Below are 60,948 nucleotides of genomic sequence, written 5' to 3'. Positions count from 1 at the left end.
AGTAAACTATGGTTGTCCTGTGTGGACTGAATTTTATTTTGAAAGGACACCAATGACGTCATTCTAAAGTGACTCCAGAGTTTGGAGAACGTGTTGACCTCTGAGTGGTTCTCTCAAACAGATGAGACGAAGCCGAGCGGTAAACGGGTCGTCGGGGATGTCCACTATGCCTCGGCCAATCAGAGAGCAGGATTCATCACACCTGTTCCAGGAGGGGTGGGGCCTATGACAGTGGCCATGCTCATGGAGGTAATGAGGTTTAAGTTTTTTTCATTGTTTGAGTTTAAGTCTTTCTGATAAGGATAAGGATGTTTATTGTCATCGTACGAACATACAACGAAATTGAGTTGGCGACTCATCAGTACAGCAGCAACAGTTAAAAAGTGTATAAAAACATTAAGACAAGACGATTTAAAAACAAGACATTAAATAAATATATACAAGATAAAACAAGATAAAGCACAGGCATCAATGGCTTCAAAGTGAAAAATGTGCTTGGTTACAGTTTCGTGTTATTGACTATGTTTGTTTCAGCACTGTCCGGTGTGAGCTGGGAGGGGTGGTGGGTGGCGGTGGGGGGGTGATGGAGGAAACCGCTCTGGGGAAGAAGCTGTTCCTCAGCCTGTTAGTCTGGGTTTTGATGGTCCTGTATCTCCTTCCTGATGGTAGTGGAACAAACAGAGTGACCCGGGTGTGTGGTGTCTGTGCAGATGTTTCTGGCCTTCTTCTGGAGGCGGCCAGCGTACACAGTGTCCAGGTCAGGCAGGGTAACTCCCACAATCCTCTGTGCTGTTCTAACCACACGGGCCAGGTCCCTCCTGTTCTCTGCTGTGCAGCTGGCATACCACACAGTAAAGCACATACACAGGATGCTTTCGATCACGCTTCTGTAGAAGTTAACTAGAAGTGCAGGGGGCAGGCCAGCTTGTTTGAGCTTCCTCAGAAAGAAGAGCCTCTGCTGGGCTTTCTTCACCAGGTGGGATGTGTTCAGGGACCAAGTGAAGTCTTTAGTGATGTGGAGCCCCAGGAATTTGATGCTGTCCACCCTCTCCACCTCCTCCCCACTTATGTAGAGTGGAGAGGGTGTGGTCTTCCTGGATCTCCTGAAGTCCACCACGACTTCTTTGGTCTTGGTGGTGTTCAGGACCAGGTTGTTGTCCGAGCACCACTCAGCCAGATGTTGGACCTCCTGTCTGTAGTGTGTCTCGTTGTTGTTGGAGATGAGTCCCACCACAGTGGTGTCGTCAGCAAACTTCACTATTGTGTTGGAGGAACATGTGGCGGAGCAGTCCTGGGTGAAGAGGGTGAAGAGGGCCGGGCTGAGCACACAGCCCTGCGGTGCACCAGTGTTCAGGATGGTGGTTGTTGATGTCAGGTTCCCTATCCTGACATTCTGTGGTCTGTTTGAGAGAAAGTCCAGAATCCATGAACAGAGTGATGTAGAAAGTCCAAGGTTTTTGAGTTTATGCACCAGTTTATGGGGGATGATGGTGTTGAAGGCAGAGCTGAAGTCAATGAAGAGCATCCTGACGTATGTGTTAGGGTGCTCCAGGTGAGACAGGGCCGTATGAAGAGTGATGGAGACCGCGTCCTCCGTAGACCTGTTTGCTCGGTACGCAAATTGGTGGCTGTCCAGGTCTGCTGGGAGGACGTCCTTGATGTGTGATAGTATCATCCTCTCGAAGCACTTCGTGATGACTGGGGTCAGGGCAACTGGGCGGTAGTCGTTGAGGCAGGTGACTGCGGTCTTTTTTGGGACAGGGACAATGGTGGTGGCTTTGAGGCAGGTGGGGACTGCAGCTTGTTGCAGGGAGAGGTTGAAGATGTTAGTGAAAACCTCTGCTAGCTGGTCGGCACAGGTCTTCAGTGTGCGGCCCGACACTTTGTCCGGTCCCGCTGCCTTGGTGATGTCGATCCTCCTCAGAGCGGACCTCACCTGGTGGTGCTGGAGGAAGAGTGTCTGCTCCTCCTTGGGCTGGGTCTTCTCAGCTGTTGCTCCGCTGTGCTGTCTATCAAAGCGGGCAAAGAAGCGGTTCAGGGTGTCGGGGAGTTCACTGTCCTGACTGATCTGTGTGGTCCTGCTCTTGTAGTCAGTCAGGGTTTTAATACCTCTCCACATGCTCCGGGGGTCGTTGTTCTCGAAGTGTCCCTCAATGCGCTGTTTGTATCTGCGCTTGGCCTCTTTGATTCCCTTCTTCAGGTCCCTCCGGGCACTTTTATAGGCCGGTATGTCACCAGACCTGAAGGCAGCGTCTCTTGCTCCAAGCAGTAACCGCACGTTTCTGTCTATTTATATATATATATATAATATATGTGATCTGGTTTCAGAACACGGTGCAGAGCGCTCAGCGGTTCCTTCTGAAGAACCAGCCGATGAGGTGAAACTGATTCAAAGATGTAATATGTTTTAATAAAAATATGTTCAAATACAAACATGTATCTTCTTCTTCTTCTTTATTTTACAATAATGCAAAGAGTCAATGAGACACAGTGACGTCCCGATGTTTACCTGCAGGTAGACAGGTGTGAACAGGTAGACAGGTGTAAACAGGTCTACAGGTGTGAACAGGTAGACAGGTGTGATCAGGTAGACAGGTGAGAACAGGTAGACAGGTGTGAACAGGTAGACAAGTGTGAACAGGTAGACAAGTGTGAACAGGTAGACAGGTGTGAACAGGTAGACAGGTGAGAACAGGTAGACAGGTGTGAACAGGTAGACAGGTGTGAACAGGTAGACAGGTGTGAACAGGTCTACAGGTGTGAACAGGTAGACAGGTGTGAACAGGTAGACAGGTGAGAACAGGTAGACAAGTGAGAACAGGTAGACAAGTGTGAACAGGTAGACAGGTGACAACAGGTAGACAAGTGTGAACAGGTAGACAAGTGAGAACAGGTAGACAGGTGAGAACAGGTAGACAAGTGTGAACAGGTAGACAGGTGAGAACAGGTAGACAAGTGTGAACAAGTAGACAGGTTTGAACAGGTAGACAAGTGAGAACAGGTAGACAGGTGTGAACAGGTCTACAGGTGTCAACAGTTAGACGTTGTCCCTGGAGGTCTCCCCGGTTATCGCTGCGGACTCGTCTCTGCTGGTCCTGGTCTCCGGTCCGTCCTCTCCGGTACTCCTGGTCCTGGTCTTTCCTCGGAGGACCCGTCAGCTTCCTCTTCAACACGACCTTCTCCGTCCTCTGGACGACGTCGTCTCCATCCGGCGTCGTCATGGTATGTAATATTTACATGGTATGTAAATATTGTTTACACCTGCTGGAGGACTCGATGAACCGAAGACCTGGAACCCGCAGGACGAAGACCAGGTCTATGGTTCGGATGATTCAAACAAACATTCACTCAAAATTTTGAAGAAGATTTAAGGCTGAATGTGTAAAAACAACATTAAAGATTATAAGACTTTGAACAACTAAAAGTATCTATTTGTCAGATCTATAAAATCAGACTATGACATCATCAGAGGATCACAGAAGAGATCAAAGAGATCGTCTCAAATGAAGCTTTTCATGAAGTGAAACATCAACGTTGTTAACTTCACTATTGATGACGTCAGCTGACAGCTGATTGGTTCAGAAGATGAAATCTCACCTGATTGTGGATCTTCTTCCTGTTTGATGCAGATGTTTCTCTGATAGAAGAAGAAGAAACACTGAGATATGTTTCTCTGAGAGAAAAAGAAACAGATGTTTCTCTGAGAGAAGAAGAAACACGGAGAGATGTTTCTCTCTGAGAGAAGAAGAAACACAGAGATGTTTCTCTGAGAGAAGAAGAAACACAGAGATGTTTCTCTGTGAAGAAGAAACACAGAGATGTTTCTCTGAGAAGACGAAGAAACACAGAGAGATGTTTCTCTGAGAAGACGAAGAAACACAGAGATGTTTCTCTCAGAGAAGAAACACTGAGAGATGTTTCTCTGAGAAGAAGAAGAAACACAGAGATGTTTCTTTGAGAAGAAGAAACACAGAGATGTTTCTCTGAGAGAAGAAGAAACACTGAAAGATGTTTCTCTAAGAAGAAACACTGAGAGATGTTTCTCTGAGAAGAAGAAACAGAGATGTTTCTCTGAGAAGAAGAAACACAGAGATGTTTCTCTGAGAGGAGAAGAAGAAACACGGAGAGATGTTTCTCTCTGAGAGAAGAAGAAACAGAGATGTTTCTCTAAGAAAAGAAGAAACACAGAGGTGTTTCTCTCTGAGAGAAGAAGAAGAAACACAGAGATGTTTCTCTGAGAGGAGAAGAAGAAACACTGAGATCATCTCTCTCCTCCAACGTACCGCCCAGTTTCCATAATGTTGCATAACATAGTTTCCATTGCTTCTTCAATATATATGATATGATTTGAATTTGATTGTCTCAGCTGTGTTTCACTCGTGGTCCCTTTAAGAGTTGTGGGGGAGGAGCCAACAGACATTTCAGAATAAAACAGGAAGTAAAAGGTGATTGGACAACAGAACATGATGCAGCATTAGTGGACGGACACAGAAGACAGACTCTTAGTCACTCACACGTCACATAATCACTTCTTCACTTTGAACCAGCGATGTTTCAACAGTTCTCTCTTCTGATTGGTGGAAAAAAATGAAAAACTTTATTGATCCATCAATGAAAAAAAAAACAGACGTTTATGTACAAAACTTCCTGTTTTGATTTTATTTTACAGTGAGACCACGATGAACATTCACCAATCAATAATCAATGAACGCTGGTCATTTGACTCCACCTTAAAGGACCAGAACACACTTCCATCCACTGGTCAACCCTTTCAAAATAAAGTGAACGTTTTCACTCGTAAATCATTCCATCATCATGTGACCACTTCCTGTTTTATTGGTTCATTTAAACTCTCTAATAATAACAATAATTAAATACTGATCAATTATATTTCTATTTATTAACAGTGGTGTGGTCCTTTAAGGAGGGGGGGGGTTATAAAAAGCTGGTAAACTTTGTTTCTACTCTTCAGATTGTCATGAAGCTTTAATTTACTGATGGAAACGACACAAACAATCATCAAAACCATCAACACCACCACAGGAAGGCAGTGCTGCGTCCTTTCACAATAAAAGTCCTTCTGGGTCTAAAGACAAGACGACACACCTTCACATTAACAGGAAACATTTGAACACATCGTCAGAGACTCATCGGTGAGGTGTTCACTGTCCGCTGGTGAGTGTGGAAGATCAGGATTCTACGAACCGATGACGTCATTATTGATTCATCTGATCAATAAGAAAAAAGTCCAAAGATTCAGTTCGTCATCGTAGAAAAACATAAATATTCACAAAGAAACCGAAGATTTGTTTTCTTAAAATAATTACTCAAAAACTCAAATCGTGTTTTATAAATAGTTGCTGATTAATTTCCTGTCGATCAACGGATCACGTGACTGATTCCCACACACACACCCGCACAGGTTACCAGACCAGCAGACAGCAGCTCAGAGGACAACGAGCGCCGGATGACATCACTCCACCGGCACACCTGATGACATCACTCCACCGGCACGCCGTCCACGCTCTCCTGTGAGACCTCCGAGTCCAGCGAGTAGCAGGAGCTGCCGTTGTCCTGAGCGTCCCTGTTGACCTCCTCGGAGAGTGCGGCGGCGGACGAGGCTCCGCCCCCGGGTTCGCCGGTGGCGGCGTCGCAGAAGTGGGCAGAGGCCTGGAAGAGCTGGCTGCAGAGGCGGTTGTAGTGGTGGTAGCGGGACGGTTTGCCCGTGTGGGCGTACATGTGCTCCTGCAGCTGAGACTTGTGGGAGAACCGCAGGCTGCAGACGGCGCAGGCGATCTTACGTTTACGGGAGTGCAGGACGGCGAGGGTTGGACTGCCGCCGCCGATCCTTCTGGTCCTCCTTAGCTCTGCAGCCAGCTGGTTGGCGAGTGCCTGGCTCTGCCTCAGGGCCTCCTCCAGACACCCGGCGTCCAGCTGCTCCTGGACTCCCGCCGGACCCTCCTCCTCCACGCCGGCGTCCATCAGCCGAGCGGGTTCGAGGGCGGCGTGGCTGAACAGGTGCTCCCGCAGGTCCTCGGGGGATGAGCAGCGCTCTCCACAGCGAGGACACAGCAGGACCAGGATCTGGTCTTTGAACAGGAGACTCTGATTAGGACTGCTACCCTGAGACGGAGACCCCGCACCTTCAGGAACCTCCTCGCCGCCGTCCTCTCCCTCCTCCTCCTCGTCCACCCGCTCATGCTTGATGCGTCCGGATACGTCCGAGTCGTCTCCGGATGCCACGGAGCAGACGTTGCGTAGCGCCGAGGTCTGGCGGTCCGACGGGATCCCCTCCAGTCCGACGGCAAGGGCCAGCTGGGAGTGGGACCGCCCCCCCCGGCCGGTGGAGCGTCCGTCCTCGGGGGTCCCCCGGGACACCGCGGTGGTGTTGGGGACTCCGGCCACCTCATTGTTGGCCAGCTGGGAGGAGATCTGGATGCCGTACAGGTTGGACATGCGGACCATGTCCGCGGCGCCGTCGGTGGCGGCGCCCTCACCGGGTTTCCGGCACAGCTGGTAGGCGTGAAGGAACTTGATGCCGTCCTGCAACCGGCTCTGGTCCACCGGTTGTTTGGGACACATGCCGGTGTACATGATGTGCAGCAGGTAGCTGAAGACGTCGGGCTGGATGTCAGTAGGCTGGATCTTTATACACTCACTGAGGACAGACACAGGGACAAGGTCTCAGAGATCCTTCTGACCTGGTCGACAGTTACAGAGACCCTCCCGACCTGGTGTACAGACAGCCTCCTGATCTGGTGTACAGAGAGCCTCCTGATCTGGTCTACAGAGAAACTCCTGACCTGGTCTACAGAGACACTCCTGATCTGGTCTATAGTTACAGAGACCCTCCCGACCTGGTCTACAGAGACACTCCTGATCTGGTCTACAGTTATAGAGACTATCCTGACCTGGTCTACAGAGACACTCCTGATCTGGTCTACAGTTACAGAGACCCTTCTGACCTGTTCTACAGAGACCCTCCCGACCTGGTCTACAGTTACAGAGACCCCCATGACCTGGTGTACAGAGACCCTCCTGATCTGGTCTACAGTTACAGAGACCCTCCCGACCTCGTCTACAGTTACAGAGACCCTCCTGATCTGGTCTACAGTTACAGAGACCCCCCTGACCTGGTCTACAGTTACAGAGACCATCCTGACCTGATCTACAGAGACCCTCCTGACCTGGTCTACAGAGACCCCCCTGACCTGGTCTACAGTTACAGAGACCCTCCTGACCTGGTCTACAGAGACACTTCTGACCTGGTCTACAGTTACAGAGACCCTCCCGACCTGGTCTACAGAGACCCCCCTGACCTGGTCTGGTGGATGAAGATCATCTTGAAGTAGTTGGAGAAGGCTGCCAGCACGGCTCGGTGAGCTTTGAAATAAACGTTTCCGATGGCGACGGTGCAGTCGCACAAAAAGCCGAACTCTCTCTGGACGTTGAGCTGCTGCAGCAGGACGAGGCTGTGAGAGGAGACCTCCATGACACCTAGAACACATAGAGATAGACCTCCATGACACCTAGAACACATAGAGAGAGGAGACCTCCATCACACCTAGAACACATATAGAGAGGAGACCTCCATGACACCTAGAACACATATAGAGAGGAGACCTCCATGACACCTAGAACACATAGAGAGAGGAGACCTCCATGACACCTAGAACACATATAGAGAGGAGACCTCCATGACACCTAGAACATATATAGAGAGGAGACCTCCATGACACCTAGGACATATAGAGAGAGGAGACCTCCATGACACCTAGAACACATAGAGAGAGGAGACCTCCATGACACCTAGAACATATAGAGAGAGGAGACCTCCATGACACCTAGAACACATAGAGAGAGGAGACCTCCATGACACCTAGAACACATAGAGAGAGGAGACCTCCATGACACCTAGAACACATAGAGAGAGGAGACCTCCATGACACCTAGAACACATAGAGAGAGGAGACCTCCATGACACCTAGAACACATATAGAGAGGAGACCTCCATGACACCTAGAACACATAGAGAGAGGAGACCTCCATGACACCTAGAACATATATAGAGAGGAGACCTCCATGACACCTAGAACACATATAGAGAGGAGACCTCCATGACACCTAGAACACATAGAGAGAGGAGACCTCCATGACACCTAGAACACATAGAGAGAGGAGACCTCCATGACACCTAGAACACATATAGAGAGGAGACCTCCATGACACCTAGAACACATAGAGAGAGGAGACCTCCATGACACCTAGAATACATATAGAGAGGAGACCTCCATGACACCTAACACATAGAGAGAGACCTCCATGACACCTAGAACACATAGAGAGAGGAGACCTCCATGACACCTAGAACACATATAGAGAGAGGAGACCTCCATGACAACTAGAACACATATAGAGAGGAGACCTCCATGACAACTAGAACACATAGAGAGAGGAGACCTCCACGACAACTAGAACACATATAGAGAGAGGAGACCTCCATGACAACTAGAACACATATAGAGAGGAGACCTCCATGACAACTAGAACACATATAGAGAGGAGACCTCCATGACAACTAGAACACATAGAGAGAGACCTCCATGATACCTAGAACACATAGAGAGGGACCTCCATGACACCTAGAACACACACACTCATACACACACACACCTACACACAGAGATGGGCAGTATTTCTATTACTTGTATTTAAAATACGTATTTCAATTACTTTTGAGTATTTCGTAATTTGTATTTGATAGGGCCGATAAAAATCTAACGTAATTTGTAACAAAATACTTTAGAGTGGAGTAATTTTGTATTTAAAATACTCAAAATACTTTCTCCATGAATCAAAAAACAGTTCATGAGTTAAGTCTTCAGATCTTCAAGTTCAACAGATTGTCTGTCGGGGTCAATAGTTTATCTGAGTGTGACAGACGTCAACTAGCTTGATGTATAACTGATGTCTGGGTCTGGCTATCGCCTGTTGTATACACATGGTGATGTTATAATATCAAGCTAGCCATCGATGCTAACATGCTAATGACGCTAGCATGCTGTCTAGGCTATGCATAGCCAGTGTTTAGCAAGTTAACTTATCAGTGGAGTAGCTCAGGACACTAGGGATATTCAAACACATTCATATGTGATGAATATTTTCTTGTTGATACAAAGCCGAAGTTTATGGACTGTTAAGGGTCATTAATAAAAATATATATACACATAATCAATCAAGTTGTTGTCTTTTAATAGCTTTGCTTAGTTATACTGACATTCTGTGACTGTTCTTCCTTTTTGTGGGGTTCACCAGAGCTTTGTGTACATTATATATAATTATATTATATTATATAACCTGAATGCTCTGCTATACCAAATTGTGAGAAAACGGAAAATCCAGAAAAAAGTATTTCCTATATTTTAAATACAAAATACATGTATTGTATTTTGTTACATTTTCTGTCACCAGTATTTTGTATTTCATTAATACATTTATTTGAGGGATATTTTGTATTTTGTATCAAAATACATTTTGATGTATTTTTGATGTTTTTTGACGTTTGATGTATTTTTGCCCATCTCTGCCTACACACACACACACACACACACACACACCGGAAACAGGACACCCGCGCGACCAAACCACAATACAGCTCCGCGCGTGCACGTGGCATCGCGCCCGTTATAGGCTGCAGCCTCCTCAATCCTCCTCCGTCTCATTCACATCCAGTAACACGCACGTCCTCATTCACCTACACGCACCGCGGGCGCGCGCGTGCACACGCCCCCCCCTCCTACCCCCAGCCCACATGCACACCCTCTGTCTGTCTGTGTCATGCACGCGCGCCGTTAATCGGCCTCTTACCGCAGAAACGAGCAGATTGTCTTCAGCTTCTCGAGCCGATAGGTTGGAGCAGATGATCTCGCGAGTATCACGTCACGTCTCGCGAGAGGGGGTCAAAGGGGCTGGTCACGTGATCCGTCTGTGTCACCTACATAATCAATGTAATGTAATCAATAACCCTAAAATGGTTTTAGATGAATATTAATACTGACATCAGAACAGCTGAGCTGGTTATATGATAAATAAAATGATATTATTAAAATAATCAACAAGAGACAGCTACCCCAGTGCATGCTGGGAGGTACAACCAAATATAAACATTTAGAACCAATAATGAATTTAAACATAAATAACATCAAATATTAATGTTTCAGGGACATTATGAGATCAAACGATATGTTATTATCACCAGAAAAACTCCAAAGTATGATATTTAGTAATAACAATAAATTAAATAGAATTGTATAAACATATATATATATATATGTTGTAACGGACTGAGTGACATATAATGTCACCCTGTTATGTTAGGTGTTATTGTGTTTACAGAAAAGTTGTAAGATGTTATCTAAGATTGGTTATGGCATTTACGGAGGTCAGTGAAGGCCACATGCCTTGTGGGAGGTTGTTGTTTGTGCAGGTAACTGGGAGAGTTAGTCCAGGACCGGAAGAGTTAGTCCAGGACCGGGAGCAGATGGTTAAGGATGTTAGAGAACGTTAACGGTATTGACTGTTTGTTTGGCGTAGGCTACGGCCCACAGTAGCCTGTGTACTGTCCGCTAATACATATGTATATATATATTGTGAAATGGAAATAAATGTTCTGATAACAAGAACATGTTTATTATAATAATAAATATATTGTATAATGTTGAAAGAAATCGAAAAGTCGACCTGCAGAGAAAAAATATCTTTATTAGTAAAAATATAATTTGTTTTATTTCAAAAATTAAAAGTCAGATTAGACATGTGTATTTTATATTATATTATATATATATATATATATATATATATATATATATATATGTTAGTATTTTACAGATTATATCTTATTTCTATATTTCACAGCTTGTGAATCAGATGAAAGTCTGCAGTGAAATATACTATATATATATAATAACCTGATCACGTGGAACTATGCTGCTGGTTTATCATTAAAATAACTAGAACCTGATCAATAACTTTATTCATTACGTTTATTTTGAAGGCCGTTCTTTTTGACCGGAAGTCTCTTATTTTGTCTTCTTTAGACGCGCTCACTGTTGCGTTTGGTTGACGGAGCGACAGTTGTGCGGAAGTTCTTTCATCCTGCGGGAGGAGAAGAAGAAGAAGAAGAATAAGGAGAAGAAGGAGAAGAAGGAGAAGCAGAAGAGTCCTCCGAGTCCCTCGTCTCAACTGTCTGCCCGAACACACCGAGTCTCCTCCGGGGTTACCCACGGTGAGTTTAACGGGTTCCCAGGTGAAGTAAGAAGAGCCTCTCGGTGCTCGCGCTGCTCGCGGTGCTCTGTGCGGGGGCGGCGGGACTGTTTGCGGGAGAAGAGATATAAGTGAGCACCATCAAGCGAACAGGATGTACATCTATCACATCTGGTCTGGGTTTTCAAAATAAAGGGCGTAGTAAAGATATTAGATAGATAACTTATTACAGCAGCATTATGACACGGGTAAGCAATCAAAGTAACAGAGTAAAAAAAAAATATTGAGTATACAAATGCACAATCTAAACAATGAAATATAATAATATTAAGTTAAACAATAGCGCAAAGATTTAGCCAAACAACAGTTTAATTGTTTACTAATGTATTATTAACCGTTTAATCCGTGTAGAAAATATTAAAATGACCGTTCATACCGTGTTTATTCACTCATTTAAACACATGTTGTAAATTAGCGCGTGCCCTAGTACGCAGTCCGTTAATCAGTTTTGTCTGTTTTGTTACTCGTCGAGCTGCATCCTCTTTTATTTTGTAGCTTAACTCGCAGTAACTTCCGGTGTGGTGGATGCTAGCCGCTGTTAGCTTGACTTGGCTAACCGCTGTAATCTCCATTTTAGCTCGTGAGGCCGGCCTCTCCCTTCTGTCTGTTATTATAGTCTGGTTCTACAGCTAGAACCCTGGTTCTACAGCTAGAACCATAGCACCAGGGTTCTACAGCTAGAACAGGTCTACATCTAGACCTAGAACTCTAACCAGAGAACCTGGTACCCCTGGTCCTGATGTCGTACAGTATAAAGTACTAGATGTAACTCTGAGATGTAGTACAGTATAAAGTACTATATGTACCTCTGAGTTTTATTACAGTATAAAGTACTATACTTACCTCTGTTGTACAGTATAAAGTACTATATGTACCTCTGAGTTGTAGTATAGTATAAAGTACTATACTTACCTCTGTAGTACAGTATAATGTACTATATGTACCTCTGAGTTGTAGTACAGTATAAAGTACTATACTTACCTCTGTACTACAATATAAAGTACTATATGTACCTCTGAGTTGTAGTACAGTATAAAGTACTATACTTACCTCTGTAGTACAGTATAAGGTACTATACTTACCTATGTAGTACAGAATAAACTACTGTATTTACCTCTGTAGTACAGTATAAAGTACAATATATACCTCTGTAGTACTGTATTTACCTCTGTAGTACAATATAAAGTACTATATATATATATATATATATATATATATACCTCTGTAGTACAGTATAAAGTACTATATATATACCTCTGTAGTACTGTATAAACTACTGTATTTTACCTCTGTAGTACAGTATAAACTACTGTATTTACCTCTGTAGTACAGTATAAAGTATGATATGTACCTCTGTAGTACAGTCTCAACTACTGTATGTACCTCTGTAGTACAGTATAAAGTACTCTACTTACCTCCTTGTTGTCCACAGGTTCGATGGCGAGGCCGAGCCACAGCGATCACGTCCTCCAGCAGCTCAATAACCAGCGTGAGTGGGGCTTCCTGTGCGACTGCCTCATCGCCATCGGTGACATCTACTTCCGGGCGCACAAGGCCGTGCTGGCGGCCTGCAGCTCCTACTTCAGGATGATGTTCATCCGGGACCAGCAGCAGGGCGCTGGGCGTCTGGACCTCAGCAACATGCAGATCAGCGCCGAGTGCTTCGACCTCATCCTGCAGCTCATGTACCTGGGTCGCATCGCGGTGGGCAGCTACGAGTTCGAGGAGCTCAAGGCCTCCATGGCGTACCTGCAGATGTACTACATCCCAGACTCGTTGGAGGATCTCAGGGACATCAGGACCTCCAACTTCACCCCGTCCTCCTCGGCCTCCTCTGCGTCCAGCTCCTCCACCTGCCCCGCCGGCGGGAAGATGATGTTCGGAGTCCGGATGTACGAGCAGCAGAGGCCTGCTGCACCGGAGGTGGAGCATCTACCAAAAGCTGCCAGCAGCAGCAGCAGCACCGCCGGGCGCCCGGTGGTTCCGGCGACCATCAGCAGACCGGTGGTGGTGGCGGCGGAGGAGGTGGTGATGGCTCCTCTGATAGCGGCGTCACCGATGGTGGACGGACTTGTCGATCAGCCGTGTGACTTGAGGAAGAGGCCCGGCGGCAGGAGTTCGGCCCTCAAAGACCGTCCTCGATTTGGCCGCACCTACACCTGTGACGACTGCGGCTTCGTCTTCAGCTGCGAGAAACTCCTGATCGAACACATCCTGACCTGCACCAACCGGAAGGCCTTTCATCAGCCGAGAGGCAACGCCGAAGGTGACAACGACTCCAGTAAAGCCGAGAGCTCCGCTTCCGAGAGCATAGAGGAGCACAGGGTCATCTGTAAAGGTGAGGACGACTGGCCCGAAGCCAAGTCTGACTCCGACCTCGGGACAGCCGGCGAGCCCGGATCGACCCGGAGTATCTCCATCAAGACGGAACCAGAAGAAGGCGTATTCCCTGAGATAGAGGTGGTCCGGGTTGGCGACCACGGCAAAAGAGACTGTAGGGCACGTTTCGGCGACGCCACGCGTAAAGACCTGCAGAAGGAGAAAACCGGATCAGACCGCGACCCAGAGCCCGGCATCTCGGGTCTGGATCACAGCAGCGAGCCGTTCGAAGGCCACATGTCCAGCAGTGAAGATTCAGGGATCCCTGCGAAGCTCCGTAAGGTCAAAGACGAGAAGCAGGACGCCGACTGCACACCCTGTGAACTGTGTGGCGCTCTGCTGACGGAGGAGGACAAGTCGGCCCACTACCTGTCCAACCACATGGGCCACATCTGTGCCTGCGGGAGGTGCGGTCAGGTGCTGATCAAAGGCCGCCAGCTCCAGGAGCACGCGGAGCGCTGCGGAGAATCCCAAGGCGGCGACTCGGACTCCCACGGGGAGGACGAGGCATCCCTGCTGGAGGAGCCTCAGGGGATGATGGAGGAGGAGGGTCTGATGGAGGCCTCCGACCTGGCCTGCCCTCACTGCGGCACACTGTTCCAGAACGAGAACTCGGCGCTGGAGCACGCCTTGTCCTGCCACGACCAGGAGCTGTTCCGCCCGGCGCTGCTGGAGGAGGGCGGCGGTGAACTGGACCACCGACGCAAGCACTTCTGCGGCATCTGCGGCAAAGGTTTCTACCAGCGCTGCCACCTGCGGGAGCACTACACTGTCCACACCAAGGAGAAGCAGTTCACCTGTCAGACCTGCGGGAAGCAGTTCCTGCGGGAGCGGCAGCTCCGCCTGCACACCGACATGCACAAAGGAATGGCGCGCTACGTTTGTCCGGTCTGCGACCAGGGAACCTTCCTCAAACACGACCACGTCCGCCACATGATCTCACACCTGTCGGCCGGGGAGACCATCTGCCAGGTGTGTTTCCAGATCTTCCCCGGCGGAGAGCAGCTGGAGAAACACATGGATGTCCACCTGTACATCTGCGGCGTCTGTGGAGAGAAGTTCCGCCTCCGTAAAGACATGAGAAGCCACTACAACTCCAAGCACACCAAGAGACTATAGGAACCAATCCGGACCCGTCCGCCACATTTCTACCAGTTTTGGTACAAAGAGAAAAAGCCATAAATGTGAGAACAAATTAATGCACTTGAGCACCAAAAAAGACAAATCTGCACTTTTTAAAGTATATGCATAATAACCTCAGCGGGCATTCACACTGCGAGCTGATTGGTTGCTTCGTTAGCTTTGATTAAACAAAAAAAAGACAATCAGGACGTCATGAGGTTTCTTTCAAAAGTCTGAATCTACTTCTGTTAAACGATCACCGTCCACAGTTAACCAGCTAACCAGATGTATATTAGTTTTAATATTTATGAAGAAGCTGGGGTTTTGTACACAGGATATCTTTACATGATGCTTGTTTTCATGGTTCTTGTTTTCATGGTTCAAAGAAGTAAATCTAGAGACGTTCTCATTGGACGAGTCAGAACCAAGTCACCAAATAGTTAACGAGTGATGTTCTGTAACTGATCTCAACACCTTTGTTTTAGCACTAGGGGGCGCCAAAGGGGAGCTTTCAGATGGACCTTTGTGTTTGGACTTGTTGGGTTCAGGATCGTGTTGCTCGCAGTGTTAACGAAGACTTTGTTTAGGACCACGTGGAGTCCACATGGAGCCTCAGAGTCCACATGGACTCTCAGAGTCCACATGGAGCATTTTAGAGTCCACATGGAGCCTTTTAGAGTCCAGATACAGACCTGAGGAGAGTTCACTTACTGTTTGGAGGTTCTCTTCCTGTTTGGAGTCGAAATTCTCTGAAGAGGAACCCGATGAGTTCTTCATGTTCTAGTTGGTGAACACGGTCCTCTTTGGTTCTTAGCTTTGTGACCATTGATCGGCTGTAGGTGCTCTGTGATTGGTGCCTTTGCTGTGACAACACTAGTGTCTTCTTCACAGTGATGCATGCTGGGGGATGGACAGTGAGAACACTAGAGGTGGTCAAGCCCATAGGAACCACCGAGAGCCGGACCACTTGGACTTTAAGCGGTCTTCTTTTAAACCTGGTGGATTTTCCTCCTCGGTTCGATCGGTTCTGGTGGATCAAAACCACCACACAGACCCGTTACAGGAAGGGGTCTCAGTTAAACCAGGAAATATTCGTGACAACCTTTTGTGAAACTGAACCGAAGAGGAAAACCCAGCAGGTTTAACAGGTCCTCATTGACTGAGACCAGAACCCGGTCCTGGTCCTGGGTCTCCTGGAGGATCACACTGTGATGGATCTGTTGCCTTATGATTCATGTAAAGTTTTTCACTGTTTTTTGTTTCTGCTTCACAAAAAAAACACAAAGTTCACAAACCTGAACGAGACCTAAACCAGTACTGAACCAGCTAAAACCAGACCACATATTTCAAATCCACCACAAACCCTTTCAGAACCTGAACCAGTTAAAGTCGACAAAAACCCTTTTAGAGGGGACAGGAACTAGTTCTAAACCAGTACTGAACCAGCTGAAACCAGTTCAGACCTGACCTGCACACAGACACAGTTAGTCCAGAACCAGTATGGACCCTTCTAAAACCTCTTAATGGTTCCTGTTAAAGGTCTTCATGGGTTCTCCAGGTTCTGAAGTTCTGAAGATTTTCGCTCCTAATAAACCAAGTTCTGTTTGACAACAACCCGTTTTCTCCTCTTATTATTATTATTATTATTATTATTATTATTATTATTATTTATATCTGTATCATTATAATTAGTGTTGATATAAATATTATCATTATTGTTGTTGTTGTTGTTATTTGTGCTCTGAGTTTGTTTACAGAGACTCTAGTTCTGCTCACCTGCAGCACGATGACATCACCAGGTCAGAGTTGTTACTTTAAGGTTCTCAAACAGACTAATGGATGTTTGTTCTACCAATCAGCTCTCGCCCTGTAACAAACTGACCAATGACGGTCCACCTGGTGCCCACCTCTCTCACCTGCCTCACCTGTCTCTCCTGCCTCACCTGTCTCACCTGTCTCACTTGCATCACCTGTCTCACCTGTCTCTCCTGTCACCTGCCTCAGCTGTCTCACCTGTCTCTCCTGTCACCTGTCTCACCTGTCTTTCCTGTCACCAGTCTCACCTGTCTCTCCTGTCACCTGTCTCACCTGTCACCTGCCTCACCTGTCTCTCCTGTCACCTGCCTCACCTGTCTCTCCTGTCTCTCCTCTCACCTGTCTCTCCTGTCACCTGCCTCACCTGTCTCACCTGTCACCTGTCTCACCTGTCACCTGCCTCACCTGTCTCACCTGTGTCACCTGTCTCTCCTGTCACCTGCCTCACCTGTCTCTCCTCTCACCTGTCTCTCCTGTCACCTGCCTCACCTGTCTCACCTGTCTCTCCTGTCACCTGCCTCACCTGTCTCTCCTGTCACCTGCCTCACCTGTCTCACCTGTCACCTGCCTCACCTGTCTCACCTGTCACCTGCCTCACCTGTCTCATCTGTCTCACCTGTCTCACTTGCATCACCTGTCTCACCTGTCTCTCCTGTCACCTGCCTCAGCTGTCTCACCTGTCTTTCCTGTCACCAGTCTCACCTGTCTCTCCTGTCACCTGTCTCACCTGTCACCTGCCTCACCTGTCTCTCCTGTCACCTGCCTCACCTGTCTCACCTGTCACCTGTCTCACCTGTCACCTGCCTCACCTGTCTCACCTGTGTCACCTGTCTCTCCTGTCACCTGCCTCACCTGTCTCTCCTCTCACCTGTCTCTCCTGTCACCTGCCTCACCTGTCTCACCTGTCTCTCCTGTCACCTGCCTCACCTGTCTCTCCTGTCACCTGCCTCACCTGTCTCACCTGTCACCTGCCTCACCTGTCTCACCTGTCACCTGCCTCACCTGTCTCATCTGTCTCACCTGTCACCTGCCTCACCTGTCTCATCTGTCTCTCCTGTCATCTGCCTCACCTGTCTCTCCTGTCACCTGCCTCACCTGTCTCACCTGTCTCTCCTGTCTCCTGGAGATTATTGTTGACTTCCGGAGAGGCCACACTCAACACCCACCACTGACCATCAATGGTGCTGATATAGAGAGAGTGAGCAGCACCAAATTCCTGGGGGTGGACATCAGTGAGGACCTCTCGTGGACAGCCAACACAACATCACTGGCAAAGAAAGCTCAGAGGCGCCTCTACTTTCTCCGCAAACTGAAGAAGGCAAGAACACCACCACCCATCATGTGCACCTTTTACCGAGGCACCATTGAGAGCATCCTGACAAACTGTATCACTGTGTGGGGCGGAAGCTGCACTGACTACAACAGGAAAGCCCTGCAGCACATAGTGAACACAGCTGGAAGGATCATTGGTGCCTCACTCCCCTCACTCCCCTCCCTGCAGGATATATACGACACTCGCCTCACCCGCAAAGTGACCATGATTGTGCGCGACTCCAGCCACCCCTCACACGGTCTCTTCAGCCTCCTGCCCTCTGGGAGAAGATACCGGAGCCTCCGTGCTCGCACCACCAGACTCTCAAACAGCTTCGTCCACCAGGCTGTTAGGAAGCTGAACTCTCTGAACTCTCTCCCTCCTCTCTTTTAAGACTCCCCATGTCCAACTGCTGCTAAATACAGATTGATAGTTTTTTTGTTCTTTTTTCTCTTATTATATACAGTATATATTGTCTAAATGTTTTTTTAGTCTATTGCACTGTATTCACTTTATATGTTTATATGTTGGACTAGAGAGAAACGTCTTTTCAACTCCCCTGTATGTCCAGTACATTGTGGAATTGACAATAAAGCAAACTTTCCTGTCTCTCAGGTGAGAAGAGCGTAATGTCAAGGCGTTCTAACCACCAGTGCTCGCTGGGTCCACCTGGTTCTGGTTGCAACCCGTTTTTGTTTCCGTCCTCCTTCGTTCCAGATCTTAGTGGTTCAACTCGGTTTAAAGGGTTAAAGGTCAACCAGGGTCCTTACAAAGATAGAAGTACAAGGTTGTGTGTGTGTTTTATCACAGTCACTTTGTGGGGACTCACCCTCCTTATGGGGACAAACACATCCAGACAACGTAAATCAGTAGATTTTTGGCTGACGACTTGGTTTAAGGGAAGGTTTAGGTTAGTTTAGGTTTAGTTCAGGTTTAGGTCATATTAGGATAGGTCAGGTTTAGTATGTTAGCTTTAGGTAATTTAGGTTTAGTTTCGGTTAAGTTTCGGTTAGTTTCGGTTAGGTTTAGTTTAGGTTCGGTTAGGTTCAGTTTAGTTTCGTTTAGGTTAGGTTCAGTTTAGTTTAGTTTCGGTTAAGTTTAGGTTAGTTTCAGTTAGTTAAGTTTAGGTTAGTTTAGGTTCAGTTAAGTTTAGGTTAGTTTCGGTTAGGTTTAGTTTAGGTTAAGTTTAGTTTCGGGTTAGGTTCGGTTAGGTTAGGCAGAGACTGAATAACATCAGATATAAGAAGAAGGAACCTCCGTAACCCGTTTCTCTGATCAGAAACTGAACCAGATGTTTTTATTTAAAGGTTCTAGTTCTAGCAGCTGATGTTGGTCTAAAAGCTTTATGAAGGTTTTTAATCTCCACAGGTTTAGTTCTTCTGTCTCTGAAGCTCTGTGCGTTAAAAATAGAACTCAATAAAGCAGAGTGGGATGAAGAGATTAAATAGATTTAAATTTCTCTGGTGGATCAGGCCTTCAGAGGACACTGACAGTCAGACTAAAGCCTCTCTGGTGGATCAGGTCTTCAGAGGACACTGACAGTCAGACTAAAGTCTCTCTGGTGGATCAGGTGTTCAGAGGACGTTGACAGACTAAAGTCTCTGGTGGATCAGGTCTACAGAGGACACTGACAGTCAGACTAAAGTCTCTCTGGTGGATCAGGTCTACAGAGGACGTTGACAGTCAGACTAAAGTCTCTGGTGGATCAGGTCTTCAGAGGACGTTGACAGTCAGATTAAAGTCTCTGGTGGATCAGGTCTACAGAGGACGTTGACAGTCAGACTAAAGTCTCTGGTGGATCAGGTCTTCAGAGGACGTTGACAGTCAGACTAAAGTCTCTCTGGTTAATCATCATCTGATTGTTTGTTCAGGTTAAAGTCTCGTTTAAGTTAAACTTTGTGTCCAGTCCAGAGCTTTCAGAACAACAGTCGACATGGTGTCCAGCCGGGTCCTGGTCTTGGTGGTGGTGGTCTCTGCTGTGGTCGGGGCTCAGAACCTGGGCTTCGTTCAGAACCCTGAGAAAGGCCCAGAAGAAGAAGACGTGAGAGTCCTGGTCCAGCAGCTGATTGCCAGAGTGGACAAACTGGAGAGAGAGCGTGAAGAAGAGAGAGGTGAGTGAAACCTGATGGAGGGTTATTATGATATGGAGGGTCTCGAGGAGCGAGGAGGGTGACGACGTGGGTTTTAAACTTGACCGCTCTCATTACCTCGGTCCTAGAGGGAGTTGGTTGTAATCTGCAGACTCGCCACTAGATGTCAGTAAGTCACACCGGCCCTTGAAACCGGCATCAGGACCAATCAGATCACTCGATTGCTGGAAATAAGGCATTAACCTGCGATGACGCTCATCGAGGCGCCTGGTCTGAGATGATGGAGGGACAAACCTTTAGCTAGTGGAGGCTGTTAGCATGGGTTAGCATGTTAGAAGGGGTTAGCATAGATAGCAGAGTTTAGCATGTGTTACAATGTGTTAGCATGTGTTAGAAGGGGTTAGCATGTGTTAGCATAGTTAGCTGTGTTAGCATTAGTTAGCATGTGTTAGCATACGTTAGCATGGCTCCAGGTCCCTGTGTTTGATAGAAATCTGTCCGTGTCCCTGCAGCTAAATCTCAGGTGGCGTTCTCGACGTCCCTCGTCAACACTGAGCTGTGGACCCATCAGGGCCCGTTTGACAGCGACACCACTCTGCTGTTCAAGACGGTGACGACGAACATTGGCAACGCCTACGACCCTGAAACAGGTAGGACTCACCAGGTAGGACTCACCTGGTAGAACTCACCTGGTAGAACTCACCAGGTAGACCTCACCTGGTAGAACTCACCTGGTAGGACTCACCTGTTGCACATTTTAACATCAGAGTCCTGACGCCGGGTCTTTGTCCCCCCAGGTGTCTTCACTACCCCCGTCAAGGGACTCTACTATATCCGGTTCACCGGCTCCGTTGGAAACTCGGTGTCCCTGAACGCGGCACTGCTGAAGAACGGGTCCAACATGTTTGCCATCTTTGACACCAGGGGGGTCCACGGCAGCGCCTCCAACGGCATGGCCCTGGTCCTGGAGGCCGAGGACCGGCTCTCCGTCACCCTCTGGAACAAGCAGAGCATCTTCGACCAGACGAAGCTCAGCACCTTCAGCGGCTTCCTGGTCTTCCCCATGTAGGAGTCCTGAACCCAGATCCAGACCTACTGCTGATACCCTCAGAATGTGGTCTATAAAGTAGTCTCTGAGTTCACATCACGTCAGACCTTCAGGGACCTTAGTCCTTCTAAAGTGCAGAGAAGACTCACACAGTTCTGGACTGGATCAGTTTTATTTACTTCTTCTGTATGAAAGTTACATTTTACAGTAAGAGGTTTACTAAAGGGCTTCAACCTTTAACATTTACATACGGACAACATTCATTTAGGGAGAATCCTGGTCTGACACTAGACCTGGTCCTAGTCCTAGTCTGAGACTAATTCAGGTCCTGGTCTGACACTAGACCTGGTCTTGGTCGTACAATAAACAATAAACGCCCATAACTATGTTAAATCCACAGGTTACATAAAGTCACATTTTATTTTGAAAGGGTCACCAGTATCCCCTGAGATCGTCTATGCCGGACCCGTCCAGGTCCGCGGGCCGGTGTGTCGCCAGGTTGGACGGGTCCTCCGCGGTCACAGCTGGGGGTTCGGCGGTGGTCCGGACCGGGGAGGGTCCGGTGGGGTGGTCCACGGGAGAGGGTTCCTCTGGTCCGGTACCGGGACCGTTAATAAAGTTATTACCGGAACACATGTTCATGTTCACAGAGCTTCCGGTCCCGGTCCAGATGTGGGTCTCCAGATGACGCCGTAGTAGACCGCCAGGAGACCCGCAGCCAGGGAGACGGACAGGACGTAGACCAGCACGGTGGCCAGTCGGACCCACTTCCGGTCCAGCTGCTTCTTCTGGTCCCCGGTGTAGGTGGCTGGTCTCCCGGGGGTCCAGCTCCGCGGGTCCCGCATGGTTCTGGTTCTGGTTCAGGACTGTCTGGAGGTCACTGATCCTGATCCTGGAGGAGGTCTGAATCCCGGTCCATCTTCATCTGGACTCATCCAGCGGTTTATAGACCAGCTGCGTCAAGTCCACCGAGTTCACCACGGACCGGAAGCTCCCGGATCACGTCTTCAGAATAAAAGCCTCGTCTTTAGTATTTAATTTGAAGCAACGTTTTTTATTTTTTTCTCGTGACGTGAATGTTTGTGACGTCAATGTGTTTATTTGATGTTATTTTATATTTAATTATATTATTATGTTATTTTATATTATATTATTTTATGTTATTTTATGTAATTTTACTCTGTTATTTTAATTACACTTAAAATTACTGCTTTTATTTTGAAATTCTCAGCAGCTGTCAGTGGTTTGTCACATCTGTCAGAAATGTTCCTTATAAATAAATATTTAATTGTAATGTGAGATTTATTACAACATGTTTTACTTTGAGCAGCATTAAGTTAAATTATATTGTTTAATATTCACTTATTTACTATTAAATGTCATAAATGTAATAACTCACATTCTCACGTTTTTTATAAAAAAGTGTTTTTTGTTGCCTAAAACTTGTTTCCGACGAGACGTACGTTTTACTGTTACGACTCGACTCAAACGTCACTTCCTGTGAAGACGGAAGTTTATTTTGAAAGGACAGAATGACATCATGAGCTGGAAGAGAGCTTTTGTTTAACAGCTGATTTAAAATAGAAAACGTTTGTTTATTGTTGATAAACCCTCATTAAAACCAATCAATCAATTAACCAATCAAAGAAGGAGACCAGGACAGACCAGTTTGATCCAGTTCATCTGAAGGTCCAGAAACATGTTTTATCTTGTAAAGAAACGTTCACTTTGATCACCAGACAAACAAACACAAGACTTTGTATTGACTTCATGTTCATCGTGTTTTATTACATTTTGATGTTCGTCACAATTGAGTTTGAAATATTACAGAATGCAAAGTTTTGTTTCAGACTTCCTGTTTCTCTTTAATGTCCCTGAACCTCACAAACAAACACCAACAAACAAACACCATCAATAATCAAAAAAGAAAACTAATCGTCTCTAAAAGTAAAATCACAAAAATCAGAAAGTGAATCTTGAACTGAAAACATGTCTTCAAAAGAATAAAGAATAATGAATATAACACTACTTCTACTATATATGCTGATAAAACAACCGTTTCTGTCGGCTTCAGGTCCTGTGTGCTTCCTCATTAGTCACATGGTGCAGGTCCCAGGGTGCAGGTCACATGGTGCAGGAACACCTGTCAATCAAAACAGACTCATTGACTCAGAGCTGCATCGATAACAAGCCAGTAAGCAGACCTTTAGCATTGTGTTTTTCATGTTGTTACTAATGAACTTCACACACCTGTAGCTGCTGGACTCTCTGGGGTCTCCTCACTCATCCAGACCCTTCTTGGAGGACCCGTCCCTGGTCTTCGCCCTCAGCTTGTTCACCTGTGACTCGGCGATGTCGGCTCTCTCCTCGGCCTCCTCCAGCTCGTGCTGCAGCTTGCGTAGTTTGGCCACGTTGGCGTTCGCTCCCTCCTCCGCCTCCTCCGCCGCGTGTTTGTAGGACTTGACCTTCAGCTGCAGCTTGTCCACCAGGTCCTGAAGGCGGGCCGTGTTCTTGCGGTCCTCCTCGGTCTGGTAGGTGAGCTCCTTGATGCGGCGTTCGTACTTGCGGACCCCCTTGACGGACTCAGTTCCCATCCTCTGTTCGGCCTCCAGCTCGTTCTCCAGCTCTCTGATGCGAGCCTCCAGTTTCTGGAGCTGCTTCTTGCCCCCCTTCATGGCGATCTGCTCGGCCTCATCCAGACGGTGCTGCAGGTCTTTGATGGTCTGCTCCATGTTCTTCTTCATGCGCTCCAGATGGGCGCTGGTGTCCTGCTCCTTCTTCAGCTCCTCGGCCATCATGGCCGCGTCCGTGATGGCTTTCTTCGCCTTCTCCTCGGCATTGCGGTTCTCCTGCACGGCGTCCTCCACCTCGTTCTGCAGGTGCGCGAGGTCCGCTTCGTGCTTCTTCTTCTGGTTAATCAGGCCAGTGTTCTGGGAGTGCAGGAGCTGCATGCGCTCTGTCACGTCCGTCAGCTCCTGTTCAGCCAGTTTGCGACTTCTCTCCGTTTGCTCGAGCGCGGCCCTCAAGTCCTCCAGCTCGGCCTGGATCAGGTTGTTCCTGCGTTCCAGGAGAGCGATGTTCTCCCTCAGGTCGTCGTTGCTGTGCTGTGCGTCATCCAGCTGCAGCTGAGAGTCCTTCAGGAACGCCTGGAGGCACTTCAGCTGTTTTTGGGCGTCGGCCGCCTGCCTGTTGGCTTGGCTGAGCTGGATCTCCATCTCGTTGAGGTCGCCCTCCATCTTCTTCTTGACCCTCAGGGCCTCGTTGCGGCTCCTGGTTTCAGATTCCAGAGAGGACTGAAGCGACTCGAGCGTCCGCTGGTAGTTCCTCTTTGCTTGCTCCATTTCTTCCTCTTTTTCAGCCAGCTTGCGCTCTACTTCGGCCTTCACTTGGTTGAACTCCAGCTGGGCTCGGAGGATCTTGCTCTCTTCATGCTCCAGAGAACCTTCTGCCTCCTCGAGCGCTGACTGGAGCTCTGCCTTTTCCTGCTCCAGCTGCTTCCGGATCTTCTCCAGTTCGTGAGCACTCCTGCCGCCCTCCCCGAGCTGGTCGGTGAGGTCAGAAATCTCCTCTTGGAGGTTCTTGTTCTCTCTCTTCAATGTCTCGAGTTGATCCAGAGACTCCTCGTAGGCGTTCCTCAGTTTGAAGAGTTCAGTGCTCAGAGACCGAGCTTCCTTCTGAGAGGCCTCCAGCTCACACTGCGACTCCTCAAACTTCTGCTTCCACTCCGCCATGACTTTGTCAAAGGCCCTCTGCTTTTTGTCTAGGACTGCAGATGCGGCATTGGATTTCTCGAGGTCCAGCATCAGGTCTTCAATTTCATTTAGGAGGCGGTGCTTGGTCTTCTCAAGGGACGAACACTTTGCATTCGTGGCCTCGGTGGCCTCCTCGGCCTCCTGCAGTCTTTGAACCAGCTTCTTCTTTGCTTCCTCCAGTTCTTCTGTTCGCTGGATTCCGTCGGTTTCATATTTGGTCCTCCACGCCGAGACCTCGGTGTTGGATTTGGACAGAGCTCTCTGCAGCTCGGCCTTGGCTTCCTGCTCCTCTTCAAACTGCTCTCGGAGCAGATCGCAGTCGTGGCGAGCCGACTGCACCGTATGGGCGAGGGCGTTCTTGGCCTTGACTTCTTCTTCCAGCTGTCTGCGGAGATCTTCTACCTGCTGGTTGTACAAGTTCTTCCCTCTGGTCAGCTGTGAAATCAGACACTCCTTCTCCTCCAGCTGACGTCCAAACTCTCCGTTCTCCGTGAGCAGCTTGGCCCTCTGGGTAGTCAGGTCGTTGACGGAGCGCTGGGTTTCCTCATATTTGCTCTTGTACTCGCTCATGTTGTCTTCCATCGTGCGGCACATCTTCTCAATATTTGACTTGGCCTTCACCACACTCTCCATGTTAGAAGACAAGTCGTCCAGCTCCAGCTTCAGCTCGCTCTTTTCCTTCTCCAGCTTCTGCTTCACCCGCTGCAGGTTGTCAATCTGTTCGCCAAGTTCGGCGACGCTGTCGGCGTGTTTCTTCCTCAGGGAGGCGGCAGTGGCCTCGTGTTGGAGCGTAGATTCCTCCAGCTCCCTACGCAGCTTCTGGAATTCAGCGTCTCTCTTTTTGTTCATCTCCACCTGCGCTGATGTTGCTCCGCCGGCCTCCTCCAGGCGCTCGCTTATGTCCTCTAGCTCGCGGGAAAGATCGCAGTGCTGCTTCTCGACTTTGGCCCGGGCTGCACGCTCAGCATCCAGCTCCTCTTCCAGCTCCTCGATCCTCGCCTGGTTTTCTTTCAGCTTCTTCTGGAGCTGAATGGAAGCAACCTGCTCGTCTTCCAGTCTTGAAGTTATTTGGACAATCTCAAAATCTTTTTTTTTCAGTTTCTCCTCCAGCTGCTGCTTATCGTTTTCTATGTCCATCAAACTCTCCTGAGTCAGTTTCAGGTCTCCTTCGAACTTCCTCTTTGAGCGCTCGAGGTCCATCCTGAGTTTCTTCTCCTGCTCCAACGAGCCCTCCAGATCGTCCACTTGTTGCTCCAACTTAACTTTGGCTTTGGTTAAGCTATTGGCTTTGTCTTCTTCACTCTGAAGGTCATCCAGTGTCTGCTGGTGGGCCTCCTGTAGTGCCTTCTTCTCCTTGGTGAGCTTCATGATGTTTTCGTCCTGGGAAGCCATCTCTTCGGTCAGGTTTTTCACCTTATTCTCCGTGGCGCGTTTCTCTTTCTCGACCTTGGCCAAAGTCAGCTCCAGATCGTCTATATCTTTCTTCAACTCGGAGCATTCGTCTTCAAGCTTCCGTTTCTTAGCCGTGAGATCTGCGTTCAGCTCCTCTTCATCCTCCAGTCTCTCGGTCATCTCTTTCAGCTTGGCCTCCAATTGAATCTTGCTCTTTATAAGCTGTTCACAGCGTTCTTCAGCGTCCGTCAGTGTGTCCTGTTCAGACTGAATATGCAGAGTCAGATCATTCTTCTCTTGGAGAAGAGCCACTATTTTCTCCTCTAGATCCTTCCGTCGTGCTTCTGATTTCTCCAGAGCTTCTTTCAGCTTGTTGAACTCATCCTTCATGTTGGCCATCTCCTTCTCAGACTCGGCACTCTTCAGCAGTGGTTTGATCTTGAAGAAGAGCTTCATCCAGGGCCAGTTTTTTACTCCCAGAAAAGAGCGAAGGTTCCACTGGATGACCATCAGGGCGTCTCTGCGTTCCACCAGCTTAGCGAACTCTGCCCTCATAAGGATTGCCCGGGCATTAGCCTGAATCCTGGTGATGATTCGAGAGAGTTGCTCATCACGCATCTCCTCCAGTGTCCCCAGCAGACCGGCTTTAAAGAAGACTTTGGTGTGACCGAACCGGTACTGGGTGTGGTCTATGTCCAGTGATCCCAGCAACTTCTCTGCGCTCTTCTTGCAGTCAATGAACTGGCCTTCAGGGATGGCGGAGGCATTCAGAATCCTGTACCGTTGTTTGAAGTCGCCGTAGAGCACCCTGTTTGGGAACCCCTTCCTGCAGATCCTGATGCCTTCCAAGACACCGTTACAGCGCAGCTGGTGCATCACCAGGCAGTTGTCCATGGCCCCTGGAGTTTTCTTCTCATTAGGAATCAGACAGCGGACAAAGTGGGGATGTGTGGTCTTCAGGTTGTTCATCAGCTTGTTCAGGTTTTCCCTGTGAAGTGCCGACACAGTCTGGAACGAGGAACCTTTTTTCTTGGCTCCTTTGCCGCTTGGTTTGTCGCCGCCATCAGTTCCTGAATAGCTTGAAAACAGCACACTGAGCAGCTTCAGAGAGGATTTCTGGTAAAGTCCGACCACAGTTTCATTCAAGGGGTCTTTATTTTTTACCAACCAGTTGCCGATGTTGTAGTCCACTGTGCCAGCGTAGTGAACCAGGGCAAAATGAGCCTCTGCTTTCCCCTTTGCAGCCCTCGGCTTCTCAAACATCTTGTTCTTTCCCAGGTGATTATCGTAGAGCTTGGACTTGAAGGTCTGGTCACTGGCTTTGGGAAACATGCATTCCTCCTCCAGAATCGACAGGATTCCCAGCGGCTTCTCAATGAGGTCAATACAAGCCTGTAAATCCATCCCAAAGTCAATGAACTCCCAATCAATGCCTTCCTTCTTGTACTCTTCTTGTTCCAGAACAAACATGTGATGGTTGAAAAACTGTTGCAGTTTCTCGTTGGTGTAGTTGATGCACAGCTGCTCGAAAGTGTTGAAATCAAAGATCTCGAATCCAGCGATATCGAGCACTCCTATGAAGTACTGACGAGGCTGTTTAGTTTCCAGGGAGTGGTTGATCCTCACCACCATCCAGTTAAACATCTTCTCATACACCGACTTAGCCAGAGCACCAAGGGAGTAGTAGACTTGGTCCACACTTTGTCCTTTGGTGACGAATTCATTTCCGACCTTGACTCTGGGATGACACAGCCCCTTGATAACGTCGGCAGAATTCAGCCCCATTAGGTATGCGGTTTTATCCGCAGCCTCCGTCCCGTCCGACTCGGCCTGCTCCTCGCGCTGCTTCTGCTTGAACTTCATGTTGCCGTAGTGCATGATGGCACCAGTTAGCTTGTAGACGCCCATCTTCTCCTCCTGAGTGAAGCCGAGCACATCGAAGGCACTGTCGGTGGCCAGCAGTTCCTCCGAGTCGTTGATGGAGGCGACCGTTACCTCCCCTTGGGAGATGTAGGAGTAATCGTAAGGGTTGTTGGTGATCAGCAGCATGTCCAGCAGCTCTGGCTTCTGATTGGACAGGATCTGGTAGAAGATGTGGTAGTTCCTCTCAGCCTTGAGCTGAAAGGTGCACCGGGACTTCTCCAGCAGGTAAGTCTCGACGTCGGCAGACGACAGCTTTCCGCTCATGCCGAAGTGAATCCGGATAAATTTTCCAAAACGAGACGAGTTGTCGTTTCTCAGCGTTTTGGCGTTGCCGAAAGCCTCCAGCGCCGGGTTGGCCTGGATGATCTGGTCCTCCAGCGTCCCCTTGCTAGTGTCTCTTTTGCCTCCACCGACTGCAGCGATGCTGGCAAAGTACTGGATGACTCTCTTGGTGTTCACAGTCTTCCCGGCTCCGGATTCTCCGGTGATAAGGACGGACTGGTTCTCCCTGTCAGTCAGCATGTACTGGTAGGCGTTATCGGAGATGGAGAAGATGTGAGGCGGAGCCTCGGTCCTCTTCTTCCCCCTGTAAGCTGCCACCACATCCGCATCGTAGACGGGAAGCCATTTGTAGGGGTTGACGGTGACGCAGAAGAGCCCGGAGTAGGTGTAGATCATCCAGGCGGCGTAGCGCTCCTTGAGGTTAAACAGCACCGCCGGTTCGTGGAGGAACGTGAACATCGCCATGTCTTCAATTTTATCAAACTTCGGCGGGTTCTGGGGGTGGACGTCCAGCTCCTTCACGGTCGCCGTTGTCCCATCCTCCTTCTTCACGGTCACCATCCCGCCATCTTTGCTCTGGATTTGCCCCTTCATATATTCCACCTTATCGTCTGCCACGAAGCACTCGGTCTTGATGTCAAACGGTCGGGTCTGGGCCTCCAGGCGCTCTTTGTCTGACTTCCTCAGGAAAGGAGCGGCCTTCTTGAACTCGGCCATCAGAGCGTCGCCCATGTTGGAGGGACGAGGTTCCCGTTAGTCAGAAGAGAGAGATCGATCCAAGAAGAAGGAAGAAGTCTTTGTGTCTCTGGAGCAGAGCTGCAGACTCTTTATAAAGACGCCCGCAGGACCAAATTAGGAAATGACTGCTGAAAGAACCCATGAGGGCAGTTTCAGGACCTTTGGCTGTCAAAGTCCATTTTAGGAAACGGAGTGATTCCCTTCTTATCTGCCCGCTGATAGAGACTCCGGACACCTCTACATTTAGACTTCTACTGCAGCTCATCTTCCTTTTATTCTACAGGATTATGATGAGGCTACTGCAGTTTAAGGCCCATTTTCATCTAAATTTATTAGGTCACTTCTGATATTTAAACAATCAATCATATCTGATTCTGTTTGGCTGATAAAATAGATCCAGAACAGAACTATTAATTATGAAATGGTTCATAATTTAAATGTATGGGTCTGCAGTCTGTGAGTATAACAACATATTTAGTCATATTTCTGTATTACACATTTTCCTTCCTCCAAGTTATTCAATCCAAAACATATAAAAAATGTAACCTGTTTATAAAATAAATAGGATTCCCTGAAATAAAGGAAACAGGAAGGACTAAATGATTAAAGACATTCAGATTGGATTATATATATTATTGTCTTACTATTTAAACTTACTTTTGTATGACACGTATATTATCCAGAGGCTGTTTGGTGTTCAGCTTATGACCTTTTTCTGATCATTTTTATCAAAAGCATATTTAATCTGTAAAATCAAAACGTTTCCAGCTGTTTCTTTAACATTAGAAACTCTCATAACTTTATTTTAAAAGTTAGTTAATGTGCTGAAGTTTAGAAAGTCATCCTCCTGCTCTCTCTACAATAATTAATAACCCTCAAACTGTGATGGATGAGCAGACCGATATTTGTTATTTCACACAGTGTAAATTAAATTAAATTTAACGTGTGGAATGTGCCGTCTGTGGTCGGATGGACTCTGGTATGAAGAGAATCTTCTGACTGAAGTGTTTGTGTCTCTTTATCTCATCGACCTTTAAATAGAAACCAGAGACACATGACATGTGGAAGAATGTGGCTCTATATATATTATATATATTATATTTATATAACATATATATTATACATAATAGATATATATATATATATTATATATTATATATTATATGTAACCCTAACCCACACACACACACACTGAACAGATTGGAAAGACATACAAACAGTTTGAATCACTTTTGATTTGATTACTAATATTTGTGTTAAATTCAACGAGACTTGATTGATAAAACGATTTGATGGTTTTAGTTTTGATCTCCAGGTGATCTCCAGGTGATCTCCAGGTGATCTTTTGTTCAGAGGAATGTTTTCTTAAAGTGAAGGTAGAAGTTTGATTTATTCTCTTTGGAAAGAAAAGTCAACACATTTTAAAATATCAGTAGTTTTATTTACATCTGTATTTATTTACATCTTCTCAGGTGAGTCCTACATGTGTCTCAGGTGAGTCCTACATGTGTCTCAGGTGTCCTCAGGTGTTCTCAAGTGAGTCCTACATGTGTCTCAGGTGAGTCCCATGTCTCAGGTGTCCTCAGGTGAGTCCTACATGTGTCTCAGGTGTCCTCAGGTGTTCTGAAGTGAGTCCTACATGTGTCTGAAGTGAGTCCTATATGTGTCTCAGGTGAGTCCTACATATGTCTCAAGTGAGTCCTATATGTGTCTCAGGTGAGTCCTACATGTGTCTCAGGTGTGTCTCAGGTGAGTCCTACATGTGTCTCAGGTGTGTCTCAGGTGAGTCCTACATGTGTCTCAGGTGAGTCAGGTGCTCAGCAGAGGGACATGCGTTTGCGGTGCTGCTCCACCAGCGGCACCAGGCAGCGCGGTGATCCGGCCTGCAGGAGGAACGGATGCTCCAGCAGGTCTGAAGCCACCGAGCGCTGCTGCGTGTCCCGAGTCAGCATTCTACCCAGGAAGTCCTTCAGCACCGGAGACACCTGAGACACAGGAAGTGATGTCATCAACCACCGGCTCACTGGTTAGCCACTTAGCATTTCTGAGCCAATGTTCACTAATTGTTGTACACAGTCCATGTACTTTAGAACACAGTCTGAGTACTTTAGTTTACAGTCTGAGTACTTTAGTAAATAGTACGTGTACTTTAGTACACAGTCCAAGTACTTTAGTTTACAGTCTGAGTAAATTTGTTTACAGTCTGAGTACTTCAGTGTACAGTCTGAGTACTTAGTACACAGTTCACGTACTTTAGTACTCAGTCTGTGTACTTTAGTTTACAGTCTGAGTACATTTGTTTACAGTCTGAGTACTTTAGTACACAGTCCATGTACTTTAGTACTCAGTCCAAGTACTTTAGTAAACAGTTCAAGTACTTTAGTACCCAATCCATGTACTTTAGTAGTCAGTCTGTGTATTTGAGTTTACAATCTGAGTACTTTAGTAAACAGTCCGTGTACTTTAATACACAGTTCATGTACTTGTACTTTACTACTCTCTGAATCCTTCTTCCACTGCTGTTTCTGACCCAATGTTCACTAATTGTTAACGATGTTAAAGTTAAGGTGGTCCTCACAATGCATGTTGTGTTCTTGTGTCCTCCCTTTTTTTTGTATTGAAGATGTGTGTGTGTGTGTGTCTGACCCTGTGGACGTTCTTCACGCTCGGTGCCGCCTCGTCTCTCAGCTTCTTCATGGCATTGATCGGTGTGTCGCTGAAATACGGCGGCTCTCCGTCCACCATCTCCACCACCATGATGCCCAGAGACCAGATGTCCACCTGAGGGGAACAGGAAGCTGTCAGAGTTCACCTGCACACACACAGGTGCTTCAGACCAGGTGCTCTACAGGTGGACGTCTACCTCGGTCCCGTACGGGGTCTTAGAGATCACTTCAGGAGCCATCCAGTACGGGGTCCCCACCAGAGACTTCCTCCTCGGGACCTCTTTACTGATCTGAGCACAGAAACCAAAGTCTGATAGTTTGATCTGTGGAAGAGGAAGAAGAGGAAGAATCTGAATCTGAATAATCAGGTGTTTGTTGTATTTGTTGTTCTTGTCGTTGATCACTTTCAGCTAGTTGTTGAGTCCGTTTCTGGACTAATCTGTGAGTTGTATTGTGGCGTTCATGTTAAGCTACATGCTAAGCTACATGCTATTTATATATTTATACATATATATAAACATGTGTGTGTGTGTGTAAGTGTGTGTGTGTGTATGTTACCCTCCCGTCCACACTCAGCAGGATAGAATCACTCTTGATGTCTCTGTGAACGACTCCTTGAGAGTGAAGATAAGTTAAAGCCTGAAGGACGCTTTCACACACGGTGGCTGTTTGTTCCTCGTTCAACCTGAGAGAGCAGAGAGTACTTTAGTACACAGTCTGAGTACTTTATACACAGTCAGAGTACTTTATAACACAGTCTGAGTACTTTATATACAGTCAGAGTACTTTATAACACAGTCAGAGTACTTTAGTACACAGTCAGAGTACGTTAGTGTACTTTAGTACACCGTCTGTGTACTTGTACACCATGTCTCTGACTTCCTGCTCACCTGGTTTCACTGACAATGTGAGTGAGAGCGCCGCCCTGCAGGTACTCCATGATTACCCAGAGTTCCTCCTCCACCAGAGCGCTGCTGAACATCTCCACCACGTTCTGGTGCCGGTAGTCCCTCATGATCACTACCTGAGACGCACGGGACAGGTGAGGCTGCTGATGATGTATACTTTACATTACGTAGCATAACGTCCGGTACGTTATGCTACGTTACTTTGCGTCGCGTTACTTCGCGTCGCGTTACTTTACCTCGTTGAAGAGCAGCTCTCTCCGTTGTTACTTTACGTGACTTGACTTGACTTGACTTGACTTTATTTAACGTTACATTACGTTACTCTACATTACTTTACGTTACTTTATGTTACGTTACTTTACTTTACTCTACCTCGTTGAAGAGCAGCTCTCTCCGTTACGTTACTTTACTTTACTTTACTTTACTCTACCTCGTTGAAGAGCAGCTCTCTCCGTTGCTGCTTCCTCAGGTCCATCATCTTCACGGCCACCTGTCTCCCGCTGTGTTTCTCTCTAGCGATGCAGACCACACCTGTGGAACCCTCGCCGATCTTCACAAAGTTCTCCAGAGTCTTCCTCGGGTCCCCCGGATCGACCACCATCTGCAGCGCCGCCTTGAACTGCTCGTGAGTCACCTTCACACCTGCGTCAGGTGACGTCTGCTGGGGGGAGGGGTGGGGGGAGGGGCGGAGCTGGCTGAGGGGGGTTTGTGTTTTTGGAGGAAGTCCGATGCTGAAGCTGGAGGAGGGGCGGCGCGAGCGCTGAGGTCGACCTGTGATGAGGGGGCTGCTGGTGCTGTTGGGGGGGGGCAGCAGGAGCGGGGATGGGGGGGAGGTGAGCTGGGGGAGAAGATCACCTTTAGGCTAGCAGTTTACCTCTGTTTACAGTCTTTATGCTAAGCTAAGCTAACCAGCTGTTTGTAGCTTGGTGGAACAATCTCAGAAAAATATATTTATAATATTTAAATGTGAACTAAGAAGTGATTTTCAAAGAAAACTTAACATATAAAATATATTATACATATTATAATATTCTGGGTCTAATACATCAGCAGAAATAGGGAATATTAACGCAGTAATACATAATCTTTTTAATATTTTATATATTTTATTTTGTTGTGTTTTATTGTATTTTATGTAACTTTACGTGACTTTACGTGACTTTACTTGACTTTACTTGACTTTACGTGACTTTACGTGACTTTACGTTACTAACCAGCTGTTTGTAGTTTGATGGAACAATAGAATCTCAGAAAACTTTATTTATAATATTTAAACGTGCATAAAGACGAGGACGGATGTGTTACCTTGAGGTCATAGGAGGAGTGAGGCCTTCTGGGAGTTTCTCTGGAGGACAGTAGGTCCGGCAGGTGACTGAGCGGCGGTCTCGGTCTCAGGTGAGCTCTGCTGGTCTCCACAGTCTGCAGGTGGTTGTAACAGGAAGCCGGTCCCTGCCTTAGCCCCGCCCCCTCACTACGGGCGTACTGTCCACCCGTTGATCCCCCCGCACCGCTCCTCTGAGGCGTCACACCTGTCGAACCCGTCACAGGTGTGGGGGGTGTGGGGGGCGTGGCCTCGGACAGAGCCCCCAGCTCACAGGTGGACTTGGGTCTCTGCAGAGCTCCGTTCAGTTTTGGGCTGCCTCCCTCGCTGCGCACCTGTCGGATCCGGTCCTGCCAGTAGGTGGAGCTCCGCCCGCCCGTCTTCCCGTCATCGTGACCATCGAGCCGCTCGTACTGGTACGACTCCTCGTCCACCAGTTCTCCCAGTTCTCCCAGTCGGCCCAGAGACCGGGCACGTTTACGTGCCGACGGGCTGCTGCAGCGCAGAGAGTTTGAACCGGTGATGGACAGACGGCTCATCTCAGAGATCACCTGCGAGATGTAGTCACCATGACCGATGAAACTCCCACGGACGATCGTCTGCAGATAGACACAAATATTATGTTGTTATATATTCTATGGATTCAACGATCAATACAGGAAGAGCTCCATGTGTTAAGCTGCATTCTCTCTAGTGTCCACCAGGGGGCGACTCCTCTGGTTGTATAGAAGTCTATGAGAAAATGACTACTTCTCTCTTGATTTATTACCTCAGTAATACATTTCTGTTTCAGGACTACTTCATCATGACCTTTGACCCTCTCCCTAATATATCTGCTGTGCAAAGGATTGTGGGTCAGAACAGCAGAAAGAGAGTGGGTGTAGTAGAACATCCTGGTACTTCTGGAACACGGTGTTTGACATGTTTATGTTTACACAGTCTGTAGATAGTCTGTTAAACAGGGGGTCAGAACCTTCCCTCTACTTTGTGATGTCGTAATGTTTTCAGCAGCAGATGGAGACAAAGAGTTTAACATCTAAATCCAGACTCTGATTCACAACCAATAGGAAAGCTGCCTTGTTGACCTCTGATGAGGTCACGCTCTACGGTCCAATCAGGAGGAAGCTCTCCTCTCCCCGACAAAATAAAAGCAGCAGCCGAGAGACAGAAGAATGCAGCTCTGTGAGGTAATTACTGCACTAACTACCTTTAATGACTTTTATTGTTATCTTGGTGACCCAGAAACAGAAGCTCTGTGCTGAGTTCAGGAACCACTGAGATAAATCGTAAACATGAATACAATCATCTTTGAACCATGTGAGAGGTTTTAATTAGATAAATAAACATAAATCATTTTACAGTGTAAAAATCAAATAGCTCTGTCATGGAGACGACAATGATGATGTCAAATATTATATTATAGAATATATAATACAATACATTTACTGATATCTATTTATAGTTACTGATATTTATATTTACTGATCAGGTGACATCATTGTGAGATTTAAGTGAAGAAAACTAAGAGTTGTTTTAGTGATTAAACTTCATGGACGAATAAAGAGAACTTCATTCTAACGTTTCTCCTTCATGCTAACGTTTCTTCTTCATGCTGACGTTTCTTCTTCATGCTGACGTTTCTTCTTCATGCTAATGATTCTCCTTCATGCTAACGATTCTTCTTCATGCTAACGTTTCTCCTTCATGCTAACGTTTCTCCTTCATGCTAACAATTCTTCTTCATGCTAACGTTTCTCCTTCATGCTAACGTTTCTTCTTCATGCTAACGTTTCTTCTTCGTGCTAACGTTTCTTCTTCATGCTGACGTTTCTTCTTCATGCTGACGTTTCTTCTTCATGCTGACGTTTCTTCTTCATGCTAACGTTTCTTCTTCGTGCTAACGTTTCTTCTTCATGCTGACGTTTCTTCTTCATGCTAACGTTTCTTCTTCGTGCTAACGTTTCTTCTTCATGCTGACGTTTCTTCTTCATGCTGACGTTTCTTCTTCATGCTAACGTTTCTTCTTCATGCTAACGTTTCTTCTTCATGCTAACTTTTCTTCTTCGTGCTAACGTTTCTTCTTCATGCTGACGTTTCTTCTTCATGCTGACGATTCTTCTTCATGCTAACGATTCTTCTTCATGCTAACGTTTCTCCTTCATGCTAACATTTCTCCTTCATGCTAACGATTCTTCTTCATGCTAATGTTTCATCTTCATGCTAACGATTCTTCTTCATGCTAACGTTACCGTGTCATGACTGACTCTTTTTATGCTAGTATTGCTTTTTTATGCTAACATTACGTTTACATTATTTATGTTAATGTTACTTTTGTCAGTTCATTTCTCACCACCTGCAGAGCTAACTTTGTATAGCATGTGTTAGCATTAGCACTGCTACTAGCTGCTGTTTCTTGTTAGCGGAGTCTTTGTGTAGCTAAAAGTTATTTTACAATAAATACTGTTACTGTCATATATGAGCTGTTGTGATATTGTGAAGGGAAACTTTCTCTCGATGAGAAGATGAAATCAATCAATGCGATCGTGTTATTGACCAGACTTAGTGATGTCGCTGTGTATCCAGGTGCAATAATAATGATAATAATAATGGTGTTGTTATTATCTCACCTTCCGGAGCTGGATCTCAGTGATCCTGGAGGGGTCCACCAGGGGGCGTGGCCTCCTCAGCGTGTCGATGACGCTCTGCCACTGCGGCGGCAGGCCGACGTAGCGTCCGGTGGAAACGTCGAACGACGTGTGGACGCGATGCTGGAAGTCCTGAGGATCTGAAATCTTCGGCCGCCGCTTCTTCTTCTTCCTGCGCTGGAACATGACCACAACAACGCAGACCTGAGGGAGACAACAGGAAGCAACTTGCTCAGAGACGGAGGAACGGCGCCGCTGGTCCCACTGAGACATGATGGTCCCATGAACACACGGTGAGAACACACACACACACACACTCAGTGTGGAGGTGAACTGAGTCTCTTCCTGCTCAGGTTAACTCTGGTTTACCTGAGGACAGTCACATGACCTCCTCCTGTCACACAAACCAACCAAACAGCCCAGGTGAGAACTCACCTGTCTGCATCATCAACACTCATTTAAATATCAGCTGCAGGCCCAAATACTCAGGTATTAATACATGAATAATAAATACATAAATACAGCATTAAAAACACAAATAAATAAATAAATGTACAAATAATTACAGTATTAAATGCTAACATAAATATTTGTAAATTAATAAGTACATGAAAACAACATGAAAATAATTAAATAAATACAGAAATAAAAGTTCATGATAAAATGTAAATAAATGAATTTAGGTTTAGGACCTCTGATCTCATTAATATACACAAAACTACAGAAATAAATAAATGTCGGTGAACAAAAATGAAGAAAAAGATTTAAAGCGACTATTTATTTATGTTGTGTTTAATTATTATAACCGTTAATTATTCATTTATTTATTGGTTATAGAGTAATGTTTCCTCCATAGAGACTCTATTTATATGTCGATATAAAGACGATTAAATGAAACCTCTGTTGACCACTAGAGGGCAGAGTGACTCCAGAACACAACGCACTTTAGATTAAAACATTCTTATTGATGGAATACAGATTTAATCTGCACATTAGTTTATTTAATCTGAATGTAGAAGACTTATGTGACCACATGAAGTCCAGTTCAGACGAAGAGAGACTCCTCGTCTTCGTATTCATCCCCTCCTCTCTCGCTCTCTCTCTCTCTCTCTCTCTCTCTGTTTGTTAACTGGGAGGTGGAGGATGTAGAAGATCTGATCCGGTCAGTCAGAGGAGAGTCAGCTGATATAACAGCTGTTCTCTACCTGTTCAGGTACTCTGTTCTCTACCTGTTCAGGTACTCTGTTCTCTACCTGTTCAGGTACTCTGTTCACTACCTGCTCAGGTACTCTGTTCACTACCTGTTCAGGTACTCTGTTCAGGTACTCAGCAGACAGATAGATTTTATTACTATGTTACTTTGGTTTTTATGTCACGTCCAACTGTTTCGTGCATGTGTGTGTGTGTGTGTGTGTGTGTGTGTGTGTGTGTGTGTGTGTGTGTGTGTGTGTGTGTGTGTGTGTGTGTGTGTGTGTGTCATCAGGGTGTGACTGACATACCTGAGGAATCTAACTCTACATGACCAGACAGCTCCTCAGTGTGACTGAAACTCAACAGACTCTCAGTGATTCATTCAGACTCACAGACTCTGCTGACAGCAGAGGAAACTATTGTACCTTATAGTTCTCTATGGAACATATTAATATCTGATCAATAACTATCATCTACATAAAGATCTAGAGGAGTGAAGTCTCTCTGTGTGATCATATCAGAGCTCCTCCTCTCTGTTCACAGAAACGGCCCACCACGTGCCTGTTAGTGCATGTTCGTGCATGTGACCGTGCCTGTTAGTGCATGTTAGTTCATGTTAGTGCATACGAGTGTGCCTTTTAGTATGTGAGTGCATGTTAGTGTGTTTGAGCGTGCATGTTAGTTAATGTGAGTGCATGTGAGCGTGCATGTGAGTGTGCCTATTAGTGCATGTTAGTGCACGTGAGTGTGCCTTTTAGTCCATGTTAGTGCCTGTTAGTGCATGCGTGCCTTTTACTGCATGTGAGCGTTCTTTTTAGTGCATGTTAGTGCACGTGAGCGTGCCCCTGCTCTGCTCGTTACAGCTGATAACGCTGTGATTGATCAGAGCCAAACACACTTATTAAAGATAATTACTACAGACTTCATTCTATAATCATAAGATGTCTCTTTATGAATATTGATCATGTCTATTAGAGTTTAATATGATCTGATAGTTTACAGAAACATGATTTATAGAAACAGGATCTCAGGTGTTCACATCCGCTTCAGATCAGTTACAGTCTCACACACACAGTCAGGTGTGTGTGTGTGTGTGTGTGTGTGTGTGTGTGTGTGTTATCTGCTGAAATCTCTGAATAAAGACGTCTCTTCATTTAAAACTACACACAGATTCATCAAGGTGAATATATATCACAATCATAAATATATATTATTAAAATATAATAATATAACAAACACATGTACTTTATATACAAAACAGCTAACAACTAGCTATCAGCTAAGAGCTATCCATCAGCTAACAGCTATTCATCAGCTAACAGCTATTAATCAGCTAACAACTAGCCATAAGCTAACAGCTATTCATCAGCTAACAGCTATTCATCAGCTAACAGCTATTCATCAGCTAACAACTATCCATCAGCTAAGAGCTATCCATTAGCTAACAACTATCCATCAGCTAACAGCTATTCATCAGCTAACAGCTATTCATCAGCTAACAGCTATTCATCAGCTAACAACTATCCATTAGCTAACAACTATCCATCAGCTAACAGCTATTCATCAGCTAACAGCTATCCATCAGCTAACAGCTAGCCATAAGCTAACAGCTATCCATTAGCTAACAACTATCCATCAGCTAACAGCTATTCATCAGCTAACAGCTATTCATCAGCTAACAGCTAGTCATAAGCTAACAGCTATCCATCAGCTAACAGCTATCCATTAGCTAACTATCCATTAGCTAAAAGCTATCTATTAGCTAACAGCTAGCCATAAGCTAACAGCTATCCATCAGCTAACAGCTATCCATCAGCTAACAGCTAGCCATAAGCTAACAGCTATCCATTAGCTAACAACTATCCATCAGCTAAAAGCTATCCATCAGCTAAAAGCTATCTATAAGCTAACAGCTAGCCATAAGCTAACAGCTAGCCATAAGCTAACAGCTAGCCATCAGCTAACAGCTATCCATAAGCTAACATAGTATCATAGTGAAGTGTGTTGGTTCCAGATGGTAAACATGGATTTCTGCAGACCGGCTGTTTGTTCCTCTTGAACCTTTTTCTGGTTCAACAGAGAACCTTTTTTACACAGAACCATTAGTTATTCAGACTGTTATGGTTCTTCGTGGAACCCTCTGACCCTGGTTCCATGGTGAAATCAAAGAAAAGCAAAATAAGTGCTGGTTCTCTGTAGAGTTATGTTCTGGTTCCACAGTCTCGTGCCGTAGAGAACCTTTATCTCAACATTAGGTAACTTCCAGAACTGCTCCGTGTTCCTTAAAGCAGAGAACCAGACTCACTGGGTTCTAACAGAATATTTCTTATGAAAAACAGAAATTCTTTCTTTTTAAGGTTCCTCACAGCTCACTGAGGATCTATGTGGAACCATGACAGTCTGGTTCTGCAGATAACCTTCAGTTTACAGTCAGCTGTGTAGATCCGTCAGTTTAAACTTGTGGGAAGATGCTGACACACTAACCTGGCCGGTAGAGTCCAGGTGAGTCCAGGTGAGTTCGTTGTGGCCGGTTCCTGCTGTTCTCCCCCTCAGACACTCGACTCTCTCTTTCTCTGTCTCTCTCTGTCTCTCCTCTCTCTGTGTGTCTCTCTCTCTCTCTCTCGCTCTCTCTGTCTCTCCTCTCTCTCTCTCTCTCTGTCTCTCTGTTTCTCTCTCTCTCTCCCCCCTCCCCCACCTCCCTGTCTCACCTTGTCTCAGGTATGAAGGAGGAGTTTAGTTTTTGTTGCTTCAAATAAACTTTATTGACACGACTGTAGTTCAGTTTGAGTCGATGTTTATATTGATAAACAATAATTTTTGAAAAAATAATAAAGTTCTGGAAGAACCAAAAGGAGGATCTATTAGAACATTACATCTGATAAACGTTCATTCAGCAGAATCACTTTACAATGTGTTACAATTAGTAACTCTTAGTGTTCAGTGATTGGTGGAAAGTTACTCAGGTCGTCTTCAGCCTGTCTGTCTCTCTGCAGCGACATGTTTTCCAGGACAGGCTCGGTTAAAATAAACCAGGTTCATCTCGTGAAACGAACCGGGGTCAACTCGTGAAACGAACCGGGTTCATCTCGTGAAACGAACCGGGTTCAACTAGTGAAACGACCCGGGTTCAACTCGTGAAACGACCCGGGTTCATCTCGTGAAACGAACCGGGGTCAACTCGTGAAACGAACCGGGTTCATCTCGTGAAACGAACCGGGTTCAACTAGTGAAACGACCCGGGTTCATCTCGTGAAACGAACCGGGGTCAACTCGTGAAACGAACCGGGGTCAACTCGTGAAACGAACCGGGTTCATCTCGTGAAACGAACCGGGTTCAACTAGTGAAACGACCCGGGTTCAACTCGTGAAACGACCCGGGTTCATCTCGTGAAACGAACCGGGGTCAACTCGTGAAACGAACCGGTGTCAACTCGTGAAACGAACCGGGTTCATCTCGTGAAACGAACCGGGTCCATCTCGTGAAACGAACCGGGTTCATCTCGTGAAACGAACCGGGTCCATCTCGTGAAACGAACCGGGTTCATCTCGTGAATAGAACCGGGTTCAACTCGTGAAACGAACCGGGTTCATCTCGTGAAACGAACCGGGTTCAACTCGTGAAACGAACCGGTTTCAACTAGTGAAACGAACCGGGTTCATCTCGTGAAACGAACCGGGTCCATCTCGTGAAATGAACCGGGGTCAACTCGTGAAACGAACCGGGTTCATCTCGTGAAACGAACCGGGTTGAACTCGTGAAACGAACCGGGTTCATCTCGTGAACCGAACCCGGTTCAACTCGTGAAACGAACCGGGTCCATCTCGTGAAACGAACCGGGTTCCTCTCGTGAAACGAACCGGGTTCCTCTCGTGAAACGAACCGGGGTGATCTCGTGAAACGAACCGGGTTCAACTCGTGAAACTGTAGCGTGAGCGGCTCCTGCCCCGTTTCTAGGCGGGGAAGTAGTTCGCACCTAACACGGTGGTCACTCCGTCGGCTGTCCCACCTGCTGAGGATATGCGTTCCTCCTTGAGGTCTCAGAACAATACCTTCGGCCTTTTATCTCACCCCGTAGCTAAATAGTTAGGATTTCGGAATTAATTGTCTTCTTGAAAGTCTTTTAGGGCTAATGCCCTAGGCGCTCTCAATGGGATGTAACCCTAACACCCTGTATGTAATAGTTATGTACATCGTCTGTACTTTACTATTGCCTATTGTGAACATTCTCACCATTTATGACTAACACTGCCAAGTCTTCACCCAGAGAACTCACCTGAAGCTCCTCTGCATGTTTCAGTCATCACATCTTATCGCACCGTTAACGGACAGGGGAAGAGGGGTACATTGTTCTAAAGGACCAGAGTACTGTTTTGGTTTCAGTCTCTTACTAAATGTAAGGCTGTGTTTTTATTTCTGGTTTTCACACAAGATTCACATACAACAATTTCAATTCAATGAAACAGTTACAGTGGCTACAAGAACTAATTCTAGCATTCCTCTCTGTCAGCCTTCACTGATTTTGTAATGAGGTATTCTCCAGTCAGCTCTCTGACATTCCTACTTTTATGGGGGGTCTATCTTTCCTTTTTATGCTATCCTCTGATAGCAAAAGGGTCTTCTGTCCTCCTCTAAGTGGGTAAGACAGAAAAGGGGTCTTATTTTGGCCATCTCTGAGGGGGTAAGAAGTCTATCCCATTCTCTAGTTGGGGTGGGGAGAAGCCCCAATCTCACAGTTTTTCTGCTGCTTTCTATGCTGCTCTAAGGCTGGCACCTCCTTCATTTCATGTGTCACTCACACATGAGTCCTCCTCTCTCTAGAGCTGACACAGAATGTAACTGGTTTGATCCTGCTAGAACCAGAAGCACTGTAAGGCTCAAGTGACTATTTTAAACAAAGTGTCTAACTCTAAACAGTTTATATGTTAAATCACAGCTATCATAAAATAAAACAATTCACATTATGATGGTTATAAAAAGTGTAAACAAGCTATATGTTGTGCTGGTTATACTTTGAAATCAAAAGGGTTACAGGTTATAATAGCTATACTTTATGCTTTCATACTTTTCTACGATCTTTCTACAGAATGAACCGGGTCCATCTCGTGAAACGAACGGGGTTCAACTCGTGAAACGAACCGGGTTCAACTCGTGAAACGAACCGGGTTCATCTCGTGAAACGAACCGGGTTCAACTCGTGAAACGAACCGGGTTCATCTCGTGAAACGAACCGGGTTCAACTCGTGAAACGAACCGGGTTCAACTCGTGAAACGAACCGGGTTCATCTCGTGAAACGAACCGGGTTCAACTCGTGAAACGACCCGGGTTCATCTCGTGAAACGAACCGGGGTCATCTCGTGAAACGAACCGGGTTCAACTCGTGAAACGAACCGGGTTTAACTCGTGAAACGAACCGGGTTTAACTCATAATAATCCAGGCCTAACTGTCAGTACCAGGGTTCGTCTCCACTGAACTGCTCTGCTCTCCAGACACCACCTTCTTTTATTGTGACCATCTTGCTGTTGGTCAGCAGGAGGTGGACGGTTTCGGCCAGTCCCACCAGGTCCACCTGAAAGGTAGAGATAAGGGGAGGAGTCAGTAACCACCAATCCCAGTGAAGGAGGCCAAACACAGTGGATGGATGTGTTGCAGTGATACCAGCTGTGGGGGGAAGGTTGGCTCCAGGAGACCAAGACTGATGTAGGTCTGAGCTGATGGGACCTGCTGGACCGACGTGATGTCCCGCTGGAGGTCCATGTCCACCGGGAACACCCAGTCAGGAATCAGGAAACCTCTGAGGGAACCACAAGAATCACAACACTCGTTTTATTCAACGGTGTGTTCATCTTTAGTTCTCTCTCACTCCAGGTGTGGTGACCTACCTGTGAGAACAGGTGACGATGTGAGGCTGCAGCCTGCATGCAGCGGCCTGCAGGAGTGAAGCTTTATAACGTCGCCCCCTGGTGGACACAACACACACAACACACACTGGATGAAACCAGAACAGAACCAGATCCAAACCGGTCTCTAACTGGAGCTCAGGTGCTACCTAGCTGCAGACAAGTGACTCTGAACGCAAGTCTGGAGAGGAAGTGACATCACAGAGGTCCAGCAGCCGCCGCCGCACATCTGGGTCATGGATCCACAGCTGGAAGTGAAACAGGAAACAGAGCGTCATCATGTGATGAACCACAGAGACGTCTGAGGGGGGCGGAGGACTACTTACCAGGTGATGGGACCTGGTCCTCCTGAACCTCCATCTCATTCTGGTCCTCCATCTCCTCCTGGTCCTCCTGCAGTGGACTACAGAGTCCAGAGTCCAGAGTTCCACACTGGTCTCCCGTATGGGACTCAGCTTGTCTCTGGTTTTAGACCCTGGATTCTGGGAGACTTTGGCGGGGGGGCAGGACTCCACCAGCAGATCTTTGTGAGACCAGTTTCTGAACAACAGGTCATTTCCTTAATTTCCTTCAACAGGTAATCAGCTGTGCGTTTATTACCCAGCAGGCTGTGCAGCAGCAGACTGTGACTCGTCATATATCTGGAGGAAGGAGGCAGCAGGAGGTCCAGCAGAGTCCCTGATCTGCACAGACATCGACGGGTTTGACATCACCTGATGCACCTGGTCAGTTTTAATCACACCTGGATGTTGTAGTATAAGTTATTTTGTGAACACCAGTGTAACTGTACACCTGAACCTCACCTGTACATGTCGCACAATAAATGAGGTGTAGTGTTATGTATCACCAGCTACATCTTTAGGCAGTAGATCCAGTAAATCACCACTAGGTGTCAGTGTTGCTCCATGAGCCGTGTCTGACGCAGAGTCACAGGAAGAGAAGAAGAATCTCTGAGTAGCACCAGATTGAGTGTGTGACATCGTTCTGTGACATCATTCTGTGTACCGCTACATAATCACCTATACATCACCGAGGCTAGGTAGTATCAGTAGTACTTGTATCAGTAGTACTAGTAGTATCAGTAGTAGTATTGTCTAGTATCAGTAGTATTAGTACTAGCAGTATCAGTGTACCTGCAGTAGTCTCTTCTTGTCCTCCAGCTCTTGACTCAGATGATCCGTCGTCTCCTTCAAGAGTCTCAGCTTCTCTAAAGGAAACAAATAAAATACTCAGAACTTCTCCCGTCCTGAGGTCAGTGAACGCATCAAGTCTATCCTGTGGTCAATGAATGCACCGTCAGACTGTCCTGAGGTCAGTGAACGCATCACAGTCTATCCTGTGGTCAATGAACGCATCGTCAGACTGTCTTGAGGTCAGTGGACGCATCACAGTCTATCCTAGGGTCAGTGAACGCACCGTCAGACTGTCCTGAGGTCAGTGAACGCATCAAGTCTATCCTGTGGTCAATGAACGCACCGTCAGACTGTCCTGTGGTCAGTAAACGCATCACAGTCTATCTTGAGGTCAGTGAACGCACCGTCAGACTGTCCTGAGGTCAGTGAACGCATCACAGTCTATCCTAGAGTCAGTGAACGCACCGTCAGACTGTCCTGAGGTCAGTGAACGCATCAAGTCTATCCTGAGGTCAGTGGACGCACCGTCAGACTGTCCTGAGGTCAGTGGACGCAACACAAACTGTCCTGAGATTCAGTGAACGCATCACAGTCTATCCTGAGGTCAGTGAACTCACCGTCAGTCTGTCCTGAGGTCAGTGAACGCATCACAAACTGTCCTGAGATTCAGTGAACGCATCACAGTCTATCCTAGAGTCAGGGAACGCACCGTCAGTCTGTCCTGAGGTCAGTGAACGCATCACAAACTGTCCTGAGATTCAGTGAACGCACCGTCAGTCTGTCCTGAGGTCAGTGAACGCATCACAGTCTGTCCTGACGTCAGTGAACGCACCGTCAGACTGTCCTGAGGTCAGTGAACGCATCACAGTCTATCTTGAGGTCAATGAACGCACCGTCAGACTGTCTTGTGGTCAGTCAATGCATCACATACTGTCCTGAGGTTAGTGAACGCATAACAGACTGTCCTGAGGTCAGTGAACACACCGTCACACTGTCCTGAGGTCAGTGAACGCGTCACAGTCTGTCCTGAGGTCAATGAACACATCACAGTCTATCCTGAGATTAGTGAAAACTCCGTCACACTGTCCTGAGGTCAGTGAACGCACCACAGTCTGTCCTAAGGTCAGTGAACACACGTCACACTGTCCTGAGGTCAGTGAACGCATTAGTCTGTCCTGAGGTCAGTGAATGTATCGCAATCTATCCTGAGGTCAGTGAATGCACCGTCAGACTGTCCTGAGGTCAGTGAACGCATCGCAGTCTATCCTGAGGTCAGTGAATGCACCGTCAGTCTGTCCTGAGGTCAGTGAACGCATCACAGTCTATCCTGAGGTCAGTGAACGCACCGTCAGACTGTCCTGAAGTCAGTGAACGCATCGCAGTCTATCCTGAGGTCAGTGAACGCACCGTCAGACTGTCCTGAGGTCAATGAATGCATCGCAATCTATCCTGAGGTCAGTGAATGCACCGTCAGACTGTCCTGAGGTCAGTGAACGCATCACAGTCTATCCTGAGATTCGTGAACACTCCGTCACACTGTTCTGAGGTCAGTGAACGCATCACAGTCTATCCTGAGGTCAGTGAACGCACCGTCAGACTGTCCTGAGGTCAGTGAACGCATCACAGTCTATCCTGAGGTCAGTGAACGCACCGTCAGACTGTCCTGAGGTCAGTGAACGCATCAAAGTCTATCCTGAGGTCAGTGAACAAACCGTCAGACTATCCTGAGGTTAGTGAACACACCGTCAGACTGTCCTGAGGTCATTGAAAGCATCAGTCTGTCCTGAGGTCAGTTAACGCATCACAGTCTATCCTGAGGTCAGCGAGCGGTGAACACCGTCTCTTCCTGTTTCCTTCACCTACATTCCCCTGGGTCCTAAGTCCCTCCATGTACAGCTTCTTATCACCCTCTATGTACCAACGTACATTCATAACAAATACCACACATATTACGGTAATCAGCGTTGCATATGTGTCTGACCAAAATACCAAAGAAAGCAAAAAATAAATGATTCATTTAAATTATTGTTTTAGAGTTTTTAAAGTGTTTTGTTTGTAATATGTGTAATAAGCATCATTTAGTATCACTACTGAGAATTTAACAAACATAAAAACATGACGTAGATAGGTTTGCAGTTTTCAAGGTGTATATTTAAATTGCATCTCTTACACACATGAAGATAAAGTTATGAACACCGGCTGAATATCTATGATCAGAATCATTATAACTGTGTTATAACTGCTGCTGTGTAAAGAGAATACTGCTGCTAACAAGAACCTGATGTGTTTAAAGTGTTTAAACCAAATGTTATTGCCCTTTTGTTCATATAGCAGTACTTTTAAAATAAAAGTGCGCAATACACTACTTTTGAATTCATTATTGAACTTTGCCATAACAATGAGATTAATCACGATTAAATATTTTAATCGTTGCCCAGCACTAATATATATATATATATATATATATATATATATATATAATTATACTTTTATATTCACAACCTGATATTTATTACAAACGTGATATAATTATCATAATTATTATTAAATTTTTATTATATTTTGATGACTCGACACCTATTTAAAGATTCAAAGACACACACTAACTCACATACACATACACACACACACACACACACACACACAGTTAACACACACACAGACACACTAATACACACTTGTGTATTTTGTACACCTTCTCATGAATAAATAATGAGATTAAATAAAAAGTAACTTTTATTTCCCATTTTATCTTCTGTTTTCTTCTTTTGCTATTTCAATAACAATAAGAAGAAGAAGGAGAAGAAGAAGAAGAAGAAGAAGAAGAAGAAGAAGAAGAAGAAGAAGACATATTTCATAAAAGCGATTTGACAAAAACATCATCAAAAGGTTTTTATTAAACAGATCATTATTAAACATAATCACTGTTTCTCCTTCAGGTGTTGCCACACCTGAGTGACGTCAGTGACACGGTCCTGTGAGGGGCGTGTCCGGAGTCTCTTCCTGTTTGTGAGCAGACACACCTGAGCAGAGACACCTGAGGACTCACTCTTCTCCTGTGACCCTCTTCAGACCCGGGTTCTTCTCGCTATATTCACAAAATGCCTCCGTCGTCCTCCTCCCTCCTCCTCCTGCTCCTGCTCCCCCTCCTGCTCCTCACCGGAGCGGAGGAGGACGCGGACTGCAGCGGAACGTTCCGCGCCGGGCAGGAGGACTTCGTGCTGGACGCGGAGGACGCGGTGAAGGAGGGAGCGGCTCTGCTGTCCACTGCGCATGTGCACTCGGTGGAAGCCTGCAGGAGCGCGTGCTGCGGGTCCCTGCGCTGCAACCTGGCGCTGCTGGAGCCGCGCGGCACCGGAGCGGAAGCGGCAGAGCACCGCGTGTGCGTCCTGTTCGACTGCATCCACAGAAACCGATTTGTGTGCAGGTTCGTGAACCAGGAGGGTTACCTGAGCTACATCAGAGAGTCCGTGTTCCAGATGTACCTGAGGGGACCGCAGGGCTCAGGTGAGTCCACAGCTGGATCAATACATCAATCACGTGGTGTCATGGGATCAGTATCAATCAATACATCAATCAATATATTAATCAATATATCAATCAATATATCAACAATATATTAATAACGGGATCAATACAAGATGATCATTATTATATATACAGTATATTATATAATATATGTATATATTTGAGTGGTTACGTTTGCTCAAAAGATTTGTGCTTTGTCTGTGATCATACACGTCTGTGATCACACACGTCTGTGATCACACACGTCTGTGGTCACACGTCTGTGATCACACACGTCTGTGGTCACACACGTCTGTGATCATACATGTCTCTGGTCACACGTCTGTGGTCACACACGTCTGTGATCATACATGTCTGTGGTCACACGTCTGTGGTCACACATGTCTGTGATCATACATGTCTCTGGTCACACGTCTGTGATCATACATGTCTGTGATCATACGTGTATGTGATCACCCGTCCCTGTAGCTGGAGGTTTAGCACAGTGAGATGCTTCGTTAGCTCACATTGTCCCTGTTCATCCCGGAGCTCTGTGGTGACAGTTTTGATAAATATGATATTTTCTCGTCTCTGATATCGCTGGTCCCCTCTGGTCTCTCTGGTGCTTAGAGGGTCTCTGGTCTCTCTGGTCTCTCTATGAGTCTCTGGTCTCTCTGATCCCCTAGAGGGTCTCTGGTCTCTCTGGTGCTTAGAGGGTCTCTGGTCTCTCTGGTCCTCTAGGGTCTCTGATCTCTCTGGTCCCCTAGAGGGTCTCTGGTCTCTCTGGTGTTTAGAGGGTCTCTCTGGTCCTCCAGAGGGTCTCTGGTCTCTCTGGTGCTTAGAGGGTCTCTGGTCTCTCTGGTTACATGAAATGACTTCTCTGACTCTTCGTTCTCTTTCCTCGTCTCTCTCCCGTCTGTGTAAATCTCACTCGAGTCGGGATGTTTATCAGAATACACACATCTGATTGGCTGACCAGCATCATGTGATGTGATTTACAACGCATGTGATTGGTTGGTGTGTTTCCTGCACCGCTGAACGAGTACCGTAAAGACTGGAAAAGCTGAGCAGGTTAAAATAGAAGCGCTCTGTCAAAATGTAATAATTGTCATTCATCTATCGGTTGGAGGTCCAGGGTCGACCCTATTAGTGACCGCTGGTGTAGATGATGAACTTCCTGTAGAAGATCACTCTTTCTCTTTATTAACATTTTGCTCTGTGACATCACTATGTGTCTCCAAGGTGACGAACTTCTGCCTATCGCCATAGCGCCCCGTGATGTCATCATTCAGCCCGGCGAGGCGGTGACTCTCGGGGGCCTCCAGAGCCTGGCACTGGGCGACGCCCACATCGACAAGTACCACTGGACCCTGCAGAGCGGAGACGGCAACGTCACCATGGAGGTAAGGTTTAAATAAAGTTGTGTTTGAAAGTGTCTCTACAGACAAAGTTTAAATAAAGTTGTGTTTGAATGGTTCTCCAGGACACAGGGCTACCTGACCAGGTGAGACTCTCTCACCTGCAGCCTGGCTCTTACATCCTCCAGCTGATCGTCACCGACTCCAACGAGCAGCGATCTCGTCCTGCTAACGTCAGCGTCCTCGTCCTCGGGCCCCAGCGGTCCAGCTGTGAGTGCTCATGGGAAATGTAGTCCGTTCTGCTGTTGGTCTTTTACTGGTTTATTGTTCTGTTTGGTCCGTTTTATTGACGGATTATTAATATATTGATCAGTTAAACTGCTTTATTGACGGATTACTGATCAGTTATTAAAGCAATACTTTAGTCCTGTGAGTGTTCAGGTACACACTAACGGCCCACACCTTGACTCCAACTGGCAAACTGGTCCGACTGGAATACCTGCCACCCACAAACACACACACACACACACACACACACACACACACACACACACACACACACACACACACACACCACCGACAACAACAGCTAGTCGGAGCTGATTGTTGCTCCAGTTTCAGGTCCTAAAACTGTTACGCAACATGTGACACACTGTAAATAAACACACACACACCCTGTGCTGTGGGTTATTGGTTTATTTCATCATACGTAGAAATGTCGGTAGCAGTCGATCTGAGGAAAACTAATCTTTTATTATTATATTTTATTACAATAATAATTATGAATCCGTTCAGGTTTTCTTTCTGTTTCCAGCTTTTTCTTTCTCAAACAAGAAAATAAGATGAATCCATGATTTGTATTATTTACTTAATATAATATAATCGTGTCTGTTAACGTTGAGACCCGTCCTCTGTCTCCTCGGCGTTCTGTTTGTTAACGTTGAGAGTCATCCTCTGTCTTCTCAGCGTTCTGTCTGTCTCCGGTGAAGGTTGGTCCGTGTCGCGCTTTGTTTCCTCGCTGGCATTACGACGCTGTGACGGGCGTCTGTGACCACTTTCTGTTTGGAGGCTGTAAATCCAACAGCAACAACTTCCTGTCCAAAGACGAGTGTTTGTCCGCCTGCAGAGGAGTTACAGGTACACACAGTACACACAGTACATGCAGTACACATGGTACACACAGCAGTTGTAATACTACTTTAAATACTACTCATCTGTTTTCATCACAGCGTCTTCAGAAAGGAGCATCAATCTGCCAAAAGCTGGTCAGTCCCACAATGCACCTCTTCATATCAGCTCTGCACACGAGGAGGATGTAAATGTTAAACATGTCTGTTTCTGTGTGTGTTTGTGTGTGTCTGTGTGTGTGTTTGTGTGTGTGTGTGTGTGTGTGTGTGTGTGTGTGTGTGTGTGTGTGTGTGTTTGTATGTGTATGTGTGTATGTGTTTGTGTTTGTTTGTGTGTGTGTGTATGTGTGTGTTTGTGTGTTTGTATATATGTGTGTGTGTGTGTTTGTATGTGTGTATGTGTGTGTTTATGTGTGTGTGTGTCCTCAGAGGAGTGTGGTGCTGCTTGTCATCCTGATCAGCTGATCTGTGGCGACTGTTGTCTGGACAGAAGTCTGGAGTGTGACGGTGTGAAGCAGTGCAGCGACGGGTCAGACGAGGATCACTGCAGCAAATGTAACACACACATACACATACACACACCTACACACACACATACACACACCTACACACACACATACACACACCTACACACACACACACACACACACACAATCTCCTCACAAAGATACACATCCAGTGATCTTCCTCCTCAGTGAACCAGACCTTGAACCGTCTGCTGAGCATCGATGTGAACCAGAAGAAAGGTGAGTCTTTATCTCTGAGCACCTACTAGCTCTCGCTGCTAACAGGCTACATGCTAACAGGCTACATGCTAACCCCCCCAGCCCGGTGTGCAGAGTCCCCCCTCACCGGTCCGTGTCGGGCCAGCTTCACCCGCTGGTACTACGACCCTCTGAACAGGAAGTGCTCCCGCTTCACCTTCGGAGGATGTGACGGGAACAACAACAACTTTGAGAAGGAAGACGAGTGCAGCGACACCTGCAGAGGAGTGACAGGTACTAAGTATATATATATATATATATATATATATATATATATATATATATATATATACACTGTATATATGACTGACTGGTGTGACTGGTACTAAATACATACATGTATACTGTGTGTATATATATATATAAATACTGTCCATATACTTCCATGTAGTACCATAAGGTTCACTTCCAATATGTAACATAAGTACTATGTTGTGTATTTTTTGATTCAGAGCAGTTTAGTTGAGAAAACTTACTGTTTATTTGACACTCTTACTTCCTCTGTCTCTCTGTCTCCTTGTGTCCTTGTCTCCTTGTGTCTCCTTGTGTCCTTGTCTCTTTGTCTCCTTGTCTCTCTGTCTCCTTGTGTCCTTGTGTCCTTGTCTCCTTGTCTCTGTCTCTCTGTCTCCTTGTGTCCTTGTCTCTCTGTCTCATTGTCTCCTTGTCTCTCTGTCTCATTGTCTCCTTGTGTCCTTGTCTCCTTGTCTCTGTCTCCTTGTGTCCTTGTCTCTCTGTCTCATTGTCTCTCTGTCTCCTTGTCTCATTGTCTCCTTGTGTCCTTGTCTCATTGTCTCCTTGTGTCCTTGTCTCTCTGTCTCCTTGTCTCTCTGTGTCCTTGTGTCTCCACAGAGCGTGATGTGTTCTTCAGAGCGTTGTTTGAACGTCATGAGTCGGAGGACGAAAGTGACTCAGGTGAGAACTTTGACTTCAGTCTGAAACTACAAACATGGCGGACAGTTAGTTGTTTCCAGCTGCTGCGTTGGTGTATTAGTACACATTGATAGTCACGTTGTAGTATTGGTGTATGAGTTGGTGTATTAGTACACAGTGAGAGTCGCGTTGTAGTATTGGTGTATTAGTACACAGTGAGAGTATCCGTGTAGTATTGGTGTATTAGTACACAGTGATAGTCACATTGTAGTACTGGTGTATGAGTTGGTGTATTAGTACACAGTGAGAGTATCCATGTAGTATTGTATTTGGTGTATTAGTACACAGTGAGAGTCACGTTGTAGTATTGGTGTATACGTTGGTGTACTAGTACACAGAGTATCCGTGTGCTCCCTCCTTAGGAAACATCGCCCTGGCCGTGTGTCTGTCGGTGGCCATCTTGGCTCTGTTGGCCGTCCTGACCTACTGCTTCCTGAAGTCCAGGAAGGATCGCTCCCATAGGCCGGTGGCCACAGGCCCCGCCCACGTGGCGCTGTCGGAGCAGGACACGCTGGTTTACAACAGCACCACCAAACCTGTGTGAGGACCACCGGACTGGACTCTTATCGATGACGTCATCGTGATCCATCAGCTATTCGGTTCTACTTTGTGTGTGTGTGTGTGTGTGTGTGTCTGTGTGTGTGTGGTTGTGTCGGGTTCTCTTTGATCTATTTATGAATATTATGTGTTTGGGTCTCAGGTTCAGAATGTAAATATCTTTATTATGTTTTTAAACCTTTCACATGTTGTTATGAATACATAAATACATATAATAAAGAGTAATTGAACACGAGCATTGACTTGTTCCTGAGGCTTTGAACGGAGGAAGACCATGAGCTGCTGCTGAAAGCTCTGGTCTCTTCCAGAGGACACACGTCATAAAGATCTGATATTAATATTCATTAACTCCTCAGACATGTTTGTTTTTCTTCTTTCCAAATGAAATAAACTTTATTGACAAAACTAAATGATCAGTTAAGATCAGATCAGATCATCCTTTATGAGTCCCTCAGTGGGACGGTCCAACAAGGTACAGAGCCAAGAACAAGAGCAGCAAGTCATAAATAAGGAGTGTGAAGAAAGGTACCGCAGGTCCTTCCTTCACACACCGTATATACGTACATATTATATATATGTATGTATGTATGTATGTATATATGTATATGTAGGAAGGACCTGCAGTACCTCTCCTTCACACACCGGGGGTGAATCAGCCGGTGGCTGAAGGAGCTGCACAGAGCTGCCAGGGCGTCCTGCATGGGGTGGGAGGTGTTGTTCATCAGGGATGATAGCTTAGCCATCATCCTCCTGTCTCCCTCCACCTCCACCGTATCCAGTGGACACACAGCACACTGCTGCCTTCTTGATGAGTTTGTTGAGTCTGTTCCTGTCCGCTGCCCCAGCAGACCACTCCATAGAAGATGGCTGATGCCACCACAGAAGAAGAAGGTCCTCAGGAGAGCTCCCTGCACTCCAAAAGACCTGAGTCTCCTCAGCAGATAGTCTGCTCTAACCCTTTTTGTAGAGTGCGTGTGTGTGATCAGGTACACCCAGGTACTTAAGATCTCACAATCTCAATGTCCGTTCCCTGGATGTTCACTGGTACCGGAGGAGAGTGAAGTCCACCACCAGCTCTTTGGATTTACCAGAGTTGATCTGGAGGCGGTTCCACTGGCACCATCCTATGAAGTCCTGGTTCAGTTCCCTGTATTCTCTGTCATCACCGGCAGAAATGAGGCCGACGATTGCAGAGTCGTCGGAGAATATCTGCAGGTGGCAGTTAGGAGAGTTGTGTGTGTGAAGTCCGAGGTGTAGATGGTGAAGAGGAATGGAGCTAGGACGGTTCCTTGTGGGGCCCCCGTGCTGCAGGCCACCAGGTCAGACTCGCACTCCCGTATCCGCACACATACTGTGGACGGTTGGTGAGGTAGTCCAAGATCCCTGCAGTGAGGTGGTGGTCCACTCCGGTCCGCTCCAGCTTGTCCTTCAGAAGCAACGGCTGGATGGTGTTTAAGGCACTGGAGAAATCAAAAAACATGACTCTCACAGTGCTTCCAGCTTTTTCCAGGTGAGAAAGGCATCTGTGTAGCAGGTAGATGACAGCGTCATCCACCCCGATGACAGATTGGTAAGCGAACTGGAGTGGGTCTAAAGATGAGCTCACTAGGGGGCAGAGATGTACAAGGACCAGCCTCTTTAGTGTCTTCATCAGGTGGGATGTTGTTGTTGGGATGTTGCTGAAGCTGTTGAAGTCCTTGGGTCGCGGGGTCTTTGGGACCGGTACCACGCAGGATGTTTTCCACAGCTGTGGTACTCTCCCCAGCTTCAAGCTCAAGTTACAGACGTGCTCCACTATCCTGCACAGCTGGTCTGCACTGGACCTGAGGAGCCTTGAGCTGATGCTGTCTGGACCCGTGGCCTTTCTCACCTTGACCTTTCTCAGTTGTTTTCTCACCTGGTAGGTTGTGAAGGACAAGCTGGGGGGTGGGGGTGGTGTGCCGTAGGTTGTTGTAGGGGGGATGGGGCGCTGGTCATGGAGTGTGGTGTTTGAGGAGTGGGGGGGTGGAGGAGGGGGGTGCAGATAATGGAGGTTGCAGCAGCACTCCCCTGCTGCAGCAGCACTCCTCCCCCCCTCCCCCCACTGGATTTATGATTTGATTTATTTATTTTGCACAATTCAAACAATAAAATTAAAAATAATCAAACATAGCAGAGATAAATGAACATCACAGAGCAGGAAGAGGCAGAAAGCCAACTGGGCTTATTTGAAGCCTCCACCTATATAATATTAACATTTTACAAAATGACAAAGATAAAATTTAAAATGCATAAGACATTACATTACAACAAAACAAAGAAAGAAAGAAAGAAAAGAAAAAGAAAAACATAATGTAATTGTGTGGAGTGTGTGTGAGCATGTGTGTGTGTGAGAGTAGGCATGGGCTAGTGTTTGTTCAGGTGTGTTGGTTTATACACCTGCAGTAACTCATAAGCAACATTAATGCTACAAGTCCCTATGAGTGAGACAAATGTAAATGTAATATAACAGCTAAAACAAGAAAGACATGAACACTAATACATAAACAAACTGTTACAAAACAGCAATTAGATGTTCTTTTAGGCATCTTTTAAAACATTTTATAGAGGGACATTTTTTTGATAGGTGGGAAAAGTCATTCCATAATTTGGTTCCCTAAATCTTATTGAAAGTTGACCTCTGCTAGTCTGTAACGTAGGAGGATGAAGATGTGAAGATGACTAGTTGAGTAAGAGTGAACCTGTGAATTGAATATATAGTAGGTCTTGAAATGATCAGGAATATTCCTTCACCTGAAAGTATCTTATAAATGAAAACACAAGTTTGTGAAATATTGATGTCATAAATAGTAAGAATCTGCAGTTTCTGAAATAGAGGAGCAGAAGAGAGCTCCCTCCGTACGGTCTTCAGCTCCTCCTTGTTTCCTGGTCTGAAGACTTCTCCTTGAGGAGAGCCTTTATCTCAGGAGTGATCCACGGTTTACAGTTGGAAAAACTCCGTACAGTCCTGGTGGGTACGGTGTTCTCCACACAGAAGTTCATGAAGTCCGTTAGTGAGACTGTCAATGTCCTCCACGTGGTCATCACTGAATACTCCCCACTCAGTAGAGTCAGAGCAGTCCTCGACCTCCTTACTAAACCTAACCCCAACCTCCTCTGTTTAACCAAGTCATCTTTGACAAGGCGATCCATTGGGGGAGAGCGAGATACAGGAGGAAGCTCACCCCCTCCTCCATCAACACACTGCGGGACATCACATCGAAGGTCCCGCCAACGGAGGAGGCTGTTTCCCCTGGTCCGCTCTCCCTCCAGGGCTTTCCTCCACTCCCAACACCAGCCAACCCACCCTTCCAGCAACCCCACCTTCTTCAGCCTTCTGCCCCCACCTCCTTACCTCGCACTCCCTCCTCTTCTCCACCTGCCACTATCCCCACTGCCCCCTCCTCCCCCCACCCACCCCATACTTCCCCACCTCTTCTCCCTCAATCCAATTCCACTTCAACTTCCGAGACCTCTGTACCCCTGGAGGGGACACGGGTGGGCCTGAGGTGGTGACGGCCCAGCAACCCAGACGCAACCCCGAACGGGAGGTGAAAGTACAAACCCATGCCCTCCCCCAGAGACAACCCCAACGTCTACTGGCTCCACGGGCTGTCCGTTCCGCCGGCCCACCTGTACCCCCCTCCTCCCCTACCATTTCCCCCCCTCCTCCTCACACACATGCTTACTCAGTAATGTTGCTCTACCATGTAGTAACACAATCTCATCCTCTCCATCTACAGAAATAACACCCGAACAGCAGAGGGAGCCAGTGCTGGGTGCCGTCGGGCCCGCTAACACGAAGGCGAGCACTGAGGTGGACAACAGATCCATGATGATGAAGGGAACAATAAAAAGCGAAAAACTGACTTCATCCCCAACACCTGAGTTGTCCACCTCAAACCACAGCAGGGGCTCGGCGGTGCCACCTGGCTCCCCAGGATGGCTAGAACCCCACAAACACCCCCACACCAACAGAAAAATACAAGACTGGTCGCTGGACGTGCGGAAGACGACCCTGATTGTTGGGGACTCGAACCTCGCACGCATCCCAACATTCAGACATCCACACATACAGATAGACAGTTACCCCGGAGCCACCCTTTACCATATCGCAGCAATATTTAAGAAACTCCCTCCTCAGTTAGACACAGTACACATAATTCTTTCAATAGGCCTCAATAACTGTTTGGCAGAGAACTATCTCCTCACCATGCAAAAACAACTCGGACATCTGTGGCGGACCAGCCAACTCACCTTCCCCAACGCCACCATCTCCATCCCAATTATCAACTTTTCAGACACACTGACACCCAGAAAACAAACACTTCTCACCCAGTTTAACACCTTCATTGCCAACAAATACAACTTCATTCCGGAAATTAACCCACTTCTCTTTCACGTCAACCCAAAAGATGGCATTCACTGGACAGCGGAGACGGCCGGGGTGTTGCTCAGGTACTGGAAGCAACATTTAAACATGTAACTGGGGAGGAATGTAATCATACAGCTCCCCATACCTCCAACATCACCAACCTCTGTTCCACCTTCTCCCTCACGGCCGCACAGCTGGAGATACTGGAAAAAGGTCTCACTTTCATTCCCACACCAAGACCTCCCACCCGACCGGAGCTCAGGGGTGATCTCCACACCTTTCAAAGGAGGCTGAAACTGATCGACCACTTCTGGGGAGCACAGGGGCGGGAGCCTGTACCCTTCGCTGGACCGTCCAACTGGGAACCACGCTCAGACACCATCTCACCAGTAATCACACAATTAATTCACACTAACTTACAAACACTCACACAATGGCGTCCCCCCACACACACGCAATCCAACATTAGCCAGGAACATCAACACATCATTAAAACACTAAGTAACAACAAACACATAGTCATTAAACCAGCAGATAAAGGGGGACAAATAGTTTTACAGGACAGACACAACTACATTTTAGAAGCCGAAAGACAGTTAAATGACAACGCATACTATAAACCACTTACACATTCTATACAACTAGAAACACAACAACTTGTAAGGAACATTACACATAGTCTATACCATAACAAACAGATAACCGCAAAACAAAAGCAATACCTGGACGGTCCAGATGAACCCAGGCCTCGCCTCTTCTACCTTCTCCCCAAGATCCACAAGCCTCCTGTGACGTGGACGGTCCCCTCTGTTGTTCCGGTCGGCCGCCCCATTGTTAGTGACTGTAACTCCGAATCATATAGAATAACAGAATACATAGATCATTTCATTAACCCACTCTCAAGACTTCATCCCAGTTACCTCCAAGACACTTACCAATTTGTTAATAAAATAAAAAACCTTCAAGTACCCGGTCACACTTTCCTTTTTTCCATAGACATAGACTCCCTTTCCACTAACATTGAAACACCACTCGGCCTTGCTGCCATTCAAAACATTTTCAATAAGCACCCAGACCCAGCCAGACCCGACAAAGAAATCATACAGTTATTACAAATCACCCTCACCAGAAATGACTTCAAATTTAACAATAAGCATTATCTCCAGCTGTGTGGCTGTGCAATGGGCCGGAAATACTCACCATCGTATGCCGACATCTACCTGGCCCATTGGGAGGAGGTGGCATTCACCAAAATTCAACATAAACCCCTCCTGTACTTCCGGTACCTGGATGACATCTTCGGCCTCTGGAATCACACAGAACAGGACTTTCATACATTTCTGGACACCCTCAACTCACACCATCCCAGAATCAAACTTAAACACAATATACAGGCAGACACGGTCGAGTTCCTCGACACACGGGTCTTCTTCCGTGACTCCGGCGACCAGCAGAAAACACTAGCCACCAAGGTATATTTCAAGGACACTGACCGCCACGCACTCCTTCACAAGTCAAGCTATCACCCCAAGCACACGTACAGAGGTCTCATCAAATCCCAGCTGATCCGCTTCCACAGAATCTGCACCTTCCCGGAGCATGTGGAGGAGGCTACTGTTAAGGATTTCAGTATTAGAAATATTATAAGTAGGATTAAATAACACCCCTAGTGGTGAGTAGAAGTGTCACAATAATAATAATGTCAAAATAGGTTAAAAAGTCACAAAATATTTACTTATGGAATGTATTATGTTTACAATATTCTTACTTGTAGAGGATATTATGTTATAGTATTTTACTCATTGAATGTATTAAACCATAGAAGTATAGTCACTAAAGGTATTAAAACACTGTATGAATAGTTTTGAGGGTCAGAAAGAGATCATTTTGAGTGAGTCTTTACAGAGGTGCAGCAGAGAACAGAGGGATGGACAACTGACCACCAGGACCTGAGGAGGAGTCCGGACGACTTCAACCAAACACTGAGATGATAACTGCCCCAAGCCAGGAGGGGCTATTGAATTTCGGCCAACCACAGAGGCTGATACTGGACATTTAAACTTTCGGACAGAGACTTTTAAATATAGGCTTAGTTCCAGAGGGTTTTGGAGAGAGTTCGCGCCGTTACCACTCTGGGTAGTTTACCAGCTGGGCTGGGCTATTTAGTGGGCCTTGTGAGAACTCTGCCCTGGGGACATATTGATATCGATAGAGTAATTCAGTTTGCAACTGTTCTAGCTTCTCTTGTTTATTAAATACTTTTTGATTGTTAACCGGATCCAGTTCATTTTTGGTGCGACTGGAAAGTCCAGCGGTCTGGGTCTCCCCTGAAAACATCTAACCCTAACACTACCAGCACCCTCTTTGGTGCGTTGAGGCTCAGGGGGTACTCGAAGCGCTTCCTCAGAAGTATTAAGGCGGAGGTCGCCGGCACCTTTAACAACAACAACACCCAGGTGCGGCCGTCCGACCTATCCCTTGTCCCCTTAATTACAACCTTCTCAGATGGTACGCACAACTTTTTGAAGACACTTAGAAACAACTTCCAGGGGACGAGGGAGGACTGTGCCGCCCTGGTTGGGTGCCGGATGATCTCCGCCTTTCGTAGGAACAAAAACTTAAAGGATATCCTGGTCCACACAGATCTCAATAAAGAGAGGACCGGGAGGGAGGCGCTTCGAGGTTCGGAGATCGGTTTTATTCGCCTCCCCCACGTTTTTAACCCTCATGCGAGGACTGGTTTTAATCTGGGGCAGGCCCTGCAGCCTACGGATACAAATGCAGTCTACGCTGTCAGGTGCGGGGCCTGCCACAAACTGTACGTGGGGGAGACAGGTAACGAGTTACGTCTTAGAATCAAACAGCATATGTACATGATCAACAGTGGCAATGGCACGAGCATCCTGTACACACATTTTAAACTCCATGGCTCACACAGGGTACAAAGTTTGGGCCTTGAGAGCAACAGACATTGGAGTGTGGCGCAGCGGCGGGCAGCGGAGAGGAAATGGATACACAGACTAAAAACAATAGAACCTGATGGTCTCAATGAGAAATACTAACTGTGTCCAACTTTTTAACCAGGTTTTTTAACCTCTTTTAAGAAATAAACCACTTCCTGTTCTCCATGGTCCCACCCCCACTTTTTTTCCCCTCCCTTTTTATCCAGGAGCCTCGCCTGCCATACCTTAACCCCTCCCTCTTCCCTTTCCCCCACCCCCCAGTATACCATGGCATTTCCCTTATATACATGTTTTATACTTATTTATTTTTATATATTTATATATTCAAATATTTATCTTTTACGTGTGGTTTTAATATATTATGCATGCTTTTATCCTAAATTATTGACTATCTGTTATTTATAAATAT

General features: G+C 46.6%; 6 protein-coding genes across 7 annotated transcripts; 3 read left to right on the top strand and 3 right to left on the bottom strand.

Moving 5' to 3' along the window:
* Positions 1-4,463: 4,463 nt before the first annotated feature.
* zbtb25 (zinc finger and BTB domain containing 25) lies at positions 4,464-7,509 on the bottom strand. The gene is made up of 2 exons (XM_076112153.1): positions 7,320-7,509; positions 4,464-6,658 (listed from the first exon to the last, which is right to left on the bottom strand). The coding sequence occupies exons 1-2, from the start codon at positions 7,490-7,492 to the stop codon at positions 5,500-5,502; spliced, it is 1,332 nt and encodes a 443-aa protein (XP_075968268.1). The 5' UTR covers positions 7,493-7,509; the 3' UTR covers positions 4,464-5,499.
* Positions 7,510-10,512: 3,003 nt separating this feature from the next.
* Positions 10,513-16,437, top strand: zbtb1 (zinc finger and BTB domain containing 1). 2 transcript variants are annotated; one of them, XM_076112148.1, is made up of 3 exons: positions 10,513-10,569; positions 11,097-11,284; positions 12,755-16,437. In XM_076112148.1, the coding sequence occupies exon 3, from the start codon at positions 12,760-12,762 to the stop codon at positions 14,818-14,820; it is 2,061 nt and encodes a 686-aa protein (XP_075968263.1). In that variant the 5' UTR covers positions 10,513-10,569; positions 11,097-11,284; positions 12,755-12,759; the 3' UTR covers positions 14,821-16,437. The 2 variants fall into 2 exon arrangements, with proteins under 2 accessions (XP_075968263.1, XP_075968264.1); XM_076112149.1 differs by lacking the exon at positions 10,513-10,569 and having other exon boundaries at positions 11,089-11,284.
* A 3,446-nt stretch (positions 16,438-19,883) lies between these two features.
* On the top strand, positions 19,884-21,109 carry LOC142971587 (cerebellin-2-like). Its single transcript, XM_076112165.1, has 3 exons — positions 19,884-20,061; positions 20,553-20,690; positions 20,838-21,109. Exons 1-3 carry the CDS (start codon positions 19,884-19,886, stop codon positions 21,107-21,109), a joined length of 588 nt encoding a protein of 195 aa, XP_075968280.1.
* Positions 21,110-23,367: 2,258 nt separating this feature from the next.
* Positions 23,368-29,169, bottom strand: myh6 (myosin, heavy chain 6, cardiac muscle, alpha). The gene has a single exon (XM_076112141.1). It carries the CDS (start codon positions 29,167-29,169, stop codon positions 23,368-23,370), a length of 5,802 nt encoding a protein of 1,933 aa, XP_075968256.1.
* A 1,465-nt stretch (positions 29,170-30,634) lies between these two features.
* On the bottom strand, positions 30,635-40,503 carry LOC142971594 (serine/threonine-protein kinase PAK 6-like). The gene is made up of 9 exons (XM_076112170.1): positions 40,391-40,503; positions 36,698-36,919; positions 34,055-34,669; positions 33,180-33,587; positions 32,732-32,865; positions 32,400-32,526; positions 32,039-32,164; positions 31,822-31,956; positions 30,635-31,160 (listed from the first exon to the last, which is right to left on the bottom strand). Exons 2-9 carry the CDS (start codon positions 36,899-36,901, stop codon positions 30,993-30,995), a joined length of 1,917 nt encoding a protein of 638 aa, XP_075968285.1. The 5' UTR covers positions 36,902-36,919; positions 40,391-40,503; the 3' UTR covers positions 30,635-30,992.
* A 7,537-nt stretch (positions 40,504-48,040) lies between these two features.
* Positions 48,041-53,265, top strand: LOC142971601 (kunitz-type protease inhibitor 1-like). The gene is made up of 10 exons (XM_076112180.1): positions 48,041-48,446; positions 49,689-49,849; positions 49,930-50,074; positions 50,771-50,941; positions 51,034-51,069; positions 51,361-51,486; positions 51,627-51,677; positions 51,759-51,929; positions 52,545-52,607; positions 52,988-53,265. The coding sequence occupies exons 1-10, from the start codon at positions 48,041-48,043 to the stop codon at positions 53,167-53,169; spliced, it is 1,512 nt and encodes a 503-aa protein (XP_075968295.1). The 3' UTR covers positions 53,170-53,265.
* Positions 53,266-60,948: the final 7,683 nt, after the last annotated feature.

The sequence above is a fragment of the Anarhichas minor genome, unplaced genomic scaffold (genome assembly GCF_050575085.1).
Source record: "Anarhichas minor isolate MPS153535 unplaced genomic scaffold, ASM5057508v1 ptg000047l, whole genome shotgun sequence".
Classification (NCBI taxonomy): Eukaryota; Metazoa; Chordata; class Actinopteri; order Perciformes; family Anarhichadidae; genus Anarhichas; species Anarhichas minor.
This window is presented reverse-complemented; position numbering and strand designations above follow the sequence as displayed.

Bases quoted from the DNA above. Each gene is read 5' to 3' on its own strand.
- zbtb25 (XM_076112153.1), bottom strand. From the start codon at position 7,492: ATGGAGGTCTCCTCTCACAGCCTCGTCCTGCTGCAGCAGCTCAACGTC. The intron at 6,659-7,319 runs GTCAGGGGGGTC...GTCTGTCCTCAG, and splicing joins ATCTTCATCCACCAGACCAG to TGAGTGTATAAAGATCCAGC.
- zbtb1 (XM_076112148.1), top strand. From the start codon at position 12,760: ATGGCGAGGCCGAGCCACAGCGATCACGTCCTCCAGCAGCTCAATAAC.
- LOC142971587 (XM_076112165.1), top strand. From the start codon at position 19,884: ATGGTGTCCAGCCGGGTCCTGGTCTTGGTGGTGGTGGTCTCTGCTGTG. The intron at 20,062-20,552 runs GTGAGTGAAACC...GTGTCCCTGCAG, and splicing joins AGAGCGTGAAGAAGAGAGAG to CTAAATCTCAGGTGGCGTTC. The intron at 20,691-20,837 runs GTAGGACTCACC...TTGTCCCCCCAG, and splicing joins CGCCTACGACCCTGAAACAG to GTGTCTTCACTACCCCCGTC.
- myh6 (XM_076112141.1), bottom strand. From the start codon at position 29,169: ATGGGCGACGCTCTGATGGCCGAGTTCAAGAAGGCCGCTCCTTTCCTG.
- LOC142971594 (XM_076112170.1), bottom strand. From the start codon at position 36,901: ATGTTCCAGCGCAGGAAGAAGAAGAAGCGGCGGCCGAAGATTTCAGAT. The intron at 33,588-34,054 runs GTAACACATCCG...CTTCTCCCCCAG, and splicing joins ACTCCTCCTATGACCTCAAG to CTCACCTCCCCCCCATCCCC. The intron at 31,957-32,038 runs GTAGACGTCCAC...TGTTCCCCTCAG, and splicing joins AGACCCCGTACGGGACCGAG to GTGGACATCTGGTCTCTGGG.
- LOC142971601 (XM_076112180.1), top strand. From the start codon at position 48,041: ATGCCTCCGTCGTCCTCCTCCCTCCTCCTCCTGCTCCTGCTCCCCCTC. The intron at 51,070-51,360 runs GTCAGTCCCACA...GTGTGTCCTCAG, and splicing joins CATCAATCTGCCAAAAGCTG to AGGAGTGTGGTGCTGCTTGT. The intron at 51,930-52,544 runs GTACTAAGTATA...GTGTCTCCACAG, and splicing joins CACCTGCAGAGGAGTGACAG to AGCGTGATGTGTTCTTCAGA.